We start from the raw sequence: 72,089 nt of genomic DNA, 5'->3' as shown, positions 1-72,089 counted from the left end.
CCGGGGACTGCAGCTTCAGATAAGTTCTTCATCCCTTATCATGCATTCCATTATGGACTGAGGTATGTGAAACCTCGTTTTTCCCTAAGCTACCGTGCTCCCCTAACTCTAGGCCCTAGGGCTCGTTCCTGGGGCCAAGTTTGGTCGTAGTCGCGGCACCAAAAGGATGAAACAAGGAGCCTGAACCCGCCTCATCCCTGCCTCCGCCAAAAGCTGAGAAAGGTCGAGCAAAGTGGGGAGACGGCAAGGCCTGTTGCCGGGCGAGGAAATGTTTATCTTAGAGATATCAAGGATTTACTCCTTGTCGTGGGTTCCACCCGCAAACAAACGACCCGGCAAGCATCCCTTTTTCATTAAAAACATTCCACTCAGGTACAGTCCATAGGGAATGAAAAACATGAATGATGGGATTACAAGTTTTAAATTCAACAAAGGCCCGAAGGCTTACAAACTAAAAAGAGATAAGGTGCCCATAATCCTTTCTTGTCCCTCTCCTCAGGAGGCAGGTCAAGGAGGCGAAAAGGACAAAAGGAGCACCTAGGCGAGCTACGGGTGGCAGAAGACACCAAGAGAACATCTCGGTGGCCGTCCGAAGGCTGGATGGTGATGGCGGCACCGGAAGCAGAGCTCGAAGACGAGGCGGTAGGACGTCAGCACGCGTCGAAGGCGTCTGTGCCTGCGTACTCCGACTTGATGGCCTTACCGCCCGCCCTCTTCCTCTTCCGCAGCCTCCCAACGCCAGCCGCCCGAGGAGACGACCCCGAGAAGTTCAAGGAGCCAGCGACACGGATGATGGGGTCGCCGGTGCCGCACGGAGCGGCACCCGACACCTAGTCGGACCCGTCATCCTGCCGCCTACCGCCCTCGTCGTCGCTGCCACTGTCCTCCTCGTCACTCCCACCCGAGGAGGAGTCTTCACTATCAGAAGAGCTTTCCACGCAGCACCTTGCACGGGTCCAAAAGAGCCCAAAGACCTTGACGGAGAGAAGGCCACCCTCCATCAGCTTAAAATGGAGAGTGAGCCCCTCCGTCAAGTGGTGGATGTGAGCAAACGTCTTCCATCCCCGACGAAGATACATCACGTGAGGAGTGGGGAAGTCGACGCGGACCCGCGTGCCACTGATCCCACAGCCCCTCATGTGCAGCCGCAACGACTCCGGCGGATCCAGCTCCATTTCCCGCACAAATGGAGTCGGGAGACGAAGGCGACGGTGCGGCGGCCGGCGCAGCCTGACGAAGAACTCACAAGGGTCATCCCCAACATGGCCCTCCATTGGAGGAGGGACTGCTGGCGGAGGCGAGGCCGGCGCGCCACCCTGTCCTCCTCTTCCCCGAGTGCCCCGGCCTCGCCTACGGCCTCGCCCCCTCCCCCTTCCCCTCATGGCTGGCTCTGCCATCGCAGGTGCAGGAGAAGGAGGGATGCGTTGTCGAGCAGCGACCCTCGCCGCCACCGTTAAAGGACCGGGATTCCCCTCTCTCCATGACGGATGGAAGGGAGGAGCAGAAGCTGAAGAAAGAAGAAGATGGAAGAATGCGGGACGCCATCCCCCCTCCCGCTCTTTATAAAGGAACGGGGTTGGGGCTCGGCCGCGCCGCTCGGCCAATCAAGACGCGGAAGGCGCAGGGAACCGGGACCGACCCGCTGCCCCAGCCCGCAGCGGCCCGGTTTCCCGCCTCCACCATTTGCCACCCCAAGTGCATGGGAGACACGTGGCGGACGTGCAGAACCGAGGGGAAGGGTGAGGCGACCTCTTCCCACCCCGTGATCATGGGGAGTGGACGCCTTAAAGACCGCGCCTCGGCCCCATTCAGTAAATGGGCCGCGCCTCCACGCCTCCCTCCGTTTATGGGGAAGGCGCGAACCGTCCCTTTACTACAACGTGACGCATGCGTGCAGAGCTCAACCCCACGCATGCTGCCCATGTCACGCCCACCTCCCCATGCCGCACCACGCGTGGGAGTCGTGGGAAGCGCAGCGCGCAAAGAATCTTACCACGGTAAAAACCGCCCCACCTGCCCGCGCACCGTTTTTGGGCCTAGCCCAACAACGCGTTGCGCTTATGTGTGGCCCAGGCACGGGGGCTCCTGTCCGTGTACAAAAAGAGGGGTACACTTTTTATACCCCTATAACTGTGCACGGGCAGTCTGAGCCACGGGCACCACCACACCAAGCAAGGCAAGGGAGGTGAGCCAAGGTAAGACCGAAGCTCAAGAGAAGCAGAACGACGCCAAGGCCAAGACCACAAAGAGCAAAGCGGACGAAGCGGATTCCCCTGACAAGATCCTTGCCGGGAAACAGTTCTAGCAACCCCGGCAAGACCCTTGCTGTGGCGACTCGCCCCACACCTACGGAGCAAATCACCCTTGAGTCCACTGCCCCCATGGGGCAAGGATTCGAGAGACATCCCCGTGGTAGCATGCAGATCTTTGTGAAGACATTCAAGATCAGACACGCACTATAGAAGATGATGACCCTTGGCGGGATCCCAGCCGAGGAAGGCCACAAGGCCCCCGGCAAGCACCTTGCCGGGGATGACAGTAGGCGCCTCGGCAAGACCCTTGTCGGGGCCCCGACAAGGCCCTTGCCGAGGACGTCTACAGGCCACCATCAAGCCCACGCCAACCAAACCTCCACCGCCGTTCGCATGCAACTGCCGACCCAACCAGCTGGGCAGGCACCTGCGTGGCGGCATGCAGATCTTCATGGAGACCCACCACTGCGCCACCTCAGCTGCCTGCCTGCCTACATGGCACCACGGGCATCGCTGGCCAGGGCGCGTGTCGACGCGAGGAGGGATGGCGACGGACAGGACAGATCTCTCCCCTTCCCCGATAAAGCAAGGACACCTAAGCAAGACGCATTAAATGCGCCTTGTCATGTAATGCGAGGGATAACCTCGCATCACTGTACCCTTTCCACCTCCTGTGTGCCACTGTGGCAACCCCTTTTTCTATAAAAGGAGGCCCGAGGCGACCAGGAGAAGGATTCGGCTTTTTTGGAGCTCTCCACGCCCCATAGCTAGCTCAAGAACACATATATCCAATCCACCAAAGCAGGAGTAGGGTTTTACGCATCCTCGCGGCCGGAACCTGGATAAACGAACCGTGTGCTATCTGTTTGATCCGCTCTTCTCACGACCCCGCGCCCTACAACCGTAGTAGGGATTCTTGTGATCCCATAGGTGTCGTTCCCACCGACAGAGTCTGACTCAACTTCACACCTTGTAATACAGGCAAGAACCCTTTCTTTGCTTGATCCATTTTGAACTTTTTCAAAACTTTATCAAGGTATGTGCTTTGTGAAAGTCCAATTAAGCGTCTTGATCTATCTCTATAGATCTTGATGCCCAATATATAAGCAGCTTCACCGAGGTCTTTCATTGAAAAACTTTTATTCAAGTATCCTTTTATGCTATCCAGAAATTCTATATCATTTCCAATCAACAATATGTCGTCTACATATAATATCAGAAATGCTACAAAGCTTCCACTCACTTTCTTGTAAATACAGGCTTCTCCAAAAGTCTGTATAAAACCATATGCTTTGATCACACTATCAAAGCGTTTATTCCAACTCCGAGAGGCTTGCACCAGTCCATAAATGGATCGTTGGAGCTTGCACACTTTGTTAGCACCTTTTGGATCGATAAAACCTTCTGGTTGCATCATATACAACTCTTCTTCTAGAAATCCATTGAGGAATGCAGTTTTGACATCCATTTGCCATATTTCATAATCATAAAATGCGGCAATTGCTAACATGATTCGGACAAACTTAAGCATCGCTGCGGGTGACAAAGTCTCATCGTAGTTAACCCCTTGAACTTGTCGAAAACCTTTCGCAACAAGTCGAGCTTTGTAGACAGTAACATTACCATCAGCGTCAGTCTTCTTCTTGAAGATCCATTTATTCTCGATGGCTTGCCGATCATTGGGAAAGTCAACCAAAGTCCATACTTTGTTCTCATACATGGACCCCATCTCAGATTTCATGGCCTCAAGCCATTTTGCAGAATCTGGGCTCATCGTCGCTTCCTCATAGTTCGTAGGTTTGCCATGGTCAAGTAACATGACCTCCAGAATAGGATTACCGTACCACTCTGGTGTGGATCTTACTCTGGTTGACCTACGAGGTTCGGTAGTAACTTGATCTGAAGTTTCATGATCGTTATCATTAGCTTCCTCACTAACTGGTGTAGTCGTCACAGGAACCGGTTTCTGTGATGAACTACTTTCCAATAAGGGAGCAGGTACAGTTACCTCATCAAGTTCTACTTTCCTCCCACTCACTTCTTTCGAGAGAAACTCCTTCTCTAGAAAGGATGCAAATTTAGCAACAAAAATATTGCCTTCAGATCTGTGATAGAAGGTGTACCCAATAGTCTCCTTTGGGTATCCTATGAAGACACATTTCTCCGATTTGGGTTCAAGCTTATCAGGTTGAAGTTTTTTCACATAAGCATCGCAACCCCAAACTTTAAGAAATGACAACTTTGGTTTCTTTCCAAACCACAGTTCATAAGGCGTCGTCTCAACGGATTTTGATGGTGCCCTATTTAACGTGAATGCGGACGTCTCTAAAGCATAACTCCAAAACGATAGCGGTAAATCAGTAAGAGACATCATAGATCGCACCATATCTAGTAAAGTTCAATTAGGACGTTCGGACACACCATTACGTTGTGGTGTTCCGGGTGGCGTGAGTTGCGAAACTATTCCGCATTGTTTCAAATGTAAACCAAACTCATAACTCAATATTCTCCTCCACGATCAGATCATAGAAACTTTATTTTCTTGTTACGATGATTTTCTACTTCACTCTGAAATTCTTTGAACTTTTCAACTGTTCCATACTTATGTTTCATTAAGTAGATATACCCATATCTGCCCAAATCATCTGTGAAGGTGAGAAAACAACGATACCCGCCGCGAGCCTCAATGTTCATTGGACCACATACATCAGTATGTATGATTTCCAACAAATCTTTTGCTCGCTCCATAGTTCCGGAGAACGGTGTTTTAGTCATCTTGCCCATGAGGCATGGTTCGTAAGTACCAAGTGATTCATAATTAAGTGATTCTAGAAGTCCATCAGTATGGAGTTTTTTCATGCGCTTTACACCAATATGACCCAAACGACAGTGCCACAAATAAGTTGCACTATCATTATCAACTCTGCATGTTTTGGCTTCAACATTATGAATATGTGTATCACTACTATCGAGATTCAATAAAAATAGACCACTCTTCAAGGGTGCATGACCATAAAAGATATTACTCATATAAATAGAACAATCATTATTCTCTGATTTAAATGAATAACCGTCTCGCATCAAAAAAGGTCCGGATATAATGTTCATGCTTAACGCTGGCACCAAATAACAATTATTCAGGTCTAAAACTAATCCCGAAGGTAGATGTAGAGGTAGCGTGCCGACCGCGATCACATCGACTTTGGAATCATTTCCCACGCGCATCGTCACCTCGTCCTTAGCCAATCTTCGCTTAATCTGTAGTCGCTATTTCGAGTTGCAAATATTAGCAACAGAACCAGTATCAAATACCCAGGTGCTACTGCGAGCATTAGTAAGGTACACATCAATAACATGTATATCACATGTACCTTTGTTCACCTTGCCATCCTTCTTATCCGCCAAATACTTGGGGCAGTTCCGCTTCCAGTGACCAGTCTGCTTGTAGTAGAAGCACTCAGTCTCAGGCTTAGGTCCAGACTTGGGTTTCTTCTCTTGAGCAGCAACTTGTTTGCCGTTCTTCTTGAAGTTCCCCTTCTTCTTCCCTTTACCTTTTTTCTGGAAACTGCTGGTCTTGTTGACCATCAACACTTCATGCTCTTTTTTGATTTCTACCTCCGCAGCTTTTAGCATTGCGAAGAGCTCAGGAATAGTCTTGTTCATCCCTTGCATATTATAGTTCATCACGAAGCTCGTGTAGCTTGGTGGCAGTGATTGAAGAATTCTTTCAATGACACTATTGATATGTCTCCAATGTATCTATAATTTTTGATTGTTCAATGCTATTATATTACCTGTTTTGGATGTTTATGGGCTTTACTTTACACTTTTATATCATTTTTGGGACTAACCTACTAACCGGAGGCCCAGCCCGTATTGCTGTTTTTTGCCTATTTTAGTGTTTCGAAGAAAAGGAATGTCAAACGGAGTCCAAACGGAATGAAACCTTCGGGAGCGATCTTTTTGGAACAAACGTGATCCAGAGGACTTGGAGTGCAAGTCAAGAAGCAATCGAGGAAGCCACGAGGGTGGAGGGCGCCCCCCCTACTGGCGCCCCCTATCTCGTGGGTCCCTCTCGGGCGTCCACCGACGTACTTCTTCTTCCTATATATACCCATGTACCCCGAAACCATCAGGGGAGCCACTGAAAAACAATTTCCACCACTGTAACCTTCTGTATCCACGAGATCCCATCTTGGAGCCGTTGCCGGCGTTCTGCCGGAGGGGGAATCCACCATGGAGGGCCTCTACACATCAACTCCAAGGCCTCTCCGATGAGTTGTGAGTAGTTTACCACACACCTTCGGGTCCATAGTTATTAGCTAGATGGCTTCTTCTCTCTCTTTGAATCTCAATACCATGTTCTCCTTCCTCTTCTTGGAGATCTATTCGATGTAACTCTTTTTGCGGTGTGTTTGTCGAGATCCGATGAATTGTGGGTTTATGATCAAGTTTATCTATGAGAAATATTTGAATCTCCTCTGAATTCTTTTATGTATGATTGAGTTATCTTTGCAAGTCTCTTCGAATTGTCGGTTTGGTTTGACCTACTAGATTGATCTTTCTTGCCATGGGAGAAGTGCTTAGCTTTGGATTCAATCTTGCGGTGTCCTTTCCCAGTGACAGCAGGGGCAGCAAGGCACGTATTGTATTGTTTCCATCGAGGATAAAAAGATAGGGTTTATATCATATTGCTTGAGTTTATCCCTCTACATCATGTCATCTTTCTTAAAGCGTTACTCTGTTCTTATGAACTTAATACTCTAGATGCATGCTGGATAGCGGTCGATGTGTGGAGTAATAGTAGTAGATGCAGGCAGGAGTCGGTCTACTTGTCACAGACGTGATGCCTATATACATGATCATGCCTAGATAATCTCATAATTATTCGCTTTCTTATCAATTGCTCGACAGTAATTTGTTCACCCACCGTAATACTTATGCTATCTTGAGAGAAGCCTCTAGTGAAACCTATGGCCCCCAGGTCTATCTTTTATCATATAAGCTTTCAATCTACTTTTATTTGCATCTTTACTTTTCCAATCTATATCATAAAATACCAAAAAAATATTTATCTTATCATATTATCTCTATCAGATCTCACTTTCGCAAGCGGCCGTGAAGGGATTGACAACCCCTTTATCGCGTTTGTTGCGAGTTCTTTGTTTGTTTGTGTAGGTGCGTGGGACTTTTGAGGAGCCTCCTACTGTATTGATACCTTGGTTCTCAAAAACTGAGGGAAATACTTACGCTACTGTGCTGCATCACCCTATCCTCTTCAAGGAAAACCAACGCAAGCTCAAGACGTAGCAAGAAGGATTTCTGGCGCCGTTGCCTGGGAGGTCTTCGCTCATGTCAAGACATACCAAGTACCCATCACAAACTCATCTCCCTCGCATTTACATTATTTGCCATTTGCTTCTCGTTTTCGTCTCCACCACTTCACCCTTGCCGTTTTATTCGCCCTCTCTTTCCCAATCTCCTCTCTTTTCCGCTTGCCTTCTTCTTCCTCTCTCTTTCGCTTGCCCTTTTTCTGTTTGCTTGTGTGTTGGATTACTTGTCGCCATGGCGCAAGATAATACCAAATTGTGTGATTTCTCCAATACCAATAATAATGATTTCCTTAGTACTCCAATTGCTCCTCTATATGATGTTGAGTCTTGTGAAATCAATGCTGCTTTGCTGAATCTTGTTATGAAATATCAATTCTCCGGCCTTCCTAGTAAAGATGTCGCTACCCATCTAAACAACTTTGTTGATTTGTGTGAGATGCAAAAGAAAAAATATACGGATAATGATATTGTTAAATTGAAGTTATTCTCGTTTTCACTTAGAGATCATGCTAAAGTTTGGTTTTCATCTTTGCCTAAAAATAGTATTAATTCTTGGAACAAGTGCAAAGATGCTTTTATCTCTAAGTATTTTCCTCCCGCTAAGATCATCTCCCTTAGGAACGATATTATGAATTTTAAACAACTTGATCATGAGCATGTTGCCCAATCTTGGGAAAGAATGAAACCGATGATTCGCAATTGCCCTACTCATGGTTTGAATTTATGGATGATCATACAAAATTTTATGCCAGATTGAATTTTGCTTCTAGAAATCTTTTAGATTCGGCCGCCGGAGGCACGTTTATGGAAATCACCTTAGGAGAAGCTACAAAACTCCTTGATAATATCATGGCTAATTATTCTCAATGGCATACCGAACGATCTACTAGTAAAAAAGTGCATGCTATAGAAGAAATTAATGTTTTGAGTGGAAAGGTGGATGAACTTATGAGATTGTTTGCTACTAAGAGTGCTTCTATTGATCCCAATGATATGCCTTTGTCTACTTTGATTGAGAATAATAATGAATCTATGGATGTAAATTTTGTTGGTAGGAATAATTTTGGCAACAATGCTTATAGAGGAAACTTTAATCCTAGACCGTTCCCTAGTAATTCCTCTAATAATTATGGATATTCTTACAATAATTCTTATAGTAATTTTAATAAGATGTCCTCTGATTTTGAAAATAGTGTGAAAGAATTTATGATCTCTCAAAAGAATTTTAATGCTTTGCTTGAAGAAAAATTGCTTAAAGTTGATGATTTGGCTAGGAACGTTGATAGACTTTCGTTTGATGTTGATTCTTTGAAACTTAGATCTACTCCTCCTAAGCATGATATCAATGAGTCTTTGAAAGCTATGAGAAGTTCCATTGACGAGTGCAAAGAAAGAACCGCTAGATTGCGTGCTAAGAAAGATTGCTTTGTTAAAGCGTGTTCTTCTAGTTTCCATGAAAATAATGATGAAGATCTTAAAGTTATTGATGAAGGAAATATGCCCTAGAGGCAATAATAAAGTTATTATTTATTTCCTTATATCATGATAAATGTTTATTATTCATGCTAGAATTGTATTAACCGGAAACATAATACATGTGTGAATACATAGACAAACAGAGTGTCACTAGTATGCCTCTACTTGACTAGCTTGTTGATCAAAGATGGTTATGTTTCCTAGCCATAGACATGAGTTGTCATTTGATTAACAGGATCACATCATTAGGAGAATGATGTGATTGACATGACCCATTCCGTTAGCTTAGCACCCGATCGTTTAGTATGTTGCTATTGCTTTCTTCATGACTTATACATGTTCCTATGACTATGAGATTATGCAACTCCCGTTTGCCGGAGGAACACTTTGTGTGCTACCAAACGTCACAACGTAACTGGGTGATTATAAAGGAGCTCTACAGGTGTCTCCAAAGGTACATGTTGGGTTGGCATATTTCGAGATTAGGATTTGTCACTCCGATTGTCGGAGAGGTATCTCTGGGCCCTCTCGATAATGCACATCACTTAAGCCTTGCAAGCATTGCAACTAATGAGTTAGTTGCGGGATGATGTATTACGGAACGAGTAAAGAGCTTGTCAGTAACGAGATTGAACTAGGTATTGAGATACCGACGATCGAATCTCGGGCAAGTAACATACCGATGACAAAGGGAACAACGTATGTTGTTATGCGGTCTGACCGATAAAGATCTTCGTAGAATATGTAGGAGCCAATATGGGCATCCAGGTCCCGCTATTGGTTATTGACAAGAGAGGTGTCTCGGTCATGTCTACATAGTTCTCGAACCCGTAGGGTCCGCACGCTTAACGTTCGTTGACGATATAGTACTATGAGTTATGTATGTTGGTGACCAAATGTTGTTCAGAGTTTTGGATGAGATCACGGATATGACGAGGAACTCCGGAATGGTCCGGAAGTAAAGATTAATATGTGGATAGTAGTGTTTGATCTCCGGAAAGGTTCCGGAATCCATCGGAAGGGGTTTCGGATGTTTCCCGAAATGTTTGGGCACGAGAACACTTTATCTGGGCCAAAGGGGAAAGCCCACGAGTTTTTGGAAAGTGCAAAAGGAAGTTTTGCAGAGTCCAGGGGCCAGACGCCAGGGTCCCTGGTGTCTGGGTCCAGACGCCGGGAACCCTGGCGTCTGGCCCTGGAGTCCGAGAAGGACTCTTGCCTTTCGGGTGAAACCGACTTTGTGGAGGCTTTTACTCCAAGTTTCGACCCCAAGGCTCAACATATAAATAGAGGGGTAGGGCTAGCACCCAAGAGAGATCAAGAAACACCAAGCCGTGTGCTGGCAACCCCGTTTCCTCTAGTTTATCCTCCGTCATAGTTTTCGTAGTGCTTAGGCGAAGCCCTGTGAAGATTGTTCTTCACCAACACCGTCACCACGCTGTCGTGCTGCCGGAACTCATCTACTACTTCACCCCTCTTGCTGGATCGAGAAGGCGAGGACGTCACCGAGCCGTACGTGTGCAGAACTCGGAGGTGCCATGCTTTTGGTGCTTGGATCAGTCGGATCGTGAAGACGTACGACTACATCAACTGCGTTGATATAACGCTTCCGCTTTCGGTCTACGAGGGTACGTGGACAACACTCTCCCCTCTCGTTGCTATGTATCACCATGATCTTGCGTGTGCATAGGAATTTTTTTGAACGTTCCGCAACAATTGATGTGTCCCCTATTAAATCTTTGTTTTGCAATATGAATCTTGATAATGATGGGACTTGAAGTGAATCAACTTTGACTAAAAAGTGTTTCGATAAATTGGAGTTTTTAGATCTTGATGCTAAATTTGGTAAAAGTGAGATTGGAGAGGTCAAGACTTTAAATAGCATTGAACTCACTATCTTGGATTTCAAGGATTTTAATTATGATAATTGCTCTTTAGTTGATTGTATTTCCTTGTTGCAATCCGTATTGAATTCTCCTCATGCTTATAGTCGAAATAAAGCCTTTACTAAACATATTGTTAATGCCTTGATGCAATCTTTTGATGAAAAACTCAATTTGGAAGTTTCTATACCTAGAAAACTTAATGATGAGTGGGAACCTACTATGAAGATTAAAGATTATGAGTGTTTTGCTTTATGTGATTTGGGTGCTAGTGTTTCCACAATTCCGAAAACTTTATGTGATATTCTAGGTTTCCATGATCTTGATGATTGCTCTTTAAATTTGCACCTTGTGGATTCCACCATTAAAAAGCCAATGGGAAGAATCAATGATGTCCTCATTGTTGCAAATAGAAATTTGGTGCCCGTGGATTTTATCGTTCTTGATATAGATTGCAATCTTTCTTGTCCTATTATTCTTGGTAGACCTTTCCTTAGAACTATTGGCGCGATTATTGATATGAAGGAAGGGAATATTAGATTCTAATTTCCATTGAAGAAAGGCATGGAGCACTTTCCAAAAAATAAAATTAAATTACCTTATGAATCTATCGTGTGAGCTACTTATGAATCAAGTGTCAAAGATGGCACAACTTAGATCTATCTTCACTTTTATGCCTAGCTAGGGGCGTTAAACGATAGCGCTAGTTGGGAGGCAACCCAATTTTCTTTGTGTTTTTTTTGTTTTTGTTCCTGTTTAGTAATAAAAGTTGCATCTAATTTCTTGTAGCGACCCGACCCGAATGGATCAAGTCTCTGTGCTTAAGTGTCATCCCTGGATCGGTATGCTGACACACACAGTACTCGAAGGATTTATAACAGAGGTAAATCACATGTATAAAGTAACGTAAATACTATTACCTCAATCCATATAGCGGAAGTAACAAGGTTGTGGATTCCCATCAACACCAACGGCAAAGTTGAGTGTAGAAATCGTAACCCTAACGTATCACTTACTCGTCGTAAGATAATCCTGCAACATGAGACGTTGCAGCCACAAAGGGTCAGTACATTGAATGTACTGGCAAATTCACATTGCGGAGCAATGCTGAAATATGGCTATCACTACATGCATATTTGCCTGGTGGAAAAGCTCTATGGTTACAGTTTTGCGTAAAGCCAATTTTTCCCTACTGCAAAGGAATAAATCTTATTTAACTATCATGGTGGTTGTTAAACATTGAGAATGGTTGACAGCATTCTCAATCCCAATTAAGCATCATCATTAAAACCCAACAATTATTTAAGTAACGTGATGAGATCAACAGGATAATCCAAGAACTAGATACTCAAGACGTCCATAACCGGGGACACCGCTAATCATGATTATTTTATACACTCTGCAGAGGTTTGCGCACTTTTCCCCACAAGACTCGATCGCCTCCGTTGGATTTCTCGCACTACCAGGTGTTTGAGAAACGGATGACCGAGACATAGTCTTTCAGAAGCGCTAGCACCTTACGATGTGATAGACCGTACCAACCTACATCCCCTACATCTGCTAGTCTAACACTGTAAGAGTTCGCACGACTTAGTCAACTATGCCAGAGCCCATAATGGCTTGTGGCTGCACACGGAAGTTTCTAGCATGAAAAATCTCATGATTCCTTTGAGCCTGGGTGGCGGTCCATAAAAAAACAGGCAATCCTGGTCTACCCAGGTGCCTAGACAGGCAATCCTGGAATACCCAGGTGCCTCAATCCACCCAGATGTGTGTTTAAGTTGCCACCTTAAGTAAACCGTTAATTAACAATCTCACATCTGTCATGGATACTCTCAAAACCCAATCCACATCTACGAGCATAGCATGGCAAAGTAAGCATAACGTAATAGTAACTCCCAAGGGTTTGATAATAAACAGGTAATTGGTACTACCTCAACTACTTCCCATCCCACAATTTAATTAGATCCTAATCATAAAATGTTTGAGGATTGATCTAATGCAATAAAAACTGGGTATGAAAGAGGTATGATCAAAGTGTGAACTTGCCTGCAATGTTGATGAAGATGATTCGCACTCATAACTCTTGATAGTTCTACTCGTCACACTCCGTTCAATCTATCGTGAGCAAGCAATATTAACCACACATAAGCAATCACTCAGAAGAACGGGAAGAACGAAGAAGACAGTTCAGAAAACATCAAAACCAAGAAAATAACTCTTGCAACATAAAACAATTTCTAACAGTACCAAAATTATGTGAATTTGGCCTTATCAGAAAGTTTAGGTCAAGAGTTTTAATTTGCAAAAAGAATCAACTCAAACGGAACTACGAAACTCAAGTTACGATCAAACAAAGTTCAAATACAAATCTGTTTGAATACAAATTTTAAAAACTTTCAAAAACATATTTAAGTTGTTTTACTGGATAGATGGGATCATAACAAAGAAGTGGGCGTTGGTTTCATCTAATTTGGATGAACGAGTAAAAAGTTATAGCTATTTGAAAAATCAAGGCCAAACTGTTTTACGGAAGAAAAATAGCTACGGCTAAAAAAAATTTAGGTCTAATGTATAAATACAGGGACTAATTGGTAATCTAATTATTGTAACGTATGAGTCTAGAAAATAATAAACTACGGAGATATAAAAAAACGAAGAAAGATACCTTTATAAGGCAGAGAAAAGATGACTTCGGAAAGAGAGACAATTTTCAAAAGTCACGCCGAAGAGAAGAAAAATATTTTTCTTAAATGAATCTAGTCAAACCAAAATATTGATTTAACCCGAATCAGATGATTCTGGAGGCTCTATAGGTCTATATTTATAGGTGGAAAAAAGGTTTAGGGGTCAAAAGCTAAGCAATATAGGACTAAACATAGACGTAATTTAACGAAACAGAGGAGAAAAAGGCTAACGCCTCGTACGGGCCCTAAAGGCCTCGGCCGGCCGCGCGCGTACACGGAAGTTTTTTTTTAAACAAAAATTGGCCTAAGTAAAAAAAATGAAAAAGGCTGGCTGGGCCTAGCCCATTTAAGAGAGAAAAAACAATGGGGCGCCAGAAGCTACTGTACTGCGCATGTAGGCGATAAATAAATATGGGTTGCACGTACAGTTTTTTTAAAATAGAAACAGAAGGAAAACCGAAATAACGAAAATAAACGTAAACTTAATAGGCATATTATATATCAAAATTTTTAGAAAAAGATTTTCCACAAGCTGAACATTTGCCTAGCATTAAATAAAATTTACACAAATTCAGATAATTCAAAGAGTGCTACTGGTCTAATAAAATCCAATAAAAATCATTATAAAAATACCAAAATTAATTCAAATTTATTTCTCTCCAATTTTATGATGTAGGGAATCATGTTACCCTATTTTCCGTATATTTTATTTTTGGAGAAAAATAATTTGAAAAAAACCGAAATAACTCCAAATTGAAAATAATTTCAAAATTATTTTAAATTTTGATCCTTTGAAACTCCCAACTCATATTTCATATAATTTGAAGAAGTCATTTTATCTTCTCTCATAAAAATCATTGAGCTGCATGAAGTTTATGAATTGAAATATTTCCAAATGAAATTCAAATATTTTCAAATACCCTTTCATTTAATTAAATGGAAGAAGTCATATCATCTTCGCTCAAGGGTTTTGTATTTGAAAAGAATTTGAATTCATGGTGATCAGAATGCAAAAATGAAAGTTTGGGAAAGTCCTTTTATTCCCTCTCATTTAAGTTTCAAGAAGTTTCGAATTTCACTCAATTTCACTCAATCAATAAAAAGTCAAACAAATCGATCTGTTTAATATAACATTCCAAAATTTAGAATTTTGGGATGTTACAAACCTACCACCCTTAAAATGAATCTCGTCCTCGAGATTCAGAGAGGCTAGCAAGAAAATAGGTTAGGTTTGGGGTTCTCAAAATCCATCGATCATCACAAGGGGTGTGGGGTGCTACCACCCTTAGAAACATGGTTACGGTTCCATCAAAACTCATATACTCCATCCTTCTTGTTGACAGGGTCGGTCTTCTCAGATTCTCGGGAAAATTCCATCTCTGGGCTCTTCCGGTAGTGGCATAAACTTTTCCTCAATTCCCATGTCCTTTCTTCTTGGTAAGGTTCTTCCATTACTGGGTCTTCTTAGCTGACGGGTCTGGCGCCAATGCTAAACCACTATCGATATCTCATGGCGGTCATCCAATTATGGTTTCTCCTGCAGGAAATGGGTTTGGGTTGAACCTCACTGTATGTCCTACGGTTGGCAACAACTGCCTTGTACAAGGGAAAATACATATACCATTCTACGGTTTAAGCAAGGTTTAATATCGTCGTCTCTCTACTATAGGTAAGTCACTCAGATTTACCATCCCAAATAGCAAGGAGAATAATAAGAGTAAGTCGGTATGGTGATCAATCCATCCCGCACCCAAATCATTACCTTGTATACGATTTAGCGAATCTCGCATTCTAACACTCGGTCATCCTCACAAGCATTGCAGAATTTCTCTTGTCGACGAACCAAGTTCGGATAAATCCATGGATTCTGCAAGCCAGACAAACATCTATCGTTCCTTCACAACTCTCAGGTTTTGCGTTACACCTATAAAATTGTCTGTCGGTAAAATCATAACTTCTTCCAGGGTTTTTCCTTCAGCAAGAGTGTGCTTGCTTCTTGGCAGGTCCTGGGGCCTGTGGGTTATGGCCCATCTCATCACTTGTAAACCTTGAACTCATCCTCGGGGCAACTGATCGATATTCTAACATCCAACCTCCAACTTCCTAGCATACTTAAAATCCATCCAATTGTATTGTCCTTCTTTCTTCTATTGGCACCAAACTAGGACATGCTTACTCAGACTCATCATGGAATTTCCATTTATCCATATTTCCAACATCATACCTCCTTTATATCCAATAGTACTTCATCCCTTCATATTCTTGGGGTATCCCACATACCGAGATAAAATTTTATACTTATGAAGTCCATACTCCACTTCATGGAACATCATTATCCTTTCCAGGGTCAAGCATCCTTACAGGGGAATGTTGGCCATCCCTGCATGGCACTTCTTCAACTGGGAAACATGAGACACATCATGAACTCCTGACAGTCCTTCGGGTAACTCGAACTTGTAGGCCACTTCTCCCATACGCTCCAAAACTCGGTATGGTCCTATAAATCTCGGGGCTAACTTTCCCTTAACTCCAATTGTTTAACTCCTCGCAGAGGGGACACACGAAGACATGCTCTGTCTCCAATTTCATAGGCTACCTCCTTGCGTTTTTGAGTATGCATAGCTCTTCTACCTGGACTGAGCTACCTTCAGTCTATCTTGAATCAACTTAACATTCTCTTCTGACTCCTTGATCACATTTGGTCCAAACAACTGACGGTCTCCAACTTCATCCCACATCAACGGTGTCTGGCTCCTTCTCCTTCATCCCACATCTCGCCTTAACATTCTCTTGGACTGAGCTACCTTCAGTCTCTCTTCAACGTCGCCAAACTCTTCAAGTCTTGTTCATGTCTCCGATGGCTTCTTCCGATCGTGCTTGACCTTCTCAAGTTCTTTTGCCAGATCATCTCTATTGACGCAAAGTCTCTCGTGGCGTCCTTCAATATTTCTGGAGTTGCATTCCAAACTTCTGGGTTTCATCAACCTCGACATGGACCATGATCCTAATGTCCTTCAGTTCCTGACGAATCTTTGATGTCTCAAGGTTTTGCTCCTCTAGCTTGGCTACTTTCAGCTTGTGAGTCCTGAGTTCTTCACGAAACGCTTCATTATCAAATACTGCTTCTTGTAGGTCCATCTTAACTTCTTGATGTAACAATCCAGATCCTGGCGATACACCAGCTAAGGTTAAAACTTCATCTTGCTGATAGGTGCTCCATCAACCTCGACGGTGACAATAGCATAAGTGGGCGATAACATCATGGATAGCCGTGTTTCTGCTCTTGTCATTTCCATGAGCTATCTCTCCATAGTGGATATCTCCTGCCTTAGGGTTTTCCTTGACAAAAACTTTGAGTTCTAAAGCTCCATGTTCCGGTCCTTCTCCGACACACCTTTGAAAGCACAAGTGCTCTCCAGGTGGTTTTGGTAATTAATGTCAACATATCTCTTGTTGGACTAATACTTTTATCTAGTATATTTCAGATAAGTTCAACAATGGAGTGGCATGGCATGGATGGTGAAAGTGGAACCCTCAAGATGCTAAGGACAAAGGATTGGCTAAAGCTTCAAGCTCAAGACTCTTCATTTTACACTTTTAGTGATCCAAGATCACATTGAGTCCATAGGAAAAGCCAATGCTATCAAGGAGGGATGAGGTGTTGCTTAATGAGCCTTTTGCTCCATGTGCTTGATGATATGCTCCAAAACCCTCAGCTACTTTCCCACTTCCACATATGACCTAAACCCAAAGTCAAACTCGGACCTACCGATTCTTTCTATCCGGCGCCACCGAGTTTCACATGTCATAAGCCATTGCCAAACCCTAGCAAATCGGTTCTACCGATAGGGATCTCGGTCTCACCGAGATGGGATTGCAATCTCACTGTGTATGTCCATTGTCAAAATCGGTCTCACCGAGTTTAGGCAATCGGTACTACCGAGATTACAATGTAAACTCTCTGGTTAACTCATTACCAAAATCGGTCTCGCCGAGTTTAGTAATCGGTCCCACCGAGTTTGCCTGACCAACTCTCTGGTTAGCTTATTACCAAAATCGGTCTCACCGAGTTTGTGTAATCGGTCTCACCGAGATTACGTTATGCCCTAACCCTAACCATATCGGTCCTACCGAGTTGCATGTCAGTCCCACCGAAAATCTCTAACGGTCACTAGGTTTACTATGTCGGTCCGACCGAGTTTGTTGATTCGGTCCCACCGAGATTGGTAAATTGTGTGTAACGGTTGGATTTTGTGTGGAGGCTATATATACCCCTCCACCTCCTCTTCATTTGTGGAGAGAGCCATCAGAACACATCTACACTTCCAACTCATATTTGCTGAGAGAGAACTTCCTACCCTTGTGTTGAGGCCAATATATTCCATTCCTACCATATGAATCTTGATCTCTAGCCTTTCCCAAGTTGCTTTCCACTCAAATCTTCTTTCCACCAAATCCAAATCCTATGAGAGAGAGTTGAGTGTTGGGAAGACTATCATTTGAAGCACAAGAGCAAGGAGTTCATCATCAACACACCATTTGTTACTTCTTGGAGAGTGGTGTCTCCTAGATTGGCTAGGTGTCACTTGGGAGCCTCCGACAAGATTGTGGAGTTGAACCAAGGAGTTTGTAAGGGCAAGGAGATCGCCTACTTCGTGAAGATCTACCGCTAGTGAGGCAAGTCCTTCGTGGGCGATGACCATGGTGGGATAGACAAGGTTGCTTCTTCATGGACCCTTCGTGGGTGGAGCCCTCCGTGGACTCGCGCAACCGTTACCCTTCGTGGGTTGAAGTCTCCATCAACGTGGATGTAGGATAGCACCACCTATCCGAACCATGGGAAAAACATCCGTGTCTCCAATTGCGTTTGAATTCTCCAAACCCTTCCCTTTACATTCTTGCAAGTTGCATGCTTTACATTCCGCTGCTATATACTCTTTGCATGCTTGCTTGATATGTATTGTGTATGTTGAAATTGTGCCTAAAACTCCACTCAAGCCGAAAAAGTTTAAAAACTGCAACTTTAGCACTAAGTGTCTAATCACCCCCCTCTAGACACACTTACTTCTAGATCCTACAACCTTGATCTCGGGAATTGACAACTTCCATAGTCTGCCAAGTTCCATCGGGATAGCCTTCCTAGGTCATACCAATGTAGAAATTCTTCAGAGCCTTCAAATCTCCTAGTCTTCAGAGTCTTCGACCACTGTAGTTACCATTATCATAATGTATGGTAAAATCTCCTTCATTCCATAGTGGTCGTGGTTGTCCGATATCTTGTACTTCTTGGAGTGGTCTCATCCGTCGAATCTTCGAGTGGTCAAAAAGGGGAAAGGGATATGGTCTCACTAAAAGGGAATATTTGAATAAGCTCAGAAGAGAAGAGAGGTAAAAGATCTTTTTGAAAATGAAGTTGTAGAGAAAACCCTTCCTATGGGCTTGTCAGTTTCTAGGGTCACGTCCTACAGTCAACATGTGCTCTGATACTATCTTGTAGCGACCCGACCCGAATGGATCAAGTCTCTGTGCTTAAGTGTCATCCCTGGATCGGTATGCTGACACACACAGTACTTGAAGGATTTATAATGGAGGTAAATCACATGTATAAAGTAATGTAAATACTATTACCTCAATCCATATAGCGGAAGTAACAAGGTTGTGGATTCCCATCAACACCAACGGCAAAGTTGAGTGTAGAAATCATAACCCTAACGTATCACTTACTCGTCGTAAGATAATCCTGCAACATAAGACGTTGCAGCCACAAAGGGTCAGTACATTGAATGTACTGGCAAATTCACACTGTGGAGCAATGCTGAAATATGGCTATCACTACATGCATATTTGGCTGGTGAAAAAGCTCTATGGTTATAGTTTTGCGTAAAGCCAATTTTTTCTTACTGCAAAGGAATAAATTTTATTTAACTATCATGGTGATTGTTAAACATTGAGAATGGTTGACAGCATTCTCAATCCCAATTAAGCATCATCATTAAAACCCAACAATTATTTAAGTAACGTGATGAGATCAACAGGATAATCCAAGAACTAGATACTCAAGACGTCCATAACCGGGGACACGGCTAATCATGATTAGTTTGTACACTCTGCAGAGGTTTGCGCACTTTTCCCCACAAGACTCGATCGCCTCCGTTGGATTTCTCGCACTACCAGGTGTTTGAGAAACGGATGACCGAGACAGTCTTTCAGAAGCGCTAGCACCTTACGATGTGATAGACCGTACCAACCTACATCCCCTACATCTGCTAGTCTAACACTGTAAGAGTTCGCACGACTTAGTCAACTATGCCAGAGCCCATAATGGCTTGTGGCTGCACACGGAAGTTTCTAGCATGAAAAATCTCATGATTCCTTTGAGCCTGGGTGGCGGTCCATAAAAAAACAGGCAATCCTGGTCTACCCAGGTGCCTAGACAGGCAATCCTGGAATACCCAGGTGCCTCAATCCACCCAGATGTGTGTTTAAGTTGCCACCTTAAGTAAACCGTTAATTAACAATCTCACATCTGTCATTGATACTCTCAAAACCCAATCCACATCTACGAGCATAGCATGGCAAAGTAAGCATAACGTAATAGTAACTCCCAAGGGTTTGATAATAAACAGGTAATTGGTACTACCTCAACTACTTCCCATCCCACAATTTAATTAGATCCTAATCATAAAATGTTTGAGGATTGATCTAATGCAATAAAAACTGGGTATGAAAGAGGTATGATCAAAGTGTGAACTTGCCTGCAATGTTGATGAAGATGATTCGCACTCATAACTCTTGATAGTTCTACTCGTCACACTTCGTTCAATCTATCGTGAGCAAGCAATATTAACCACACATAAGCAATCACTCAGAAGAACGGGAAGAACGAAGAAGACAGTTCAGAAAACATCAAAACCAAGAAAATAACTCTTGCAACATAAAACAATTTCTAACAGTACCAAAATTATGTGAATTTGGCCTTATCAGAAAGTTTAGGTCAAGAGTTTTAATTTGCAAAAAGAATCAACTCAAACGGAACTACGAAACTCAAGTTACGATCAAACGAAGTTCAAATACAAATCTGTTTGAATACAAATTTTAAAAACTTTCAAAAACATATTTAAGTTGTTTTACTGGATAGATGGGATCATAACGAAGAAGTGGGCGTTGGTTTCATCTAATTTGGATGAACGAGTAAAAAGTTATAGCTATTTGAAAAATCAAGGCCAAGCTGTTTTACGGAAGAAAAATAGCTACGGCTAAAAAAAATTTAGGTCTAATGTATAAATACAGGGACTAATTGGTAATCTAATTATTGTAACGTACGAGTCTAGAAAATAATAAACTACGGAGGTATAAAAAAATGAAGAAAGGTACCTTTATAAGGCAGAGAAAAGATGACTTCGGAAAGAGAGACAATTTTCAAAAGTCGCGCCGGAGAGGAGAAAAATATTTTTCTTAAATGAATCTAATCAACCAAAATATTGATTTAACCCGAATCAGATGATTCTGAAGGCTCTATAGGTCTATATTTATAGGTGGAAAAAAGGTTTAGCGGTCAAAGGCTAAGCAATGTGAGACTAAACGTAGACGTAATTTAACGAAACAGAGGAGAAAAAGGCTAACGCCTCATACGGGCCCTCGGCCGGCCACGCGCGTACACGGGCTGAAGTTTTTTTTAAAAAAAATCGGCCTAAGTAAAAAAAATGAAAAAGGCTGGCTGGGCCTGGCTCATTTAAGAGAGAAAAAAAACAATGGGGCGCCAGAAGCTACTATACTGCGCATGTAGGCGATAAATAAATATGGGTTACACGTACAGTTTTTTTTAAATAGAAAACAAAAGAAAAACCGAAATAACGAAAATAAACGTAAACTTAATAGGCATATTATATATCAAAATTTTCAGAAAAATATTTTCCACAAGCTGAACATTTGCCTAGCATTAAATAAAATTTACACAAATTCAGATAATTCAAAGAGTGCTACTGGTCTAATAAAATCCAATAAAAATCATTATAAAAATACCAAAATTAATTCAAATTTATTTCTCTCCAATTTTATGATGTAGAGAATCATGTTACCCTATTTTCCGTATATTTTATTTTTGGAGAAAAATAATTTGAAAAAAACCCAAATAACTCCAAATTGAAAATAATTTCAAAATGATTTTAAATTTTGATCCTTTGAAACTCCCAACTCATATTTCATATAATTTGAAGAAGTCATTTTATCTTCTCTCATGAAAATCATTGAGCTGCATGAAGTTTATGAATTGAAATATTTCCAAATAAATTCAAATATTTTCAAATACCCTTTCATTTAATTAAATGGACGAAGTCATATCATCTTCGCTCAAGGGTTTTGTATTTGAAAAGAATTTGAATTCATGGTGATCAGAATGCAAAAATGAAAGTTTGGGAAAGTCCTTTTATTCCCTCTCATTTAAGTTTCAAGAAGTTTCGAATTTCACTCAATTTCACTCAATCAATCAAACAGTCAAACAAATCGATCTGTTTAATATAACATTCCAAAATTTAGAATTTTGGGATGTTACATTTCTGTTTAGATGTGTTTTCATGTTTTATTTAGTCTTTGTGCCAAGTAGAACCTATAGGATAACCCATGGTATGAGTTAATTTGATTCTGCTGAAAAACAGAAACTTTGCGCTCATGAGAAAAAATTCAATAAATCACAGAAACGTGATTTTGCGTTAATTCTTTTTGCCGTAGATCAATAGACAAATTGCCCAGGACGTCCTATTTTGGTAGGATTTTTGGAGTTCCAGAAGTAACCGAAAGTTACAGATTGCTACAGACTGTTCTGTTTTTGACAGATTCTGCCTTTCGTGTGTTGTTTGCTTATTTTGATGCATATATGGCTAGTATGTAAGGGTATGAACCATAGAGAACTTGGAATACGGTAGTTTTAACACCAATATAAATAAAAAATTGAGTTCATTACAGTACCTTATGTGGTGGTTTTTCTTTCTTGCACTAACGGAGCTTATGAGCTTTCCTGTTGAGTTTTGTGTTGTGAAGTTTTCAAGTTTTTGGGTAAAGATTTGATGGACTATGGAATAAGGAGTGGCAATAGCCTAAGCTTGGGGATGCCCATGGCACCCCAAGATATTCAAGAATAGCCAAAAGCCTAAGCTTGGGGATGCCCCGGGAAGGCATCCCCTCTTTCGTCTTCGTTCATTGGTAACTTTACTTGGAGCTATATTTTTATTCGCCACATGATATGTGTTTTGCTATTAGTATTTGCTTTTTAGTCTACCACAATCATCCTTACTATAGACACCTTTTGGGAGAAGCCCGCTTGATTGGAATTTATTAGAATACTCTATGTGCTTCACTTATATCTTTTGAGCTAGATAATTTTTGCTCTAGTGCTTCACTTATATCTTTTAGAGCACTGCGGTGGTTTAATTTTGAAGAAATTGTTAATCTCTCATGCTTCACTTATATTATTTTGAGGGTCTCTTAGAACAGCATGGTATTTGCTATGGTTATAAAATTGGTCCTAGAAGGGTATGCATCCAAGTTGGGTATAATAAAAACTATCATAGGAAGTGAATTGGATGCTATGATCAATTTGATACTTGATAATTGTTTTGAGATATAGAGGTGGTGATATTAGAGTCATGCTAGTTGGGTAATTGTGAATTTAAAGAATACTTGTGTTGAAGTTTGTGATTCCCGTAGCATGCACGTATGGTGAACCGCTTTGTGATGAAGTTGGAGCACAATTTTATTTATTTATTGTCTTCCTTATGAGTGGCGGTCGGGGACGAGCGATGGTCTTTTCCTACCAATCTATCCCCCTAGGAGCATGCGCATAGTACTTTGTTTTCTATGGCTTGTAGACTTTTGCAATAATTATATGAGTTTTTTATGACTAATGTTGAGTCCATGGATTATACGCACTCTCACCCTTCCACCATTGCTAGCCTCTCTTGTGCCGCGCAACTTTCGTCGGTATCATACACCCACCATATACCTTCCTCAAAACAGCCACCATACCTACCTATTATGGCATTTCCATAGCCATTCCGAGATATATTGCCATGTAACTTTCCACCATTCCGCTTATTATGACACGCATCATCATTGTCATATTACTCTTTGCATGATCATGTAGTTGACATCGTATTTGTGGCAAAGCCACCTCATAATTTTTCATACATGTCACTCTTGATTCATTGCATATCTCGGTACACCGCCGGAGGCATCTATATAGAGTCATATCTTGTTCTAAGTATCGAGTTGTAATCTTGAGTTGTAAATAAATAAAAGTGTGATGATCTTCATTATTAGAGCATTGTCCCGGTGAGAAAAGGATGATGAAGACTATGATTCCCCCACAAGTCAGGATGAGACTTCGGACTTTATAAAAATAAAAGAGGCCAAAGAAGCCCACGAAAAAAGAGGCCAAAGAAGCCCACCAAAAAGAAAAAAGAAAAAAAGAGAAAAAAAGAAAAAATAATAATGAGAGAAAAAGAGAGAAGGGACAATGCTACTATCTCCTTTTCCACACTTGTGCTTCAAAATAGCACCATGTTCTTCATGATAGAGAGTCTCCTATGTTGTCACTTTCATATACCAGTGGGAATTTTTCATTATAGAACTTGGCTTGTATATTCCAATGATGGGCTTCCTCAAAATGCCCTAGGTCTTCGTGAGCAAGCAAGTTGGATGCACACCCACTTAGTTTCTTTTGTTGAGCTTTCATACATTTATAGCTCTAGTGCATCCGTTGCATGGCAATCCCTACTCACTAACATTGATATCTATTAATGGGCATCTCCATAGCCCGTTGATACGCCTAGTTGATGTGAGACTATCTTCTCCTTTTTGTCTTCTCCACAACCACCTTTCTATTCCACATATAGTGCTATGTCCATGGCTCACGCTCATGTATTGCGTGAAAAATGAAAAAGTTTGAGATTACTAAAGTATGAAACAATTGCTTGGCTTGTCATCGGGGTTGTGCATGATTAAATACTTTGTGTGATGAAGATAGAGCAACAACCAGACTATATGATTTTGTAGGGATAACTTTCTTTAGCCATGTTATTTTGAGAAGACATGATTGCTTTGATTAGTTTGCTTGAAGTATTACTATTCCTTATGTCAATATGAACTTTTATTTTGAATCATTTGGATATGAACATTCATGCCACAATAAAAAGAAATACATTGAGAATTATGCTAGGTAGCATTCCACATCAAAAAATTTGTTTTTATCATTTACCTACTCAAGGACGAGCAGGAATTAAGCTTGGGGATGCTTGATACGTCTGCAACGTATCTATAATTTTTTATTGTTCCATGCTATTATATTACCTGTTTTGGATGTTTATGGGCTTTACTTTACACTTTTATATCATTTTTGGGACTAACATACTAACTGGAAGCCTAGCCCGTATTGCTGTTTTTTTGCCTATTTCAGTGTTTCAAAGAAAAGGAATATCAAACGGAGTCCAGACGGAATGAAACCTTCGGGAGCGATCTTTTTGGAACAAACGTGATCCAGAGGACTTGGAGTGCAAGTCAAGAAGCAATCGAGGAAGCCACGAGGGTGGAGGGCGCCCCCCCCCTACTGGGCGCCCCCTATCTCGTGGGCCTCTCGTGCGTCCGCCGACGTACTTCTTCCTCCTATATATACCCATGTACCCCGAAACCATCAGGGGAGCCACCGAAAAACAATTTCCACCACCGTAACCTTTTGTATCCATGAGATCCCATCTTGGAGCCGTCGCCGGCATTCTGCCGGAGGGGGAATCCACCACGGAGGGTCTCTACATCAACTCCAAGGCCTCTCCGATGAGTTGTGAGTAGTTTACCACAGACCTTCGGGTCCATAGTTATTAGCTAGATGGCTTCTTCTCTCTCTTTGAATCTCAATACCATGTTCTCCTTCCTCTTCTTGGAGATCTATTCGATGTAACTCTTTTTGCGGTGTGTTTGTCGAGATCCGATGAATTGTGGGTTTATGATCAAGTTTATCTATGACAAATATCTGAATATCCTCTGAATTCTTTTATGTATGATTGAGTTATCTTTGCAGGTCTCTTTGAATTATCAGTTTGGTTTGGCCTACTAGATTGATCTTTCTTGCCATGGGAGAAGTGCTTAGCTTTGGGTTCAATCTTGTGGTGTCCTTTCCCAGTGACAGCAGGGGCAGCAAGGCATGCATTGTATTGTTGCCATCAAGGATAAAAAGATGGGGTTTATATCATATTGCTTGAGTTTATCCCTCTACATCATGTCATCTTTCTTAAAGCGTTACTTTGTTCTTATGAACTTAATACTCTAGATGCATGCTGGATAGCGGTCGATGTGTGGAGTAATAGTAGTAGATGCAGGCAGGAGCCGGTCTACTTGTCACGAACGTGATGCCTATATACATGATCATGCCTAGATAATCTCATAATTATTCGCTTTTTTATCAATTGCTCAACAGTAATTTGTTCACCCACCGTAATACTTATGCTATCTTGAGAGAAGCCTCTAGTGAAATCTATGGCCCCCGGGTCTATCTTTTATCATATAAGCTTTCAATCTACTTTTATTTGCATCTTTACTTTTCCAATCTATATCATAAAATACCAAAAATATATTTATCTTATCATATTATCTCTATCAGATCTCACTTTCGCAAGTGGCCATGAAGGGATTGACAACCCCTTTATCTCGTTGGTTGTGAGTTCTTTGTTTGTTTGTGTAGGTGCGTGGGACTTTTGAGGAGCCTCCTACTTGATTGATACCTTGGTTCTCAGTGCTGCATCACCCTTTCCTCTTCAAGGAAAACCAACACAAGCTCAAGACGTAGCAACTATCATCAGGAAGATTAACTCCCAGTTGAATCAAGTGATTATTATACCCAGCCATTTTGAGTATATGTTCACTGACAGAACTATTCTCTTCCATCTTCAGCTATAGAACTTATTGGAGACTTCATATCTCTCAATCCGGGCATTTGCTTGAAATATTAACTTCAACTCCTGGAACATCTCATATGCTCCATGATGTTCAAAACGTCGTTGAAGTCCCGGTTCTAAGCCGTAAAGCATGGCACACTGAACTATCGAGTAATCATCAGCTTTGTTGTGCCAGACGTTCTTAACGTCGTCAGTTGCATCTGCAGCAGGCCTGGCACCCAGCGGTGCTTCCAGGACGTAATTCTTCTGTGCAGCAATGAGGATAATCTCAAGTTACAGGCCCAGTCCGTGTAATTGCTACCATCTTTCAACTTAGCTTTCTCAAGGAACGCATTAAAATTCAACGGAACAATAGCACGAGCCATCTATCTAGAACAAACATAGACAAGCAAAATACTATCAGGTACTAAGTTCATGATAAACTTAAGTTCAATTAATCATATTGCTTAAGAACTCTCACTTAGATAGACATCCCTCTAATCATCTAAGTGATCACGTGATCCAAATCAACTAAACCATGTCCGATCATCACGTGAGATGGAGTAGTTTTCAATGGTGAACATCACTATGTTGATCATATCTACTATATGATTCACGCTCGACCTTTCGGTGTCAGTGTTTTGAGGCCATATCTGTATATGCTAGGCTCGTCAAGTTTAACCTGAGTATTCCGCGTGTGCAACTGTTTTGCAACCGTTGTATTTGAACGTAGAGCCTATCACACCCGATCATCACATGGTGTCTCAGCACGAAGAACTTTCGCAATGGTGCATACTCAGGGAGAACACTTATACCATGAAATTTAGTGAGAGATCATCTTATAATGCTACCGTCAATCAAAGAAAAATAAGATGCGTAAAGGATAAACATCACATGCAATCAATATAAGTGATATGATATGGCCATCATCATCTTGTGCTTGTGATCTCCATCTCCGAAGCACCGTCATGATCACCATCGTCACCGGTGCGACACCTTGATCTCCATCGTAGCATCGTTGTCGTTTCACCACCTATTGCTTCTACGACTATCGCTGCCGCTTAGTGATAAAGTAAAGCAATTACAGGGCGATTGCATTGCATATAATAAAGCGACAACTATATGGCTCCTGCCAGTTGCCGATAACTTGGTTACAAAACATGATCATCGCATACAATAAAATATAGCATCACGTTTTGACCATATCACATCACAACATGCCCTGCAAAAACAAGTTAGACGTCATCTACTTTGTTGTTGCAAGTTTTACGTGGCTGCTACGGGCTGAGCAAGAACCGTTCTTACCTACGCACCAAAACCACAACGATAGTTCGTCAAGTTAGTGATGTTTTAACCTTCTCAAGGACCTGGCGTAGCCACACTCAGTTCAACTAAAGTTGGAGAAACTGACACCCGCCAGCCACCTGTGTGCAAAGCACGTCGGTAGAACCAGTCTCGCGTAAGCGTACGCATAATGTCGGCCTGGGCCGCTTCATCCAACAATACCGTCGAACCAAAGTATGACATGCTGGTAAGCAGTATGACTTGTATCGCCCACAACTCACTTGTGTTATACTCGTGCATATAACATCTACGCATAAAACCGGGCTCGGATGCCACTGTTAGGGAACATAGTAATTTCAAAAAAATTCCTAGTACACGCAAGATCATGGTGATGCATGGCAATGAGAGGGGAGAGTGTTGTCCACGTACCCACGTAGATCGAAAGCGGAAGCGTTAGCACAACGCGGTTGATGTAGCCGTACGTCTTCACGGTCCGACCGATCAAGTACCGAACGCACGACACCTCCGAGTTCAGCACACGTTCAGCTCGATGACGTCCCTTGAACTCCGATCCAGCCGAGCTTTGACGGAGAGTTCCGTCAGCACGATGGCGTGGTGATGATGATGATGTTCTACCGACGCAGGGCTTCGCCTAAGCACCGCTACGATATTATTGAGATGGATTATGGTGGAGGGGGCACCGCACACGGCTAAGAGATCCAAGGGATCATTTGTTGTGTCTAGAGGTGCCCCACTACCCTCGTATATAAAGGATCAAGGGGGAGGGGGCGGACGGCCAGGAGGAGGCGCGCCAGGGAGGAGTCCTACTCCCTCCTTTCCTAGTTGGAGTAGGAGGGGGAAGGAAGGGAGAGAGGAGAGGAAGGAAAGGGGGGGCGCCGCCCCCCTCCTTGTCCTATTCGGACTGGGGGGAGGGGGGGCGTGGCCTGCCCTAGCCTCCCCTCCTCTTCTCCATTTAGGGCCCATGAGGCCCATTAACCCCCCAGGGGGTTCCGGTAACCCCCCGGTACTCCGGTATATGCCCGAAACCACCCAAAACTATTCCGGTGTCCGAACATAGTCATCCAATATATCGATCTTTATGTCTCGACCATTTTGAGACTCCTCGTCATGTCCGTGATCACATCCGGGACTTCGAACTACCTTCGGTACATCAAAACATATAAACTCATAATATAACCGTCCTCTAACTTTAAGCGTGCGGACCCTACGGGTTCGAGAACTATGTAGACATGACCGAGACACGTCTCTGGTCAATAACCAATAGCGGAACCTGGATGCTCATATTGGCTCCTACATATTCTATGAAGATCTTTATCGGTCAGACCGCATAACAATATACGTTGTTCCCTTTGTCATCGGTATGTTACTTGCCCGAGATTCGACGGTCGGTATCTCAATACCTAGTTCAATCTCGTTACCGGCAAGTCTCTTTACTCGTTATGTAATGCATCATCCCGCAACTAACTTATTAGATACATTTCTTGGCTTATAGTGATGTACATTACCGAGAGGGCCCAGAGATCCTCTCTGACAATTGGAGTGACAAATCATAATCTCGAAACGCCAACTCAACATGTACCTTCGGAGACACCTGTAGAGCTCCTTTATAATCACCCAGTTACATTGTGATGTTTGGTAGCACACAAAGTGTTCCTCCGGTAAACGGGAGTTGCATAATCTCATAGTTGTAGGAACATGTATAAGTCATGAAGAAAACAATAACAACATACTAAACGATCAAGTGCTAAGCTAACAGAATGTGTCAAGTCAATCACATCATTCTCCTAATGATGTGATCCCATTAATCAAATGACAACTCATGTCTATGGTTAGGAAACACAACCATCTTTGATCAACGAGCTAGTCAAGTAGAGGCATACTAGTGACACTATGTTTGTCTATGTATTCACACATGTATTATGTTTCCGGTTAATACAATTTTAGCATGAATAATAAACATTTATCATGAGATAAGGAAATGAATAATAACTTTATTATTGCCTCTAGGGCATATTTCCTTCAGCAACCTATGCGTGAATGGAGATGATGGTGAGGCATCGCGCTGCGCTGACAACGAGGAAAGTAACTTGGCTGAAGGCATCGACAACGGGTGGCTGTCGAGGAAAACGACGCGGTGATGGCGGAGGTGGGTGGCGAGGGATGATTGAGCGGTGAATGGCAGCCAAGGAGACGGAGCGGCGGCGAGATTGGACGAGCTTGCCTTCGGAGTGCATGTGATGCAAGATTTCCTTTCCGGGTTGACCGAGGGCCTCCTTGTGTGTTTATTATTTCTGGTTGAAGCAGTGAACTTCCAGGGTTAAAGCATTTCCTTTTGCCGAAGGGGAGGGTAGAAAACAAAAATAATCAGAGGGGGGATGGGGAGGTTTGTGGTGGGAGGGGGTGGAAACCCTCGAAGCGATGTTGGTAGGAGCATATTGTTCATTTGTTTACTGACATGTTCATAATGTGCATCCTTTTGTTATTGTATTTGGAAACACGTGTAATGTCTCCATATCTTGAAACTACGAATACTGATAAGTGCAAGGCATTCTCTTCTAGAAAATTTGGGAATTGGCTCACACACTATTAAATAATTTGATGCACTCTTTCTTATTTTAAATGGTCAGAAAGAACAAGTGAAGACTTCTATTTTGGATCAATTCCTTTATTGATAGTTTGATAACAATTTCTTAATGACTATTCAAACATATGAACGTTCTCCATAATTAGATTAAATCACTTCTGTAACCTGCAAATGTAGTAGATAAAATTATTCAGATTAAATCTAGAAGAATATATTGAGATTCTACCATGTATATACTTACAAACTAAAAGAGAATGTAATCAAATAATGATATATTTGTCTCTCCCATGGTAGCTATCCAGTTCTAGCGCATGTGTAGAGGACTACAACTTCGCTACTGAACCACCATGAGGAGGCCACAGTGGAGACAAACTAGGTTGTCGTTTAAGTCAACAACCACCTATGACTAATGTACACATATTTTAGTTAAGCGGGCCTTTGTTTCAGTTGGATTTTCTCATATATATACACGATGTATTTTTTCCTTCGCGTTTCTTGCAAGCACAGAAATATTATCTTTCTTGCCGGCGAATAATAAGAGAGAACAATACTGTTATTGCGCTATAGGCATCTTGTAAATAAGACATCTCTGATGACAAGTGAGGCACATTTCATTTTAAAATCAGAGATACAACACAGTATCATATTTCACGAACTGATAAGAGTTTTGAAGCTAAAATGATGGTAGAGCAAGCCTGAGAAGTGAGGAAGTCAAGGGTTGGAAGGGTTGCCTTGGTTGGTTTGTAAGGAGACATGATGATTGTCACAGATAAAAACAAAGTAGATAATGGTATGTGTCCCTATGTAAATGGAACCTTATGCCATCGTGAATGACATACATTTGGGTCTGTAGTTTTGTTTATTCCATGGCAATGCACATGCATTAAGCATCATATAGCATGGTCAACGACGAATAATTCAAGACTTGTAACTTCACTACCATTTCCAAATGCAAGTTTGTTGGGAAGTCAAAGTCATGCGCTAGATTGAGAGCGGAGGCATGCGACAGAGAGGAATGTTCTCTCAGGGTGGCATGATTGTCATGAGAGAATGTTTATTTAACTACCGTCGTTTTATATCCTTATTTACTCTATATATCAGCACACCGTCATGTTACTGGAATTTGTATGCCCACATTATTATTTGGTAGAAACAAGTGGGTATACCACAATTAATTGGGAGAAGTTTAATGAATGAGTGTTTCTCTTTATGTTTCTTATGGGCATAAAAACATTATATTTGTTGAGGTTGAAGAATGAGGAGAGATAAACTTGCCATAAAACAACATGCATCTTTCATTAATCGCAAATAAGAAATTCAATACGCCATCATCTTCCGAGGTAGTGATAACCGTCTCATTTTCCAATCAGATATACAATACACCATCATCTCTCGAAGTATGTGAGGACTTTTTCATAGATCTGATAAAGTTTAGAAAAGATGCCAAGTAATGGTTGGGTGAGATGACACTTTGTCTTTTATATTTTTTAATATATGTTTATATGTTCACTTTTATAGGTTAGAGACAAAAAATATATGGCATAAAAAATGTTGATTGACAAAGTCATGGACGTACCTACGATCGAGTAGACTCAAAACTCATCGAGTTTTACACAATGAGATGCATATAGATAATTGTTATTACTTGTATATATATATATGTTGCACATGACAATACAAAAGGTGTACTTCTCTTTACTTTTGCAGAGTATAAGAACGGTAGAGATGGATTGTGTGGATGTTCAGAAAGAATCCATCAATAAGGTCCCGAGGCAATGTCGTACAATCAGGAAAAAACTAAAAGCCCGTGGCAACTCATGGGCCTTTTACTAGTTAGTCTATGTTTAATCCTCCGTCCTTGATAGGAAGGCCCAAATTTTTTTTGCCAACGCCGCCGCGAGACTAGGGAGCTCCTATTGGGCATTTGCTATTTGGCGCTGCAGGCGCCCGTTAATGTGTATTTTGCAAACGGGCGCCTGTAGCGCCTCGCACTGGGCCGGCCCGTGGCAACTCATGGGCCTTCTGATAGTTAGTCTATGTTTAATCCTCCGTCCTTGATAGGAAGGCCCAAATTTTTTTTGTCAACGCCGCCGCGAGACTAGGGAGCTCCTATTGGGCATTTGCTATTTGGCGCTGCAGGCGCCCGTTAATGTGTATTTTGCAAACGGGCGCCTGCAGCGCCTCGCACTGGGCCGGCCCAAGTAGTTTTCAGTTCTCTGTGTTAAAGAGACAAAAAATCATGACTTATATGCGGGCTGCAAGATTCAAACTCGCGAAGCTGTGGTTCCATCGAACACGCAACAACCAACCGACAAGCTTCGCCTCTGTGAAATCGTCGATATTCTTTCTTGTTTGTTCTTTCCTCTTCCTTTTCTTTTCCTTTTTCGGTTCTTTTCCTGTCATTTTTCTTTTTCTTTTTGCTTTTTATTTTTTAAATAATGTGAGAAATATTCAGCAGATTTATAGGAACATTTCTTTTCAATTCGACGAACTTTTTTCAAATTCATTGAAATTATTTTCAAATTCAATGAACTCTTTTCTAATTCGATGAACTTTTATCGAAATCAATGAACTCTTTTTAAAATCTGATGAACTTTTTATCTAAAGCAATGAACTTTTTTCAAAATTCGTGAACTTTTATGAAAATTGATGAACTTTTTTTCAATTTTCTTGAACTATATTGAATTTTGTGAACTTTTTGATCTGTGAACTTTTTTCAAACTCATGAACTTTTATGAAAATCGATGAACTTTTTTCAATTTTCTTGAACTGTATTGAATTTCGTGAACTTTTTCGATCCGTAAACTTTTTTCAAACTAGTGAACTTTTTTAAATTCGCTAACTTTTCTGAAATTAGTGGACCTTTTCAAATTTATAAACTTTTTCTTGAACTAGTGTACTTTTTTCAATTTTCGTGAGCTTTTTTTTTAATATCTGAACAAGTACTTTTTGAAACAATTTCGTGAACTTTTTTTAATCTGGGACCAGCGCGGCTGTAATTGTACTTAAATAACGCGCAGTACCACTTGTAAGTTTTATGAGGTTGCCGTAGTGGTTAGCGAAGCGCGTGCAGGTTCCAGCGGCGCGAGTTCGAATCCCCGAAACAACAAACATTTTTCCTATGATTTTTTGCTGCTGCTGCTTGTTCGTGGGCCGGCCCAGCCCGGGGCGCCGCAGGCGCCAGGAGCGCGAACGGGCGCCTGCAGCGCCGTATAGGAGCTCCCCTCCTATTGGGCACCACAGGCGCCAGAAGTCCATCAAAATTCATTGCTTTAGATAAAAAGTTCATCAATTTTCTAGACAGGTTCACAAAACTTGAAAAAAGTTCATCAACATTGAAAAAAGTTCATGAATTTTTTTTAAAGTTCATCAAATTTGAAAACAAGTTCTTGAATTTTTTTAGGAAAGTTCACAAAAATAAAAAAACAGTTCATGGATTTTTTAAAAAATGTCCGTTGATTGTGAAGAAAAATTTCATCGGTTTACAATCACGCATTTAAGATAAAAAAATAAAAACAAAAAGAAACAGAAAAACATAAAAAGGAAAAGAAAAAAAAAGAAAGAAAATGCGAACTGAAATAATAAGAAGGACGCAAGAAGTTATCGTGCATATCGTGCTGGTTAGCACGGTGCGCTGTGAACGTGTAGGTCCTGGGTTCGATTCGGCGCAGCTCTCTATTTTTTGCACTTTATGAAGAGACGTAGCGAAACGCTAAATGGGCCGGCCCATCTCGCGGTGGACTGTAGGTGCCAGTTTGCGAAATGGCCTGTAACGGGCGCCTGCAAACACCGCGAGCCTATGGCTCCCTATTAATATCCGGTTCCCCTTCCTCCGTCCCCTCCCAACCGCTCTCCATCCCGCACCCGTCCAGATCTAGGGTTTCCCGTCCTCTCCCGCCCCTCTTCCCAACGCCGCCATCTTCTCCTACGCCGCCGCCGGGCCGTCCAAGCCACCATGTTTGAGCTGACGATGGCGAAGGGAAGCATCTTACAGGGTGTCCTGGAGGCGATCCTCGACCTGGTCAATGTGGCCAACGTCGACTGCTCCAGCAAGGGCTTCTCGCTCCAGGCCCTGGACACCGAACACGTCGTCTTCCTCTCGCTCTTCTTCCCCTCCGAGGTCTTCCGGTCCTACCGCTGCGACGAAGACTGCTCCATGGGCATCGCAATCGCCGACATGGTCGATTTGCTCCGCGCCTCCAACGATGGTGACATCATCACCATCAAGGTCACCGACCAAAACTTCGAAGACATTACCATAACATTCGAGTCGCCCGGTAAGTGCCCGCACGTCTTTTGCGATAGCTGCTCTTCGCCCTGACCCTGTGCTGATTTTGTGTTTGTGGAAATGAACAGACAAGACTAAAACTACGGATATGGATTTGCAGCTTGTGGACGCCAGAAGCCATCGCCTCAAAATCTCGGAATGGCACGATATGGAGTCGGAGTACCAGGCCATTTTGTGCATGCCCTCTGCGCAGTTTATGTTGAACTGCAAGTCCCTCAGCGTCATCGACGACGATGGTACATAGATTTACCTGGTGATTTATAAGGCTAACTGTTACTGTTGCGCATGGAGGATTCTAGTTATGTACCTTGAACCATTTCCATCTCCTGCTGTAGTTGTCATCAGGGTGAATGAGGAGGTCATCAGCTTCTCTACTAAAGGAAAAAGTGGGTGCGTGAACATTTCCCATGTGCCGAACAAAACTGACAACGTACTTAATAGTTTGACCCTCTTAGCCCCTCAAATTGGAATGGATATCCTCCTCCTCTGAATATCTGTATGTGACTGTAACATGAAATGCAGTGAACAACCATATCAGTGATGTGTTGGTAGATTCTTAGCAAGTGTGCATTCTTGGTTCCTCACCTAGGTTATAGGCACCAGAGTAGCCGAACATGCATACATAGTGCCTTAGAACTTCGTTGTCTCACTATACTGTGTTGAGTTCCTAATTCACTTCGTTTGTTAATGTTGGTTTCTGTGTTTGGAGTATGTTTAGTCTGCATAACTTGCAAGTTAATTTGTCTAGAGCAGAAGCTACATAGATTTCATAAAGCGGAACATGGCTCTTCATTTGGTTGATTACATTGGTATTGGTAAATGGGGTTGAATTAGATGTTTGTTTTTTAGTTAGCTTATTATTTCCTCCTTTAACTGTAAAATCTTGGTGACGTGGTTAACTACTCTGCAGTGCAAATTAACATCTGTTTATTCTATAAATTTCAATTGGTTCTATCATATGGAGTAACATCTTTAGTATATTGTGCCATTCAATTAGTATTTTAAGAAACTACTGAAGAATAGATCCGTCTATGCGTATCTGCACTAGTTAATGGGTCATGTTTGTATCAATGCAGCCAGAAAAAGCTAGTGTTACCCTTACACATATGCGAGGGCCAGTTTCATTGACCTTGAACCTGAGGTACATGAAGTCCTGCGCCAAGGTGTCTACCCTGTTTGATCAAGTGAAGATCGGTCTCTCCACCAAGCTACCTTTGATGGTCGAGTGCAAAATTGCAGAGAAGGGCTACATCAGGTATTTCGTGGCACCAAAGATAACAGAGGAAGAGGAAGGGAAAACAGAGACCGAAGAGGCAAAGGAAGAAAGCAAAAAAAAATGATGAAACGGGAGATGAGATGCTGGGCTGATGAATAAGCAGGGATCCGTTGCCTACTATTGTGTGCAAGCAAAATTGAGTTCTTGTGTTCAATTAGCATTGAAGTATGTGCATTAAGAGTCTGCTCGTGACAACATCTCTACTTTTAAGTGTCTTCCGTATTTTGAACAAACGATGATGTCTGTACTAAGGTGCAATGTATGAACTTATGAATGGAGCAATCTCATTTGCGAACCGTTCCTAGCTTGCCTCATTTATGATGAGATCTATTGAAACGAACCAAGGTTTTTCTATTATTTTTAATATAAGAAAACGCAACAGGAAAGACGATAGAAACCTTGTCTTCTGGTCCCATGCTTCTGGTGGGGAAAAAAGGAGGCAAAAAAGAACAAAGGCAAAAAAGAAAGAACAACGATCTGAAGTGCTCCTGTACCTTTGGCCTAATCCCCAATCCAAAAATCTGTAACGAACACCTCAATAGCTGTTACAACCTACCCCTATCCATGAACTTGACCCCATCATACAAAACGAGTATGGCAGCCGCACCCGTGCTCCCCCCCCTCCTGTATATCTTCCTTGAGCAATCGAGGGTGCTACAGTAAACAATCGAGGGCGCCACGGTAGAATCTAACGAGCCTAATTATGTCATGATTAGACAACGTTGTGCTACAGTAAACAATCTTTAATGACGGATTAATTAGGCTTAATGGATTCGTCTCGCGATTTCCCTTTCATTCGTGTAATTAGTTTTGTAATCTCTACTCCTAATGTCTCAGTTGGTAGTCTCCGCTGGTCAATTTTCGTTCCACCAGAGACGGCTTTTTTCGTCCTCGATCCCACCTCCCACATCTCATCGATTCCTCCCTGGACCCTCGAAAACCACGTTCGCGGCGCCCTCCTGATGCGTCCAGGTAGTTCCCTCACACGAACTACGCCAGAAAAACGGATGGAAAAAAATCTACGAAATTAAACCAGCGGAAAAAGTTCCAGGGTGAGCGAGCGAGGCGTCTAGAGAGCCCTCGAGCGAGAACCCCGCCAGAGGACATTCCTTCCCCACCGCCATCGCGCTATCTCCGTACAGAGCAGCCCTCAGATCCCTATCTCCGTTCGCTGCCGCCGCCGATCCCGCCTCCACCGATCCCCTTGCCACCACGCTCGCGATTCAGAGTGTTCCGTTTCCCCTCTGGCCCTTCCGCGTGTCTCCCCTATCTCCGTACCGATGGCTGCGTATTTGCCGCCTCCTCCTTCCCCCGTCCATGGTGACGGCGCCCGCGTCACACATAGACCCTCCCCCATCTTGTATGTTGGTCGTTGATGGGGTGAGAGGCGCGACCACAATCCAGTTGGGATCTCGGTGTGGACTCGTTCGTTGTGATGGAGGACGGCGCTGCCTCCCTGGTGAATGGGATCAAAGGGAGGGACGTGAAAGTCGACGAGGCAGCGGCTGGGTGCCCGGCGGTGAACACTGGAGTTCGTCCGGGGGGCGATCTGAGGCCACCTCAACCGCCGGTGGAGGAGGCTTCCCAGTTGTAATCTCTACTCCTAATGTCTCAGTTGGTAGTCTCCGCTGGTCAATTTTCATCCCACCAGAGACGGGTTTTTTCATCCTCGATCCCACCTCCCACATCTCACCGATTCCCCCTGGACCCTCGAAAATCACGTTCGCGGCGCCCTCCTGATGCGTCCAGGTAGTTCCCTCGCACGAACTACGCCAGAAAAACGAATGGAAAAAATCTACGAAATTAAACCAGCGAAAAAAGTTCCAGGGCGAGCGAGCGAGGCGTCCAGAGAGCCCTCGAGCGACCCCGCCAGTGGACATTCCTTCCCCATCGCCATCACGCTATCTCCGTACAGAGCAGCCCTTGGATCCCTATCTTCGTTCGTTGCCGATCCCGCCGCCGATCCCGCAAACCCCATTGAGGCCTGAATTGTTCTGAATACTCTCCATTTATCTTCACTCTATAGCTGACTGTGGAAGCACATTTCATGATTAAATCAACCCATGCTGCAGCGAATCCCAATTTTCGCATAATTTTCTCAAGAAAAGGCCATTCTACTCTGTCATATGCTTTACTCATGTCTAATTTTATAGCAGCCAGCCCTATATTACCTTTCCTTTTGTTCTAAGATAGTGCGAGCCAGGAGGACATTATCAGTTACCAGCCTACCCGGAACAAAAGCATGGTAAGGGCAATAGATGTGAACTTATAGTCCGCTGAGGTGCCAGCGTCTTTCAATATGCTCCAGTACAGATCCTACAAGAATAATGGCGAGTCTTTCAATATGCTCCAGTATAGATCCTGCAAGAATAATGGCGAGAGATTAGAGAGAACCTTCTTAAAAAAAGATTAGAGAGAACCATTTGCAAGTATACTTCATCCATCCCACAAGTAGATTCGTTCTGAACATCGACATGGTCTTCGAGATGCAACTTTGACTACTTTGTTTTGTTGTAGACTATTTTTAAAACATAGTTAAAATATACTTTTGTGAAACAATGTTTCGAGACAAATCTATTCATACTATTCACATCTCAAAACGCAGCACATTAAAATTTATTTATAGTCAAAGTTTGAAATAGTTGACTTTATAGGATAAGCCCAAAACTAACTTATTTGTAGCATGGAGGTAGTAGTATTTGCCTACTGTGCAAACAGTCACTCCAACCATTTCAATGAGATTTGTTGAAAAAATGGTTGGTCCTTGGACTTCACCTTTGGATAGTTTTCGTCGAGCAGATCAAGGTTCATATATGGAACATCTGATTCAGACTTCAGACGAGAGAGATATGGTTACGAGAAGATCTACACGTCGGGTACACCGGTAAGACCGGTGGGTCTAGGCGGTCAGACCGGTTTAGGTCTGTAGAATCCGTGTAGAAGTTGTATTTTAATATGGAATTTGCTAGGGTTTCGACCCAAGTCAGAGCAAGACCTCTCCACTTTATAAATATAAAGGACCACGGCCGATTGAGGGTATCACGATCGAATCTATCAAATCTACCTTTTATTGTTTCACCTTTACCCTTCTCTTACAACCTCACGTGTTGTTCTTCTACTGCCTCCATAGCATGAGAGGACGTCATGTCGGGGTTCTATACCATCGGCAAGTAAATTTAGTACGATCGTGTGTCGGATCCGGACGGCTGGCACAAGAGACACAAGGATTTATACTGGTTCGGGCGCCACGGGGCTCCCTACGTCCAGTTCTGGTGGTGTTCTTTATGCCCGGATGGGAAAAAACTTGTAGTAGGAGATACAAGCGGCTCGCGAGAGAGGGACCTGATACCAAGTCTCTCTGTGTGTGTGGTGTTGCGGTTCAGTACTTGGTACTGCGTGTTCGTGTGAGCGAGCGAGCCTGACCGGGTGTCCTGGCTTGTCCGGCTCAGTTGTATGTTGGGTTCTTTTGTTTTTTGCCCGTTCTTTTCGTGGATTCCTCCCCTTCCTTTTATAGTTCAAGGAAGGCAAGGTTACAAGGGTAGTTAGGTAAAAACGTCGTGCTACAGTGTTGCGTCAGTGCCGGAACAGTGCCGCTCTGCAGTCCTTCGTCTTGGATTGGGGGCGTATAGCGTCCCGTCGTGGTAGATGTACCGTAGGACGGTGTAGGCTGTAGGCTCTCGCATCAGGGCGATCGAGCTCGAGCTACCGGCGCTGTTCGCTTGATAGGTCGAGGAATCCCTGGGTGAGCTCCTGACTTAGCTTTTGAAGCCTGCTTGGGCGAGGCTAGCTTACTCGATGTCTTAGGGGCGAAGGATTAGCCTGTCCTTGCAGCGCCTCCCCCCACGCGGGGGGAAGATCACATCATTACCTGACAGCGAAGATTCTTCTGCCCTGCGGCCCTGACAGGCCACGCCTGCTAACTCAACGTCGCCTCTTAGGTCGTGCGAGGCAGAGAGTTTGGCTCGTGACGCTAGGTCGCGTGACCCCCCCGGAGGGGGGCCTAGGCTGATGCCCAGCTTCCCTGCTCGTGCAAGGACATGGGCCGGCCTTTTGTCCTTGATGCCGGGCCTCGCTCGTTGCAGGCCTTGATTAGTCTTGGTGATTGAGGGATTAGGGGCTAAGTTAATTACCCCCGGTCAATCCCCTCATCAGTAGCCCCCGAGCCTGAGGGAAAATGATGGATTTTCCCTTAGGCTTAGTGAACCACGCTGCTTCCCGGTCGACCTTGCTTCATTTCGGTGGGGGCGCGCGAGCGCACCCGCCGAGTGTAGCCCCCGAGCCCGCGGTAGAGTCAAGGACTCTGCCACTGGGTTTTTTATTTGCTTTGGTGAAGGCGGGCTCGCCTTTTGATGGTGACATGGACTGGCAGCGGGACTTGACCTGGCGTCGATGGCCGTGGCCCATCTTCAGTTGATTTGACGGGACCGGGCCGGGCCATTACTCCGCTACCGCGACCCAGGGGCGGGGTAGGCGGCTTGCACTGTAAGCCTCGTCGCCCCCGCGCCGCTCCTCGCATAGGGCTTGACCGCCGTGGCTCTATAAATAGGCCTCACCCCGCTTCGAAGGAGATCCATGGTAGCCAGATGGAGAGAAAAAACACCTCGCCGCCTCTACTGTGGGGGGTTCGTCCCCCTGAGCATAGCAGCACAAGTCTTCTTCTTCCTGGTGTTAGAGGGAGTCCAGTGAGTGGATGGGGATGAGTGTGGCAGATGAAGCTACCCCCAAAGCCCTTGACCCCGTCGCAAGTCGGGGCCTCAGGCTAACGCGACGCGTGAGGAAGTAGGCCCCACGCTCTGTCGGGCGGGCCCGGGCATTGAATCATCGTCGCCTGTGCCTCTCTCCTCCTTTATGTCGAGGGGGAAGCCCGCAGGGGTTTTCTTTACCCATCCGCGCACTAGCCATCTCCATCGCCATCACAAGGCTTTCAGATCTCGATTCACCTTTGTCCCCACACCGCCGTTGCACGCCGGCTTCTTCCCTGCTTGCGGCCATGTCGAACTGGCAGCGCTCGACCGTCTCCGAGGCGAAGCTGCGAGCCGCTCGTCGACGCAGGGATGCTCCCGTGCCTGACCGAGGCGCGTGAGTGGATCAAGCCGATGCTCGAGGACTCCCCACGACCTTCCCAGGGGTACGTGGTTTCCTTCGTCGCCTTTCATGAGCACGGGTTCTCCGTGCCGGCGGGGAGATTCATCCGCACCGTGCTCCACGAGTACGGCCTCGAGCTGCAGCACCTCAACCCGAATGGCATCCAACACCTGGTGGTGTTTGAGGCGATGTGCGAGGGATACCTGTGCATCGAGGCGCACTGGCATCTCTTTCGTAACTTCTTCATGTTTGTCTGCTTGAAGGACGAGCAGAGCCACAGCCCGCCGACAATCGGGTGCATTGGCATCCGGCTCAAGCGGGGGAAAGCCGATGGCTACCTCAACAGGCCCCTGACGAGCTCCAACAGCGGGTGGCGCTCAGAGTGGTTCTACCTCAAGAACGATCCCGAGTGCCCTCTGCTGGTGTTCATCGGGGGTCTTCATGACACCATCCCGGCCGCGTGGTCCGATGGGCCGGAGAAGAAGAAGCAGGCGAAGCTGCTCCATGGCTGCCCCACGGCAGTCACGGCCCTTCAGGCCTGAGGGGTGGACCTCGCCACCGTGATTGGCGGTTACCTTGCGAGAGGGGTCGTGCCACTACGGCGGCGCGCCCTTTGCCTGTTCGAGATGACCGCGGACCGGGCTCCCTTCACGGGGATGGTGACGGCTAACCCCCTGCCTTCGGAGGCCGAGGTTCAGTGCCACATGCGTCAGGCCGTCGTCGGCTGCCCAGATTTGCTGCCGGTCAACCTTCGTCCAATGCTCCCAGACGGGGGCATTATCGCTCTGGTAAGCTTTTTCGCTTCCATCTCCCCGTCTTCCTCCAGATCTCTGGTTATCCTTCCTGCGCTTCGCTTGGCAGGTCAGGAGCTGGGACATCTCGCATGCCAGGGTGCCGTTCCCAGAGGAGAGGGCACGGAACTGTGCTCGCGCAGCCCGGCTCAAGGAGCTGAAGGACCGCCATGAGGCATGGAGGGCGGAGGAGAACACCAAGCGCGCCCGTAACTGTGGGGACCCCGACTCATAAGTCGTGATCACCGAATGCATGTGTACAATGATCCCAGAGATCAATGCTCACTGAACACACAGAAGCTGAATAACAAGAGTCTTACATCCATACATATCGTCTTACACAAATTATGACCATTATGGTCAAGTCTTACATAGATAAAGCCACAAGGGCTGAATACCAAATAAACTTAAGCAACAGAAATTCTTCGTCGATAAGTAGAACCCATGCCATCTGCCTTAACCCTACAGGCATTCTGACTGGGAAACGTCCTAGTTCGCATGTTCGTCTCCAAAGAAATCTTCTTCGAACTCCTGTTCTTCCATGCCTGGCTAATTAAATAACCAGTGACAAGCCAATGAGTACTTTGAATGTACTCGCAAGCAACCCATGTTTTGGTTCAAGGTACAACAATGCATGATATAGGTAAATTTTTGGGAAAGCTAGTTTTGAGTGTAATGACATGTTCAACAACTTGTAAGACATGCATCAGGAGAATTCAATTAACCATGAGGACAGGTTATAGATATCAACATAAATAGAGTGGGCATCAACCCAACTCAATCATGTCAAGTCCTTTGACTTGACCCAAGTAGTTCTTCCCACTTATCCAAACACACACACTGGTTTGTAAACATGTGGACGTAGCCCAAGAGAGGTTACCCAACTGTCCTTGACCGTGGACACGGCTATTCAAATAGTTTTACACTCTGCAGAGGTTGCACACTTTACCCACAAGATCCGGGGAACTTCCGTGTCATCCACGACCCGCGGTACCTCAAGTACCCGGGGTAAGCACCCGATCACTATCTTTCCCTAGACGACACTAACAAAGAGTCCACTCGTTGTTCCGTATCCTCATGATGTACATCATACGAGACTCACTCGAGATCGTAACATCCAAGAGGGGACGCAACGATGTATCCGGTGCCCTGTAAAAACATTCATGGCCGCCCTACCTGGCATGACCCCGTCCCGAGAGAGAGCACCAACTCTCCCCCGTTACTAGTAATGCGGGATCCAAGCTAGTATCATCCTAGGTAATCAATAATGCCCTTTCCCATACAAGGGTAGAGTGGTTGCGCATGTAAGGTTGGAATAACGGTCGCAACTTAAACCAATCCATTTTGAAAACAACACACACACTTGCCTCGGTACACCAGTTCGTCATCAAGTGGCTACCCAGCTCATCATCTTCCCCGGGCATAAGTGGCACCCGATGGGGTTTTTCGAAAAGTCTTTTGAAAATACTTTGTCTCCATCACCATGCATATTCCCGTCCCTTTTTGCGTAGCACTACTTTAGCATCCTATCTACTCCCACCGGCACAACCCTCATAAGGAGGTAGGGTCATGCACCATGCAAGTATCAACGAGGAAGTAACGGTGGCAAACCGTCAAAGTGGTTACCACCTCATCATGATTCCGTTGCAACAACAATATGGTGCTATATGACATGCATAAAAAGGGTTTCATAGACATGGTCAAAGGGCTGCTTGCCTGTTTTAACAAAGTCTTCGAGGTCTTCAAATATCTCTGGTCCAACTCCGAGCATTTCGTCTACTTCGTCAACTATCGTCGAAAGCATCCGTAATAAGCAACACAACAAGGCAGAAAATAAAAGTGCTCTAAAAATATTAATTTGACTTTTCTAGGACATCTCTGGTTATATGAAAAATAACCAGAGTGGTTTCATTGGAATTGGGTCAGTGGATATTTCTAAACATTTTGATATGATGGAATCAAGGGGTTTATGGATTTGCAAGAAGTGTACAGAAATATTTTTTGAAAAATGAGCGAAGGCACCCATTTAACAAATCGTGATTTTAGAAACATCTAGGAGTTGGTTTCATTGGATTTGGAGTTCAAATGAATTACCTATGAATTTGCAAAGTTGACAAATATGAAGAAATGTCTCATTATTTTGTGGAGTACATAAAGTATTAAGAAAAATGTTCATAACCTAAGTTATGAAATTAGATGTATCTACAAACTTGAATCATGGCATTTGGATCAAATTTGAGCTCTCTGTGATTTTCTAAAGTTCATCACAGAAATAGGAAAAATAGGATTTGATAAATATTTGTGAAGGAAATGCTTCCGGAAAAACATGCAAATAGCACCATGTGAAAGATCATGATTTATGGAGTCATAAGAAATTTGAATCATCAAATTTGGACACTATTTGAGTTGTTTAGAGATTTTTGAAGTCCACTGGATAAAGAAAATGAGAAAAAGGATTTTATACCTAATCTCACGCGCTGAGCGTAATTTAGCCGGGCAGCGCACTGGGCCTGGCCCAGCTCCTCGCGGACACCCGATGGGAGGCCACGCCGAACGCGTATTCCCGGGTGACGCTTTCGCCGAAGGGAAGCGCAAAACGGCTGGCCCGTCTCCACTTAAATGACGTGGCCGGCCGGCGGGGTTACTGACCTGCGGGGCCCACCCGCAGGGTCTTCTTCCTCCTCCCGCGCTCGCGACAGGAGGGGATCGAGCCCCGTCTTCGCGCCGGCCGGCGCCTTCCCCCGGCGACACAGGCCACCTCTGGCCAAGCCGCGGCCACCGGAGGGGTCGCCGGGGAGAGTCGCGTTAGGGGAAGCCCTCGGAGACGGCAGGGGATGGCCGGAGCGCATCTGGCAACGGTCGTGGCGGACGGCCCCATCAGGCATTGGCGGCACCGGCACAACGAGGCACGGGACGAGGCAGAGAGGAGCGGGGAAGCTCCATAGCCTAGCGGAGGCTCTCCTGGAGGTCGAAGGAGAGGGGGAGGGGCTCTGGTTCGCCGGAGCAAAGTGGAGGCCGACGGCGAACATGGTGGCCATGGAGAGGGCAGGAGGGCATGAGGGGGGATGAGGGGGTGTCTGAGAGGTGCACGGGAGAGAGGAGGTTCGAACCGAGGCGAGAGAAAGAGTCGGGGTGGCTTAAATGGGCGTGGCCGCGGAGCACCGTGGGCAGCGTCCACGGACACGCTCGGGTGAGGTCGTGGAGGGGAGAGGAGAGAGGTTTAGGAGGGGCCGACAGCTTCTCGTGTCCCAGACGCCGAGGCGGCCTCGTGAGACATGCTGGGGAGGCCCGAGGTGGCCGGAGGCAGTTGGTAGGGGGCGGCTACAGTGCGGGAGCGCACTGTAGCGTGCTCCAGAGCGTGCAAATGGCCGGCATGCCATTTTTTTGGCAAAGTGGGCACGGCCAAGCATGTCTGGTAGCTCTAGGGAGGAGTAAAGAATGTGGGGAAAGCCTTGGATGCCTTGGGTGGCCACTGGAGTGAGGAGGGAGGTGAGGAAGAGGGGTGCAAGGGCTGTCCAGAGAGGTAAAAGAGGTGGTTTCACCCCTCAATTATTGATTTGAGATGCAGCCATTGCTACTGGAGGTAGAAGGGGTCTAGGAGGGGCTGTGGTAAAAAGTGGAGGCCATGGAGAAGAGTGGAAGAGGTCAAAACAGGGGTTTTAGTAAAATGGCAGAAGGTGTTTGATGCTTGTTTGGTTAAGCAAATGAACTCCATTTGGCAGGAGACTCCACAGGGTGAAATTTCACATATAATTAGGGCCTTACACCCATTTTGAGATCATTTGGGCAAAGTTCACAATGTAACTTTTGGAAACCCTAGAAATTAGCAGAAATGAACTTGTGTAGATCTAGTTGAGAAAATCACTTCTCCTTGATGCACCACTTGGTTTAGTGGCCTTATTTGGTCATGTTAACATGCTCACAAAAGTTGGGGTCAAGGGGAGAAAGTTGGTAGTACAAAGTTGTTCAAATTCGATTCTGGTCAGAGAGGGTTTTGGGGCATTTTGGTGAACCAAAATGACCTTGATTGATATGAGGATTTACAAGGTGATCACAATATGCATTTGTGACTTGCTGGATTTTCCTTGGATTTTTATGAAAATATTTCCTGTAGAAATATTTCAAATCCTTGAAATGGGCAGAAATGGTTTTGAGGGGATTTCATGGGGTTATACTATTCTCCATGACATGAGGCTTGGCAAGATCATCATACATGTCATATGTGACATGATAGAATTTTCTTGGAATTTTTGGGGAATATTTCCTTTGTAAATATTTCGAAAGCTTGAAATATCCAGAAAGGGTTTTTGAGGGATTTGACCTATATTTTGAACATGACCATGTGTTGAAACTCTTATATATGGGAAATATATGCCCACTGAGTTTCCCTGATTTTTGTCAAATATTTTTGAAACAATAAAATAATTTTTCCCTATTAAAGACCATTTTGGCCTTAAGAAAAAGCTTTTAAATAAAATAGGAAAATAACTTTTAAAATTATTTTTTTGTGTTTTATGGGAATCCTATATCTAATAGGTTTCAAATACACTCTTTGAAATAATTTTCATACCCCAAATCAAGTACTTGTAGCGCAAGTCTCAATTCAGGGGTTTTTGGAAAACTAATTTTCGAAAATACTATTTGGCCAAATTATTTTTGTAATAAAATACTATATTGCACTATACACATGGCATGATCATTGGGTAGAAAATTGGGGCAAGGAGATGAAGTATAGGAGTTGGAGGATTTATTTGATTTTTAGAGCACTTGCAAACAGCAGACAAAAACCAATCAAGGCAAGGTCCAAAACACTCAAAAGTTTTTGTCAAACCACATTTTATCATGATTTTTAGCTTTAGTGTAGTGGCATGAAAATCAGGGTGTGACAGTAACGCTGCCCGGAAGAAATGGAGAGGGGCGGGGGACAGGAATGTGTCCTCAGACGAGGACCCTGAGCCGCCGCTGGGAAGCTCTGATGAGGATGATGGCGATGATGATGATGATGATGATGTCGCCGCGGGGGTGTCATGAACAGGAGGAACGGTGGGGAAGACCCCATCTCCGTCTGCAAGAGCTTCCCCGGGCCCGTCGGGAGGGCCCGTCTCTGGCCCTGTGCCGCCTGAGGTCGGACGAGGTGCCGACGCCCCCTGCGATAGGGCATCATGTCACTCCTCGTAGGTTGATCACGGCGGGGATCGAGCCCGCGTGCCCGTGGGGGACCGCCGCACACCCAGCGAGTGCAGCGCGTCACGGCCCCGCAGCGACTGCAGCAGGAGGTCACGGAGCCAGGGTTCCGCTTCTCCCGGGCCGTCGCAAGGGGACCGCCTGACGCTGCGTCCTCCGTGGGCGGTGCCTCCGCCCAACATCGAGGAGTCAGGTTCTGTGCTGCCTCCGACGTCGCCCTCCCCGTCCGCGACGGGAGGGAGCGGTTGGCGGGGATTGCGTCGGGGCTGCAGCCGCGTGATACGTCTCCAACGTATCTATAATTTTTTATTGCTCCATGCTATATTATCTACTATTTTGGACCATATTGGGCTTTATTTTCCACTTTTATATTACTTTTGGGACTAACCTATTAACCGGAGGCCCAGCACAGAATTGCTGTTTTTTTTGCCTATTTCAGTATTTCGAAGAAACGGAATATCAAACGGAGTCCAAACGGAATGAAACCTCCGGGAACGTGATTTTCTCACCGAACGTGATCCAGGAGACTTGGACCCTACGCCAGGGAAGCTTCGAGGAGGCCACGAGGGTGGAAGGCGTGCCCCCCTGCCTCGTGGGTCCCCTAAAGCTCCACCGACATACTTCTTCCTCCTATATATACCTACGTACCCCCAAATGATCAAAGGAGGAGAAAAACCCTAATTCCACTGCCGCAACTTTCTGTATCCATGAGATCCCATCTTGGGGCCTTTTCCGGAGCTCCGCCGGAGGGGGCAATTGATCACGGAGGGCTTCTACATCATCCTAGCCCCTACGATGAAGTGTGAGTAGTTTACCTCTGACCTTCGGGTCCATAGTTATTAGCTAGATGGCTTCTTCTCTCTTTTTGGATCTCAATACAATGTTCTCCCCCTCTCTCGTGGAGATCTATTCGATGTAATCTTCTTTTTGCGGTGTGTTTGTTGAGACCGATGAATTGTGGGTTTATGATCAAGACTATCTATGAACAATATTTGATTCTTCTCTGAAATCTTTTATGTATGATTGGTTATCTTTGCAAGTCTCTTCGATTTATCAGTTTGGTTTGGCCAACTAGATTGGTTCTTCTTGCAATGGGAGAAGTGCTTAGCTTTGGGTTCAATCTTGCGGTCTCCTTTCCCAGTGACAGTAGGGGCAGCAAGGCACGTATTGAATTGTTGCCATCGAGGATAACAAGATGGGGTTTTTATCATATTGCATGAATTTATCCCTCTACATCATGTCATCTTGCTTAAGGCGTTACTTTGTTTTATAACTTAATACTCTAGATGCATGCTGGATAGCGGTTGATGAGTGGAGTAATAGTAGTAGATGCAGAATCGTTTCGGTCTACTTGTCTCGGACGTGATGCATATATACATGATCATACCTAGATACTCTCATAACTATGCTCAATTCTGTCAATTGCTCAACAGTATTTTGTTCACCCACCGTAGAATACTTATGCTCTTGAGAGAAGCCACTAGTGAAACCTATGACCCCCGGGTCTATTCTCATCATATCAATCTATCATCACTTTATTATTGCTTTGCTTTTTTACTTTGCCTTTTATTTTACCTTGCATCTTTATACCAAAAATACCAAAAATATTATCTATCATCTCTATCAGTTTTAATCTTTGCAAGTGGCCGTGAAGGGATTGACAACCCCTTTATCGCGTTGGTTGCGAGGAGTTTGTTATTTGTGTAGGTGCGAGGGACTCGTGCGTAGTCTCCTACTGGATTGATACCTTGGTTCTCAAAAACTGAGGGAAATACTTACGCTACTTTGCTGCATCATCCTCTCCTCTTCGGGGAAATCCAACGCAATGCTCAAGAGGTAGTAAGAAGAATTTCTGGCGCCGCTGCCAGGGAGATCTACGCAAAAAGTCAACATACCAAGTACCCATCACAATCTTATCTCCCGCATTACATTATTTGCCATTTGCCTCTTGTTTTCCTCTCCCCCACTTCACCCTTGCCGTTTTATTCGCCCTCTTTTTCCTCCTCCTCTCTTTTCCGTTTGCGTTTTCCTCGCTTGCTTCTTGTTTGCTCGTGTGTTGGATTTCTTGCTTGTCACTATGGCTCAAGATACTACCAAATTGTGTGACTTTACCAATACCAACAATAATGATTTCCTTAGCACTCCGATTGCTCCTCTTACCAATGCTGAATCTTGTGAAATCAATGCTGCTTTGTTGAATCTTGTTATGAAAGATCAATTCTCCGGCCTTCCTAGTGAAGATGCCGCTACTCATCTAAATAGCTTCGTTGATTTGTGTGATATGCAAAAGAAGAAAGATGTTGATAATGATATTGTTTAATTGAAGCTATTTCCTTTTTCGCTTAGAGATCGTGCTAAAGCTTGGTTTTCGTCTTTGCCTAAAAATAGTACTGATTCTTGGAACAAGTGCAAAGATGCTTTTATCTCTAAGTATTTTCCTCCCGCTAAGATCATCTCTCTTAGAAACGACATTATGAATTTTAAGCAACTTGATCATGAACATGTTGCACAAGCTTGGGAGAGAATGAAATTAATGATACGTAATTGCCCTACTCATGGTTTGAATTTGTGGATGATTATACAAAAATTTTATGTCGGATTGAATTTTGCTTCTAGAAATCTTTTAGATTCGGCCGCGGGAGGCACTTTTATGGAAATCACTTTAGGAGATGCTACTAAACTCCTAGATAATATTATGGTTAATTATTCTCAATGGCACACTGAAAGATCTACTAATAAAAAAGTGCATGCGATAGAAGAAATTAATGTTTTGAGTGGAAAGATGGATGAACTTATGAAATTATTTGCTACTAAGAGTGTTTCTTCTGATCCTAATGATATGCCTTTGTCTACTTTGATTGAGAACAATAGTGAATCTATGGATGTGAATTTTGTTGGTAGGAATAATTTTGGTAACAACGCGTATAGAGGGAACTTTAATCCTAGGCCTTATCCTAGTAATCCTTCTAATAATTATGGTAATTCCTACAACAACTCTTATGGAAATTTTAATAAGATGCCCTTTGAATTTGAGACTAGTGTTAAAGAGTTTATGAATTCGCAAACGAATTTTAATGATTTGCTTGAAGAGAAATTGCTTAAAGTTGATGAATTGGCTAGGAACGTTGATAGAATTTCTCTTGATGTTGATTCTTTAAAGCTTAGATCTATTCCTCCTAAGCATGATATCAATGAGTCTCTCAAAGCCATGATAATTTCCATTGATGAGTGCAAGGAAAGAACCGCTAGGATGCGTGCTTCAAAAGATGCCTTTATTAAAGCGTGTTCTTCCGATCCCTATGAAAATAAAGATGAAGATCTAAAAGTTATTGATGTGTCCCCTATTAAATATTTGTTTTGCAATATGAATCTTGATAATGATGGGACTGAATATGATCCACCTTTACCTAGAAGGCGTTAAAAAAATTCGGAGTTTTTAGACGATGAAATTAATAAAAGTGGGATTGAAGGAAGTAAAACCCTAGATGTTGCTAAACCCACTATTTTGGATTTCAAGGAATTTAATTATGAGAGTTGTTCTTTAATTGATTGTATTTCCTTGTTGCAATCTGTGCTAAATTCTCCTCATGCTTATAGTCAAAATAAAGCCTTCACAAAACATATCGTTGATGCTTTGATGCAATCTTATGAAGAAAAACTTTAATTAGAAGTTTCTATCCCTAGAAAACTTTATGATGAGTGGGAACCTACTATTAAAACAAAAATTAAAGATCATGAGTTCTATGCTTTGTGTGATTTGGGTGCTAGTGTTTCCATGATTCCCAAAACTTTATGTGATATTCTAGGTTTCTATGAATTTGAAGATTGCTCTCTAAATTTGCACCTTGCGGATTCTACTATTAAAAAACCTATTGGAAGGATTAATGATGTTCTTATTTTTGAGAATAGGAATTATGTCCCGTGGATTTTATCGTTCTTGATATTGATTGCAATCCTTCATGTCCTATTATTCTTGGTAGACCGTTTCTTAGAACGATTGGTGCGATTATTGATATGAAAGAAGGGAATATTAGATTCAAATTTCTGTTAAGGAAAGGCATGGAAGACTTCCCTAGAAAAAATATAAAATTACCTTATGAATCTATCATGAGAGCCATGTATGGATTGCCTACCAAAGATGACAATACCTAGATCTATCCGTATCTTTATGCCTAGCTAGGGGCGTTAAACGATAGCGCTTGTTGGGAGGCAACCCAATTTTATTTTTATTTTTCCTTTTTTTTTATGTTTAGTAGTAATAATTTTTGTTTAGTCTCTGGTTAGATGTGTTTTTGTGCTTAAATTAGTGTTTGTGCCAAGTTAAACCTATAGGATCTTCTTGGGTGAGAGTTATTTGATCTTGCTGTAATTTCCAGAAACTTTGCGCTCAGTGCAAGAATTGTTAAAAATCACAAGAACGTGATAAAATACTGATTCCAATTGCTGCTGATGAATAAACAAATTATATAGGTCTTCCTATTTTGGATGAATTTTTTGGGTTCCAGAAGTTTGCGTTAGTTACAGATTACTACAGACTGTTCTGTTTTTGACAGATTCTCTTTTTCGTGTGTTGTTTGCTTATTTTGATGAATCTATGGCTAGTAAAAGAGTTTATAATCCATAGAGAAGTTGGAATACAGTAGGTTTAACACCAATATAAATAAATAATGAGTTCATTACAGTACCTTGAAGTGGTCTTTTGTTTTCTTTCGCTAACGGAGCTCATGAGATTTCTGTTGAGTTTTGTGTTGTGAAGTTTTCAAGTTTTGAGTGAAATCTTTTGATGGATTATGGAACAAGGAGTGGAAAGAGCCTAAGCTTGGGGATGCCCATGGCACCCCCAAGATAATCCAAGGACACCAAAAAGCCAAAGCTTGGGGATGCCCCGGAAGGCATCCCCTCTTTCGTCTACTTCCATCGGTAACTTTACTTGGAGCTATATTTTTTTCACCAACATGATATGTGTTTTGCTTGGAGTGTCTTGTGTGATTTGAGTCTTTTATTTTTAGTTTGCCACAATCATCCTTGCTGTACACACCTTTTGAGAGAGCCATACATGAATTGGAATTTAATAGAATGCTCTATGTGCTTCACTTATATCTTTTGAGCTATATAATTTTGCTCTAGTGCTTCACTTATATCTTTTAGAGCACGGTGGTGGAATTGTTTTAAAGAAACGATTGATCTCTTATGCTTCACTTAGATTATTTTGAGATTCTTAAATAGCATGGTAATTTGCTTAATAATAATAATAAGCTTGGTATTGAAGATTTGTAAAACTTTCTTTTGAGTGCGTTGAATACTAAGAAAAGTTTGATGCTTGATAATTATTTTGAGATATGGAGGTGATAAACCTCCTTATATCTTGCTCAAAACAGCCACCATACCTACCTATCATGGCATTTCCATAGCCATTCCGAGATATATTGCCATGCAACTTTCTACCATTCCGTTTATCATGACACGTTCATCATTGTCATATTGCTTTCATGATCATGTAGTTGACATCGTATTTGTGGCAAAGCCACCATGCATAATTCTGTCATACATGTCACTCTTGATTCATTGCATCCCGGTACACCGCCGGAGGCATTCATATAGAGTCATACTTTGTTCTAGTATCGAGTTGTAATCATTGAGTTGTAAGTAAATAGAAGTGTGATGATCATCATTTTCTAGAGCATTGTCCCAAGTGAGGTATATATAAAAAATGCCATAAAAAAGGGGAAGGCCCAAAAAAGGGAAAATAAAAAAAAGAAAAAAAAGAAAAAAATGAAATGAGAGAAAAAGAGAGAAGGGACAATGTTACTATCCTTTGCCACACTTGTGCTTCAAAGTAGCACCATAATCTTCATGATAGAGAGTCTCTTGTTTTGTCACTTTCATATACTAGTGGGAATTTTTCATTATAGAACTTGACTTGTATATTCCAACAATGGGCCTCCTTAAGCGCCCTAGGTCTTCGTGAGAAAGCAAGTTGGATGCACACCCACTTAGTTTTTTTTTGTTGAGCTTTCATACATTTTCAGCTCTAGTGCATCCGTTGCATGGCAATCCCTACTCCTTGCATTAACATCAATTGATGGGCATCTCCATAGCCCATTGATTAGCCTCGTTGATGTGAAATCTTCTCCTTTTTGTCTTCTCCACATAACCCCCATCATCATATTCTATCACACCCATAGTGCTATGTCCATGGCTCGCGCTCATGTATTGCGTGAAGGTTTATGAGTTTGAGATTATTGAATTATGAAACAATTGTTTGGCTTGTCATCGGGGTTGTGCATGATGAGAGCATTCTTGTGTGACGAAAATGGAGCATGACTAAACTATATGATTTTGTAGGGATGAACTTTCTTTGGCCATGTTATTTTGAGATGACATAATTGCTTAGTTAGTATGCTTGAAGTACTATTATTTTTATGTCAATATGAACTTTTATCTCGAATCTTTCGGATCTGAATATTCATACCACAATTAAGAAGATTTACATTGAAATCATGCCAAGTAGCACTCCGCATAAAAAATTCTTTTTTATCATTTACCTACTCGAGGACGAGCAGGAATTAAGCTTGGGGATGCCTGATACGTCTCCAATGTATCTATAATTTTTGATTGCTCCATGCTATATTATCTACTGTTTTGGACCATATTGGGCTTTATTTTCCACTTTTATATTACTTTTGGGACTAACCTATTAACCGGAGGCCCAACCTAGAATTGCTGTTTTTTGCCTATTTCAGTGTTTCGAAGAAACGAAATATCAAACGGAGTCCAAACGGAATGAAACCTTCGGGAACGTGATTTTCTTACCGAACGTGATCCAGGAGACTTGGACCCTACGCCAGGGAAGCTTCGAGGAGGCCACGAGGGTGGAGGGCGCGCCCCCTGCCTCGTGGGTCCCTTGAAGCTCCACCGACGTACTTCTTCCTCCTATATATACCTACGTACCCCCAAATGATCAAAGGAGGAGCAAAACCCTAATTCCACCGCCGCAACTTTCTGTATCCATGAGATCCCATCTTGGGGCCTTTTTCGGAGCTCTGCCGGAGGGGGCAATTGATCACGGAGGGCTTCTACATCATCCTAGCCCCTACGATGAAGTGTGAGTAGTTTACCTCAGACCTTCGGGTCCATAGTTATTAGCTAGATGGCTTCTTCTCTCTTTTTGGATCTCAATACAATGTTCTCCCCCTCTCTCGTGGAGATCTATTCAATGTAATCTTCTTTTTGCGGTGTGTTTGTTGAGACCGATGAATTGTGGGTTTATGATCAAGACTATCTATGAACAATATTTGATTCTTCTCTGAAATCTTTTATGTATGATTGGTTATCTTTGCAAGTCTCTTCAATTTATCAGTTTGGTTTGGCCAACTAGATTGGTTCTTCTTGCAATGGGAGAAGTGCTTAGCTTTGGGTTCAATCTTGTGGTGTCCTTTCCCAGTGACAGTAGGGGCAGCAAGGCACGTATTAAATTGTTACCATCGAGGATAACAAGATGGTTTTTTTATCATATTGCATGAATTTATCCCTCTACATCATGTCATCTTGCTTAAGGCGTTACTCTGTTTTATAACTTAATACTCTAGATGCATGCTGGATAGCGGTCGATGAGTGGAGTAATAGTAGTAGATGCAGAATCGTTTCGGTCTACTTGTCTCGGACGTGATGCCTATATACATGATCATACCTAAATACTCTCATAACTATGCTCAATTCTGTCAATTGCTCAACAGTAATTTGTTCACCCACTGTAGAATACTTATGCTCTTGAGAGAAGCCACTAGTGAACCCTATGGCCCCCGGGTCTATTCTCATCATATCAATCTATCATCACTTTATTATTGCTTTGCTTTTTTACTTTGCCTTTTATTTTACCTTGCATCTTTATACCAAAAATACCAAAAATATTATCTATCATCTCTATCAGTTTTAATCTTTGCAAGTGGCCGTGAAGGGATTGACAACCCCTTTATCGCGTTGGTTGCGAGGAGTTTGTTATCTGTGTAGGTGCGAGGGACTCGTGCGTAGTCTCCTACTGGATTGATACCTTGGTTCTCAAAAACTGAGGGAAATACTTACGCTACTTTGCTGCATCATCCTCTCCTCTTTGGGGAAATCCAACGCAGTGCTCAAGAGGTAGCATCGCGGCGGTGGGACAAGGGCGTCCCGTGGCGTGTGGCCCCAAGAGGTCTTCCGCATGGTCGCCGGCGTCGTCGTCGTGCGCCAAGAGACCACGTATCTTCGCGGCAAGGTGAGTGCCCCTCTTGGCTTTTACCTTTGGTTTGCTTTGTCGTCTGACGTTTGTTGCTTCGCCTTTCAGCGTCGCCACTGCCAAGGGGTTCGTTCCCACATCGAAGAAGTCTTTGCGCCGCGCCGACCGTGGTGTTGCTGCGCCAGTTTCGGGGGCCACGCCACGACGAGCCCCGATGTACCCCCCTGTCGGGGTTCCCCAGAAATAGGACGCGGCAGCTCCGGGCACGAAGGAGGTGTCGCGAAAGAGCGACAACTCCGGTGACAGCTTCGTCCGCATCGGCGTGGTCACATCGGGGTGCTCCGTCACCGGAGGCGGTTGAGACGTCTCCGTCATATCTACTTTTCCAAACACTTTTGCCCTTGTTTTGGACTCTAACTTGCATGATTTGAATGGAACTAACCCGGACTGACGCTGTTTTCAGCAGACTTTCTATGGTGTTCTTTATGTGCAGAAACAAACATTCTCGGAATGACCTGAAACTCCACGGAACGTATTTTCGGAAAATAAGAAAATACTGGCGAAAGAATCAAGGTCAGGGGGCCCACACCCTGTCCACGAGGATGGAGGGCGCGCCCCCTAGGGCGCGCCCCTGCCTCGTGGGCCCCCTGATGCTCCACCGCCCACAACTCCAACTCCATATATTCGTGTTTGGGGAGAAAAAAAATCAGAGAGAAGAATTCATCGTGTTTTACGATACAGAGCCGCCGCCAAGCCCTGAACTCTCTCAGGAGGGCTGATCTGGAGTCTGTTCGGGGCTCCGGAGAGGGGAATCCGTCGCCGTCATCATCATCAACCATCCTCCATCACCAATTTCATGATGCTCACCGCCGTGCGTGAGTAATTCCATCGTAGGCTTGCTGGACGGTGATGGGTTGGATGAGATCTATCATGTAATCGAGTTAGTTTTGTTAGGGTTTGATCCCTAGTATCCATTATGTTCTGAGATTGATGTTGCTATGACTTTGCTATGCTTAATGCTTGTCACTAGGGCCTGAGTGCCATGATTTCAGATCTGAACATATTATGTTTTCATGAATATATGTGAGTTCTTGATCCTATCTTGCAAGTCCATAGTCACCTACTATGTGTTATGATCCGGCAATCCCGAAGTGACAATAATCGGGACCACTCCCGGTGAGGACCGTAGTTTGAGGAGTTCATGTATTCACTATGTGCTAATGCTTTGTTCCGGTACTCTATTAAAAGGAGGCCTTAATATCCCTTAGTTTCCATTAGGACCCCGCTGCCACGGGAGGGTAGGACAAAAGATGTCATGCAAGTTCTTTTCCATAAGCATGTATGACTATATTCGGAATACATGCCTACATTACATTGATGAATTGGAGCTAGTTCTGTGTCACCTTATGTTATGACTGTTACATGATGAACCGCATCCGACATAATCACCGATCCAATGCCTACGAGCTTTTCCTATATTGTTCTTCGCTTATTTACTTTTCCGTTGCTATTGTTACACTCATTACAAAAATCCAAAAATATTACTTTTGCTATCATTACCTTTGCCACCGTTACCACTACCATCATATTACTTTGCTACTAAACACTTTGCTGCAAATATTAAGTTTTCAGGTGTGGTTGAATTGACAACTCAGCTGCTAATACTTGAGAATATTCTTTGGCTCCCCTTGTGTCGAATCAATAAATTTGGGTTGAATACTCTACCCTCGAAAGCTGTTGCGATCCCCTACACTTGTGGGTTATCAACGGTCGATGAATACGCCACGGAGCTGCGGTGGGAAATTCTTGCCCCGCCGGAGGGGGCACTTGTCACGCGTGCAGGTCCCGTCGGCGAGGTTGCTGCTGGCGATGGCGCCACCACCGGGGGCCCATCGCGCGGCGGGTCTGCGAGTCCTCCCGGGGGCGCGGCCGCGTCTAAGCCTGACTCGATCGAGGCCGTGCCGGCTGACAAAATCTTCCCCATCTTCGAGACCCAGGAGTTTCCGGACCCTGAGGCCTTCCTCCAAGGTGGCCGTTCGGGGGCCACTGAGGATTCCGGCGCCCGTGCAGCCCCCGAGTCTGTCGCAAGCCTGGTCACTACCTCCGGGTGGCCATGATAGGGCGCTAGTGCTGGCCCCGGGGGCGGGGACCACACCGCCGGCTCGTGTTTGCCTCTCGGGATGACCCGGGACAGGTCGCGCTCGACGTCGACATCGTGAAGGAGCTGGGCTACATAGGAAACTCAATCACCTGACGACAGAGTTCCTTCCGGTTGTCACCGTAAGTGTCTTGGTCTGGCCTCCCCCTTCGCCCGGTCTATGCGTCTGCTTTGTCTTCACCAATGCTTGGGTTGCTTCTGCGTAGGAGCTGTTGGCCTGCAATGAGGCCAAGACCCGGTTTCTTCAGCAGGAAGCCGGCCACTGGGATGTCGCCACTGTCCTCAGGGCTGACCTGGTGCAGTAGGAGGTGGAGCTCGCCGTGCTTCGCTCTTCCATCCACAAGGCTCAGACCAACGCCGTGGCGGAGCAGGCCGAGCTAGCGGAGCGAGTGGCACGGGCGGATGGGCAACTGAGCACGGCCGTGTTGGAGAACGCGTCCTTGCGTCACAGCTGGCCGAGGCCCGCCGGATGGGTGAAGAGACCCAGTCTACCGCCGCGTCCGCCGCACAGGAGGTTGCCCGCGAGAAGGCCGTCTTGGCGGCGCAGGAGGCGGACCGGGGTGAGGCCATGGCGAGCTCCCGCCGCAACCTCGAGGCCGTCAGGCAACAAGTTGCCTCTCTTCACGGCCGGCTCGTCACCGTGGCCACAGAGAGGGACCGGCTTCTGGCTATTGCCCACGATCGCGATAAGGAGCTCACCGGTAAGTTGGCCTCCGGACCGACTCTGTGCCTTGAGCTTTTGTTGGTGTTGTCGACGAGTTGGTTCTGACTGACGATCGTTGCAACCGCGTGCTCGGAACTTGAAGAGCTACACTCCCGACGAGCAAAGGATGCCGCCGTGGTGAACGAGGCCCTCACCCAGCATGAGGAGCTGATGGCGCTCACGCAGCGGCTCACCGAGGGTGCAACAGGTACGTACCGTGACTCCCCGCCTTGCTTGGCCGCGAAGGTGATTCGTCTGTGGCGCGCCCTTCTTCTTCCTCTACCCTTTCTCAGGAAAAGTCACGGAGCTCAAGCTGTCTAGCCCGGTGGCTGACAGGATCCGTCGAGCAATCCTGGAGAAGGATGCGGCCCAGCAATTGCTTATCCAGGCTGTCGTGCAGACGTTGGAGGCGCTCGAGGTCAGCGACGAGGGCTCGTTGGTCGAGCGTATCGGACGGACCCCAGGGTTTTCCCGGGAGCGAGGAATGGACATGGTCTACTAGCTAGTCCATCGGGTCATCACCATGTTCGTCTTGCACTACCCGGAGATGCCACACGAGCTGCTAGCCGGTGGGTGGGCTCCCGGACACGGGGACCACCGATATGCTGAATTTCAAGAAGGGTCTATCGAGTTCACCAGGGTAGTGCAAGACGAACATGGTGACGACCACAAGCACTCCAGGGCAGGGCAACTGGAGTGGATGATGCTCTGCAGTGAGGCCTCCGACAGATAAACCACCACAAGCATAAGTTTTTTTAGCAGTGGGAGTCGAAGCATTTGTACCAGATCGTCTGGTAGATGGCACTGGGCGAAGGTGGCGGTGTGGAGAGAGGAGGAAAACCGCGAGATGGACAACAGTGGTGTGGGCACGAATTCTTGGTGTGTTCGTGGTATGAAACTTTTGTGGTAATGATACAACTCAAACTGCTGGAGTTTTCCGAATTTAGGGGATGTGGGCCAAGCGTCCACCATGCCGGGTATGGACAGTAGGTAGCGTGTCGGGATGCAGAGGCATTGAACGGGGACCTGCTGGTGAGAAGAGACGATGGCTCTGAGGGCATAGCCAATGGTCCACCCTGGATAGCTGCCTCACGGTTTCCACGTAAGATACAAGCCTCCGTGGACAAGTCTGAACAAAAAGGCAGCAGCTTGCAGAGCAAGGTGCAGCTTGCAGAAGAACCAGCTGCTCCATAGAAAAAGTGTGGTCCTTGTAGGAAAATAACGAGAGAGAAAGAGAGTACATGCGCCCAAATTTCCTTTACGTACTCCCATCGAGGCTGCCATATGACATCATCCGCATTGGATGAAAATTTTCTATGCTATAGCCCGAGCTGATGTGCTACTTGAGACCACCACTAGGTGATGCCTCCATTGTACATGCCCTGAGGAGATCAAATTCAGGAAGGACAGATATCTGACGACAGTCAAGATTGAGGGGCGCGGTGCGCCATAGAGGGCGCCACCGAGTTGAGAGGACTTGTGTGCGGCAGCAATCCTTGGTGGGGAGAAGCGAGATGATCTCTTCAAGGATGACGTCCGGGAGATCGCTGATGCGGTCCACCGGAGATTCTACCGTTTCCTCAGATCCGGATGGGGGGGGGGGGGGCTCGCCGCTTCTCCCCGCGCTACCGGGTGCGAGATCTACAACCGGCGTCGCCGCTGGCGGGAGGCTCATCTTCTTGGCGCTGGGCCAGCCGACTCCATTTTCCTTGTGGGCGTCGCGCTGAGCTCACGGGTTTGAGAAGAGTAGCCAGAGATGAGCCTAGTGGCAGTGCGAGCGGGGAAGAAGGAGGGATGGGGATTTCTATAGGAGTGGAAGAAGAGGAGCAGGCGTTTTCTGTACGAATGAGGATTCTTCTTGAAGTTGGTAGAATGTGACGGCTTGTTCTTTGCATCAAACTTGCCTTTCCCCTGAGATTTGTTCTTGTTGTTTTGGGGCTAGTTGGGCTGGAAGTTCTTCTCGTGTACCATGTGGGCACTGGAAACTCCCTCGATGACCCGAGCACGTGTGTCTTTTGCTCTCGCCTTCTCCTCAAAATCAAGAGTGCTAATGAGATCCAAAATAGAAAACTCATGTCTCTTGTTTTTCAGAGAAGTAGCAAAATCGTTCCACAAAGGTGAAAGCTTGGCAATGATGGTCCCAACAACAAATTTGTACGGCAACACACACTTAAAAGTACTCAAGTTCCTTAGAGAGTGACTGTATCTCATGAGTCCGCTGAACAACAGAGCGCTCATCAGTCATCTTGTAGTCACAGAATTGCTCCATGACGTACAACTCGTTGCCAGCGCCCGAGGGCCCAAACATGGCCTCGAGCGCAGCCCACATGTCTTTGCCGCTGTCAAACGACATATATGAATCCACAATGGAATCATCAAGAACACTCAGGAGGGCGGCTTTGAAGAGGGTATCCATGTTCTCAAAAGCTTCCTGCTGTGTAGGATTAAGATCGCCCTCAGGCTTACCCTTAGTGGCGTCATAGTACTACATGATGTGAAACCTATATACTGCTCTTATGCGCCACCTTTTATATTGCACCCCCTTAAAAGTAGGCGGCTTCAAAAGCACAGCAAAACCACTCGGAGTAAATTGCCTATAATCAGGTTTTTTTATTGGATTGTTGAATATATGAGCAATTTACTATGAGGTTTAATCCGAATCAGCAATAAATAGATCATGACGACAATTGCAAACATCGAAGTAATGATGCGGACTAAACCAGGAGGACAGAATCACATACTGTACAACGGGAGAAGAGGTTACCGAGGTCGGGGAAGAAGGCTGTCGTTGAGGAAGTCGTTGCTGGCAGCAGTCACAGGAGTGTGCTCCCCAAAAACCTGATTGCCCCTCTCCCGTACAGGATCACGAAAGGCGGGGTTCGGAGGACGGCTGTCCCTTCTCGCCGTGCAAGCCGAAAGGAGGGCTGGAGAAGAATTGCGTGGCGGTGCTAAGATCTGTAACGGTCCGACACCATATGATACAACAGCGGCTAGGGTAGAGCATGTCAGGTCGGTCGTGCGAGTAAGACCAAGTATAATAGTAGGCCTTTGGCCCCCAAACCCCACGTCCAAGTCAATAATAGCCCCACCAAGGTTTGTCTCAAAAAAAGGAGTAATTAAGGCTTCTGTTAGTCCCTTTAGTATAATACTATATCATTAATAATGGCCCCACCTTTTGTCTCACAAAGTATGTTGGGGCTCCTTCTACAACCGGCTACAAGTTTACAATCCGCTTCTCTTCTCTCTCCTCTTTTCTCTCCTTCAACTAAGCACAAATACTATATTTAAATCCTTATAGCATGCTTATGTCATCTAATTGTAGTACTTGCTCTAAAGTTACTCTCCACTGTGTAGTCTGAAATGCCGGGCGTGCAGCGGGCGGTGCCCTCGGTCGGCACGCCGCTTCAACGACGGAAGCAGTGAGAGGTCGCGTCGCCCTGACTTGCCATCAATGTGGAGCGGCGGGCTCAGCTGGCACCGGGCGGGAAGCGCACGCGGGAGGGGGGAGGGGTTTTTGTTGGGCCAAGAAGGTGAGAAGCCAACTTGGGATCGGTCCGGACGGGGAAATATCATGTGCTCCCATACTCTGCATATGACACTAGTCTATGTTACTATTCCCACCTTTCTGGTTTATAGAGATGTTTAGAGTAACATAGTAATATGTTACAGTATAAGTTACTCCCCACTATGAACAGCCTTGGTCTCTCCCAGTGCTCCACCATGTATAGCTGCTAAGCCTGCCACGTAGGCATAAAATATGATGTGGCTAGTTAATTAAGAAGAGAGAGACTAGTTTGGTGACCGCAGGAAGAAACGGTGGAAAGACAGTTTTGAGTCTATAGCTAATTAAATGAAGTAAGCTTAGCAACAATAAACCAAGCACCTATGCATTGAAGACTTGAGTTACTAAGCCATTTAATGCACTTAGCACCTCATCTAAGCACATCTAAGCACTTAGCACTTAGCACCCCCTTGACCGTGGACCTTGACGGTGTACATCACCTTGTGTCTCATAATTTTTCTGGTCATCATATGAGTCCTAGAAGATCTCACCCACATCATCATTAGACATGCAGCCACTAGAAAAAAAACACTTCCGTGATGATACGTGTTTGTCACAGTAGGTCGCTTTTTTTGTCATGCATGTACATCCATGACAAATTTATGACATAATCAAGATAGTCATACCTGTGCTGTCGTAGAAGTGTTCCATGACATTGCCAAAATTATCATTACGGAAGTGTCCACTTCCATGACGATAAATCGCGCGTCACAGAAGTGCTTTCGTCAAGGGTGACCGACACGTGGCATCCACCGTAACGGAACGCCGTTAAGCTATCGGGTCGGATTTTGGATCCGATAACCCGTTAACAGCCACGACCAATGCCGATTTTCCACGTGTAAAATTCTCACTGGCTGACGGATCCAACGGGCGAGATGGGCCTATGATATGTTGACACATGGACCGGCCCAAAAGTGGCCCACAAAGATTAAATGGGCCGGCCCAACCGAAGGCCCATAAGATTTAGCGGACCATAATGGGCCGGCCCAGCTAAAGGCCCACAAAGTTTAGTGGACCATAATGGGCCGGCCCAGCTAAAGGCCCACAAGATTTTGCGGACCATAATGGGTCGGGCCAGCTAAAGGCCCACAAGATTCTGCCGACCATAATGGGCCGGCCCAGCTAAAGGCCCAACATTCTCTGTCAAATCGGCCCATCAACGGCCTATCCTAAACTTGTCATCAACGCAGCCCATGGTCACTTCTGGCCCGTTAACAATCCGCTAAGTAATTGGGCCAAATTACGGCCCGATGTATTTCCGGCCTGTTAAAGGTCCGGCTTCATTTGGGCCCATTTACAGGCCATCAAAACTTTCGGCCCATAAATGACCGTGAAGGATTTGGGTCATATTCGGCCATGTCTGACATTCGGCCTGTTAGAGGCCCACTATAGCTTTGGGCCACTTTCGGCCTGCTGTCATTTTCGGCCTGTTAACGCCGGACGTAAACCATGGGCCATATGTGGCCCAACGTCATATCGGGCCCATTAATGGCCCATATAAAAATGACGATAATCTAGCCCGACCGAAGTTCCGGCCTGTTAAAGGCCCGTGTATTAGGTCGGCGCATTTACGGCCCGTCCGAATTTCGGCCTGTTAAAGTCCAGTGGGTTATTTGGCACACTCAGGGCCCAATATCACTTTCGGTCTATTAAAGGCCCATGTATTTTATGGGCTCGAGATATTTACACCTGTAAACGGCCTATTTTTACTGAGGGCCCAAATTATGTTTAGGCCTGTTAAAGGCCCACTATGGGCACAGGCCTACCAGAAAAATATGAAAGCTTATGCTAATTTAGGCCCAGATATTTTTAGTGGGCTACATGCCAATTTCGGCCCGTGATCGTTTTTAGCCCAATTGGAATGGGCCCGACGAACGTTGGCTTGTTAGGCTCCTACGAAGCTTTCGGCCAATTACATTACTAAGATAAACCTGCACTATACAAAAATAGTGTCGTAATTACTGCAGCCTGAGGCAACATCATAAATGTTGTATCACAACAAAATAAATTCCAACCATACAACAAAAGGCCTGTTGGCATAAAGTTTACAGTCCTTCCAGATAAAAGCACCATCAGATGTATAGAAGCACATATCATTTGACCTGAGTGCTAATGTTTCAGGTTGTAGAATCTGATGGAGCAGCACGATCTCCACCTTTTTTCCGCCATTGCTCTTGAACAACGAAGCGAATGTCTGATAGTCTGGTTTCAAAACCATTCATATCTTGACGACATTTCTCAACCACTATTCTTGTTTCCGAAACAACGTCCATTAGGGATTGTACTTGTGTCTGGAGCACAGATATATCACTCTGACTAGCAGGAAGATTTTGTTCAGTAGGCGATTTGGACGAGGTTACCTTGACAACCAACCCAGAATTACGCAGGAAGGTGCTTTTTGCACTGTTAGTGGAGAGATACTGATGCACTGCAGCAAGAGGTGACATTGTGCATGTAGTAGCCTCATCACCTTCAGGTGGTTGTGGCTGTTCAATCATTTGTTCCATAGCTTCCTGAAAGTTTGAACTTGTAGATTAGTGTACCAGATAAGTTACTAATGAGACAAAAATAAACAAAGTAGGTTAAACGTTTATACATAACTTATTTTGGTGAACTACTGTAATACATTAGCATGTATTGTAGTGCCAACTACATAATAAAATCACTTTCGGAACATATGTCCGTGTAGCTTGCCTACTGCATTCTCTATTTCCTCACATTCGTTGACATCTAAGGATAAAGAGACATGGTTTAAAATAGGATGAACATAGTATGACATCATTCATATCATGGGCAAATAGATATAAAACAAACAGGCTATTTTATCATTGTGTGCGCACGTGAACATAACAACTAGATTACAGATCAAGACCAAAAGAATATCCTTCATCTCTTTTAAACCATGTAAGGTGAAATGATACGTTAAGACAACTGTGAATAAAAGTGAACAGAGTAACTGACATTGGCTGCAAACCAAGTAGTTAAATGAACACATCACAGTACCAATCAGTTCAAGGCAGGAGGAGTAAGGACTTACAACAGCGGCTTGAACTGGTGTGCTCATGCCCTTCATCCTGCTGGTGTGGCAATCCTTGAAGATTTGCACTGCATTCGGTTCAGGTTCTTTTTGGTCCGCACGGGATTTCCTCTATATTTGGAATAAGTCAATATAGATACGATAATATGGCACAAAAAAAGAAGGAAGTAGCAGCTATTTACAAGAGCCTCGCAGTGTGCAATATAGCTACGAGATCCTGTGGTCTGTTGGAATTTCACTTTAGAATGGTTGGTTTTGTTCTTCAAACAGTTAGCCTAGAAGAAGATACACTTGTAAGGCACATACATAAATACAAGTTCAATATGTGGTCTGATCAAATACATATAGCCTACCTGATACTTTGGATCAGACCAGTGTTTAACGAGGGCTGTCCAGTCTTCATCTGTAATATATTCCACTGGAGATGTTTGGGTGATTTCATTGTTAGCCTTGCCTTCAAAGTGAGATTTTCTAAGGTGGTACCGATACTGTCGCAGAGCAGACTGAAAAACATGAGTGCATGCTTGTCTAGTTGCATCATCTTTCGGATCCAACTTGAACCTCATTTGTTGAAAAAAGAATGTGAGTCTTATTAGGAGGAAGCTAGAAAGTATGGGACAGAGCAAGACAATATTACTAATTGCGATGAATAACATTACTTACAGATAAATGGTCAAGGAAGGTGTTAAACTGGGTATTGTCTTTCTCATTCCTGTACTGGATCCACGTTGGGAGGATACGTGCATGACACCTAACAGCAACGACTGCCTCTGATACTAACTTGGCTGACTCTGTAGCATCACGTGGCCTTTTTAAACCTGCCTCAAAATGGATCTCCATTCTTCCTCCTTTAGATTTTGTTAATCTGTCAAGCATTATCCCTGATGTCTGTTTCCGCTTGCGCCGTGGTGCTAGTTCAACAACGAATATGGAAAGTGTTAGTGTACATCAAACTGTGAGAGTACATATAAAGGAGCATGCAACTGCAACTTGACTCGGTCAGGTACCGTCTTGGTGTTGATGCTCATGAGGTTCATCTGATCTTGCCAAGTCCTGTTGTGTCAGTAGTGCTTCGGAAGGAGTGTTAGGTGTGAAGGCAGCTTGGGAACTGGCCAGTTCTGGAGCAAACGAACGAGTAACTGGTACAATTGAAGCGGATGCTGCAGCTGGTGGAGCAGGTGATACTGTGTTTGTAGATTTAGCCGGTGGACTTGGACCTTCTACTACACTATAAGTACCAACAGGATCTCGACAGCAGAACCTTTTCCGTTTCACCGGACGAGTAACAGCACTCCCTACTATATTATTTTCCTTGCTCTTTTTTGACTTTGCCATGTCAAGCTGTACCCACATCACAAAAGAATAAAATCACTCTTCAGAACTCATTGATGCATGATACAGACAAGCAATACTTTGATGTAAGACAACCGTATGAGGATGGAATATGTAAGAAAAACAGGACGGCATGACATATTCACAATTACGATGTGCAAACTAAGCAGAAGGATTTTCAAGAAAATAGAAGTAATGCAAGTTAGACACCGTATGAAAGATGCAACCAATATTACTCTGCCAAGTTAAAAGTGTCTTGTCATAAGTGGCAATTCGAAAAATTAGAAGCAGTACAACGTAGAAATCAATGCAAGATGCAACCACTATCAAACTGCCATGTTAAAAGCGTCCAATCATGAGTGACTGATGCGGGATACACAACAGCAGTACTTTGATGTAAGAACATGGTATTATAGATAGATGCAGTGTATTCTAGACACAGAAAGCCATGTCATATGCACATGTATAATGTATAAACTCAGCAGGTGCAATTTAATCAAAATAGAAGAAATACATGCTAGACAACATATGCAACATGAAACCAATTATCACACTGTCAACTTAGAGCAAGCACCTGCGATGGTGGAGTACGGGAGATGAACTCATCATGTAGACTTCGGACTTCAACTTCATTAGCAGTAGCAGTGGCAAATCTAGAGAGTCTCCATTTGCGTCGGTGCGGAGGACCACCAACATCCCCTAACTTACTCTTTTCCTTCCTATTTTATGATATTGCCTTATGAAGTCAAAACCACAAGAAGATGAATAAAATTAGCTCTGCATAACTGGTTGATGCATGATATAGACGAACACTACTTTGATGTAAGGCAAGCGCATGATAGGAGGATGGAATATATACAAAAAAGACAGCATTTCATATTCACACGTACGATAGCATGTCTTATGGGTAAGTAATCGTTGCAGGTATAAGTTGTAAGCCATGCAGATGCAATTCAACATAATCAGAAGCAATACAAACTAGACATCATACGGAAAACGCAACCACGTATAACAGTTCCAAGTAAGAGCAAGCACCTGTGATGGTGGAGTAGGGGAGATGTGCTCATCATGTACATGTATGTTCTAGAAACAGGAACACGTGTCATATTCACAGGCATTATGTGTAAAGTAAGCAGATGCAATTCAAGTTAGAAGCAATACAAGCTAGACATCATACGCAACATGCAACCACATATAATAGTGTCAAGTTAGAGCAAGCACCTATGATGGTGGAGTAGGGGAGTCATCATCTACACAGCTACGTTGACTGTCCAGCCTTGTGTTGTCTTGCCAATCTTGTTGGGAGGATGGCGGAGTAGAATCTGTAGAGACCCCCTGTTTGAGTTGCTCCGAAGGACCACCATCATCCACTGCCGGACTAATATCCTTCAGCTGTAATGATTTTGCATTGTGAAGTCAAACCGATAAGAAAAAGGGATTAGAAACACTTCAAGACACCATATGGAAGGTGCAATCAATATCACTCTGCCAAGTTAAAACTGTCTCGTCATAGGTGGCGTTCATCAAACTAGAAGGAGTACATGCTAGAAATCATATTCAAGACGCAAACCAATATCACACTGCCAACTTAAAGGTGTCCCATCATAAGTGACTGATGCAGGATACACAAGAAGAGTAGTTTCATGTAAGAACATGGTGTGATAGACAGATATAGTATGTACCAAAAACAGGAAAGCGTGTCATATTCACATGTATCTTGTGTAAGCTAAGCAGATGCAGTTTACACTAATTAGGAGCAATACGAGCTAGACACCATATGCAACCAGATATCACACTGCCAAGTTAGAGCAAGCACCTTGGATGGTGGAGTAGGGGAGCGGAGACTTGGACCTTGTAATGCACTATCAGTACAAGGAGAATCGGTACAGATGCTCCGTTTACGTTGCTGCAGAGGACCACCATCATCGCCTTCCTTACTCTTTTCCTTCCTCTTTCTTGATTTTGCCTTGTCAAGTCAAACCCACAAGAAAAAGGAATAAAATTTGCTCTTCAGAACTCATTGATGCATGATACTGATGAACACTACTTTCATGTAAGGTAGCCGCATGATAGGAGGATGGAATATGTATGAAAAACAGGAGGGCGTGACATATTGACATGTATGATGTATAAAGTGTAAACTAAGCACAAGGTGCTTGAACTTGTTAGAATCGATGCAAGCTAGAAACCATATGAAAGATGAAACCAATATCACTTTGCCAAATTAAAAGGGTGCCCTAACAAATGTATTTGACCAAATTAGAAGCAATACATGGCAACAGGCTAGAAATATGCAATATGCAACGAATAAAGGTGACTCATCGTAAGTGATTGATGCAGGATACAGAAGAGAGGTAGTTTCATGTAAGAACAAGGTTAACACATAGATGTAGTGTGTAACAAAAATAGGAAGGCATGTCATATTCACATGTATAGTGTGTAAACTAAGCAGATGCAATTTACCCTAATTAGAAGCATTACAAGCTAGACACCGTATGCAACATGCAACCACATATCACACTGTGAAGTTAGAGCAAGCACCTATGATGGTGGTGTAGGGGAAGTGCGGTCTTCAGGTACAGAATTACGTTTAATATCTTCATTTAGGCTTGCTGTTTCTTGAGAATCATGTGGAGAGGATGAAATTGCATTCTTTATAAGAATATTGCGTCTCATATTAACCAACGCGCGTGACTGTCTCATCATAAGCGATAGACGCAGGATACACAAGAACAGTAGTTTGATGTAAGAACATGGTGTGATAGGCATATGTAGTATGTACCAAAAACAGGAATGTGTAAGCTAAGGAGATGTAATTTAACAAATTAGGAGCATTGATGAGGGATACACAAGAAAAGTAGTTTGATGTAAGAACATGGTTAATAGAAAGACGTAGTATGTACCGAAAACAGGAAGGCATGTCATATTCATAGGTATAATGTGTTAACTAAGCAGATGCAATTTACCCTAATTAGAAGCATTACAAGGTACGACACCATATGCAACATGCAACCACATATCACACTGCCAAGTAAGAGCAAGCACCTGTGATGGTGGTGTGGGGGAATTACGGTGATCAACTAGAGAGCTACGTTGACTATCTTCATTTAGCCTTGCTGTTTCTTGAGAATCATGTGGGGAGGATGACACTGCACTCTTTAAACGAGTATGGGGTCTCACAGTAACCCACCCGGGTGACTGTCTCATCATAAGTGATTGATGAGGGATACAAAAGAGCATTAGTTTGATGTACGAACATGGTTAATAGACATATGTAGTATGTATCGAAAATAGGAAGGCATGTCATTATCAAAGGTATAATGTGTAAAGTAAGCAGATGCAATTTAACCAAATTGGAAGAAATACAAGCTAGACACCATATGCAACATGCAACCACATTTGACAGGGCGAAGTTAAAGCAAGCACCTGGGATGGTTGTGTGTGGCAATTGAGATCACCAACTGCAGAGCTACGTTTACTGTCTTCGACTGCTGACACTGCACCTGTTAGAGCGCTGGAATGCTTAGTGCTTATCTTAGAATTACACTGGAGCGACTTCTGTCTTTTCTTTTCTGCATTCATCAACACCGCATCAGAGTCTGAAATACCCATGCATAAAAAAACAATAGTGTGAGTATGGGTGAAGTGTGTGCACAATTAGTACAGTGTAAAGGTAGCAGATAGCAGGTCGGTGAGAAATAAATGACGGGAGACATATGATAGCTCTACAACATGCATGGCACACTAAATTACTACAGGATTCTATGAAAATAATAGTCGACTGAAAGCAAATAGGTCAGTCCATTTTTTCTGCACCGTCCAATGTACAAAGAACGGGCAGGTCGCCTTCATCTACCTCTAGCCAGTCAGTGTTGACGATCTTCCTCGAAACGCCAGCGACCACCGGCCCAGTATTCCTCCCGTGCCTGTGCCCTCCCCTCGACCTCACCGCACCGCCGTGCTTGGCACCGCCCCCCCGGCCATCCATTCAAGCCCCGCCGACCTCCAGATCGGGTGCAAGCAGCTCCTGCGCCCACACCCCGCTTCCCCGGGGAGCAGGCGGACTAGGTGCTCCGCGTGCCTAAGCGGGTGCTGCTTCTTTTAGTTGCGGTTCAACTGACCTTGAATTGAAATCCAGGCGGGCTACTGACCTCTAGCAAAAGTGAATTAGTAAAAGGGAGGAAACCTTGTGCATTTAGTATCACGAAGAAGATGCAGTAAGAAGCGCTCAACTAGTTTCTTTCGTGGGATGAATACGGTGTGAGCAGAGACGTAAGATTTGCACGAATATGCGAAGAGGAGTACCTCTTTCTGCTGGCAGTGTTGTGTCCTCCTTCTGTTTTTCCGACGATCTTCTTGTTGTTTGCCGGAAACCAGAAGTTGTGGAGGACGGTGCAGCCTTGGACGAACCCATGGCCAAGTTGTTGAGTGTGGTGCGGTGGCCGTCTGTCGGCGGCGGGGAAGCAGATCCGAGGCGGCGAACGACGGCGTAGCGGGAACAGCTCCGGTGCGGTGGACGGTTGCGATAGTGGAGCCACAGTAGTGAGGCGCAGGACGGCGTGGTCGGAGTGGTTCTGGTACAGCGCACGTCGGCGTCGGCGTCGTGGAGGCAGCTCTGCCTCGGCTTCAGCTGCTAAGTCCTTGAGGGCGTTGCGGTTGCGGTTGCGTTGGACAACGACGTCGGGGTACCGGCTCCGGCGTGATGGAGGAGGGCGGCGGTGGATTGACCGCTATGGGGTGGAGGACGCAAGAGGCTGGGGTTTTGTGGCTGGTGGAGAGGGCGTTTTCACGCCCATGGAGTATGAATGGGGAAACAGAGGGAGGCGGGGAACTAAGGGGGAACAATGTTTCGGTTTGAGGCGCGCTTGTTTGAAATTTGGGGAAAGTTACAAACTTTCCCCCCATCTAAAATTTCGGACATATTGCGGGTTGGGGGTAGGACAGTCATGTCAGGTGTCCCAAATGTGAGCGGGATAGATTTCGGCCGAGCGCATGGGTAGGCGCCCACGGCGTATGAATGCTTCTCTCGCGTCTTGGTGAAGTTACAAACCTACCCCGGTTTAGACCTTTGGACATCGGGCCGATAGGCTACACGGGCTAGAGTCAGGACAGTAATTTCCTACCACCAAAACATTAGTCTCGCGCGGTTTCGGGTGACCAGAGGCCTATTTGGCGCTTCGTTCAATATTTGGGAGCAGAAGCATTAACGTTTTCGGTTCTCTTGAATTGAACTTTCAGGATTTGTCGAACTTCACAAATCTTTACTCTTGAAAATACTAAAGCTACGATTATTTTGGAATGGAGGGGGTACATTTGAATATACATTGTACACGAGTATATATTAAAAAATATGCAACTTACCTTAGTTCATGCATGGTTCCAGATATAATCTCTTTGGTTGCAAAAAAAAGTTAGATATGCGTATGAATATATATAGCATGTTCAAACTCACAACAAAGATTATGCCCCCTTTTACATCTGATTTACAAATGCCATTATCTCGGGTTCAAATAGATGAATGCACTTCCTATGAATTCGAATCTTCGAAACCCCCTTTATGTCGAATTCGACATGTATTCTATTTCGTAGCTAGCAATTTGGAATGTATCCATGCAAGTGACAAATGTATAAAGTTCTTCACACTAACAACATGGAGTGCACTAATTAATGTTTATATATGAATTGCAAAAGCATCCATTGCATGTATTTCAAACCGCTCTCACTCTATGGATCGATAATATGAAATAAACACATGCACATGCTAGAATTCAATTGCAGTTGAAGAAAGAGCCTACTCCTGGTACTGTATATTAGTGATAGGGGTGTGTACAAAGTACACGTGAATACCAGGCATTGTGCGTGTGTCTATACTATCGACGAACTAGCCCCCAAGCTTGTATAACATACTAAGGGCCTAGGGTTACAAATCATATATAGTCGGCTTATCACTAGTGGGGATAGAGTCCTCCGCGACTCTGGTAGCTTCGTGTTGTACGCTGAGTCCTCCACATGGGTCTTCGT

At 44.3% G+C, this 72,089-nt stretch overlaps 2 protein-coding genes across 4 annotated transcripts; both read left to right on the top strand.

Annotated features, from left to right (window-relative positions):
• Positions 1–34,266: 34,266 nt before the first annotated feature.
• On the top strand, positions 34,267–36,356 carry LOC125548520 (DNA sliding clamp PCNA-like). 3 transcript variants are annotated; one of them, XM_087516836.1, is made up of 4 exons: positions 34,267–34,714; positions 34,794–34,961; positions 35,061–35,155; positions 35,802–36,356. In XM_087516836.1, the coding sequence occupies exons 1-4, from the start codon at positions 34,393–34,395 to the stop codon at positions 36,063–36,065; spliced, it is 849 nt and encodes a 282-aa protein (XP_087372962.1). In that variant the 5' UTR covers positions 34,267–34,392; the 3' UTR covers positions 36,066–36,356. The 3 variants fall into 3 exon arrangements, with proteins under 3 accessions (XP_087372962.1, XP_087372963.1, XP_048568060.2); XM_087516837.1 differs by having other exon boundaries at positions 35,061–35,111; positions 35,802–36,024; XM_048712103.2 differs by having other exon boundaries at positions 35,061–35,115; positions 35,802–36,024.
• Positions 36,357–41,712: 5,356 nt separating this feature from the next.
• LOC147980152 (uncharacterized) lies at positions 41,713–58,458 on the top strand. Its single transcript, XM_087515492.1, has 4 exons — positions 41,713–41,874; positions 41,948–42,086; positions 57,806–58,135; positions 58,220–58,458. The coding sequence occupies exons 1-4, from the start codon at positions 41,713–41,715 to the stop codon at positions 58,456–58,458; spliced, it is 870 nt and encodes a 289-aa protein (XP_087371618.1).
• The last annotated feature ends 13,631 nt before the right edge of the window (positions 58,459–72,089 follow it).

The sequence above is a fragment of the Triticum urartu genome, chromosome 3A, assembly GCF_056163025.1.
Source record: "Triticum urartu cultivar PI428250 chromosome 3A, HENAU_Tu73, whole genome shotgun sequence".
Classification (NCBI taxonomy): domain Eukaryota; kingdom Viridiplantae; phylum Streptophyta; class Magnoliopsida; order Poales; family Poaceae; genus Triticum; species Triticum urartu.
The sequence above is the reverse complement of the archived record's forward strand: the minus strand, read 5'-3'. Positions and strand labels throughout refer to the sequence as shown.

What these genes read in the sequence shown, in the direction of transcription:
- LOC147980152 (XM_087515492.1), top strand. Translation starts at nt 41,713, where the DNA reads ATGACCGCGGACCGGGCTCCCTTCACGGGGATGGTGACGGCTAACCCC. An exon ending in ACGGGGGCATTATCGCTCTG is followed by an intron (nt 41,875 to 41,947) that starts GTAAGCTTTTTC and finishes TTCGCTTGGCAG; the next exon opens with GTCAGGAGCTGGGACATCTC. An exon ending in TCGCGATAAGGAGCTCACCG is followed by an intron (nt 58,136 to 58,219) that starts GTAAGTTGGCCT and finishes CGATCGTTGCAA; the next exon opens with CCGCGTGCTCGGAACTTGAA.
- LOC125548520 (XM_087516836.1), top strand. Translation starts at nt 34,393, where the DNA reads ATGTTTGAGCTGACGATGGCGAAGGGAAGCATCTTACAGGGTGTCCTG. An exon ending in CAGCGTCATCGACGACGATG is followed by an intron (nt 34,962 to 35,060) that starts GTACATAGATTT and finishes CTCCTGCTGTAG; the next exon opens with TTGTCATCAGGGTGAATGAG. An exon ending in TGCCGAACAAAACTGACAAC is followed by an intron (nt 35,156 to 35,801) that starts GTACTTAATAGT and finishes GTATCAATGCAG; the next exon opens with CCAGAAAAAGCTAGTGTTAC.